This window comes from Acomys russatus, chromosome 21 (assembly GCF_903995435.1).
Source record: "Acomys russatus chromosome 21, mAcoRus1.1, whole genome shotgun sequence".
Taxonomy (NCBI): domain Eukaryota; kingdom Metazoa; phylum Chordata; class Mammalia; order Rodentia; family Muridae; genus Acomys; species Acomys russatus.
This window is the reverse complement of record NC_067157.1, coordinates 35,448,468-35,520,556: the sequence shown is the minus strand read 5'-3', so window position 1 is coordinate 35,520,556 and position 72,089 is coordinate 35,448,468. Positions and strand designations below refer to the sequence as shown.

General features: G+C 40.5%; 1 protein-coding gene across 1 annotated transcript; it reads left to right on the top strand.

Moving 5' to 3' along the window:
• Window positions 1–29,324: 29,324 nt before the first annotated feature.
• Txlnb (taxilin beta) lies at window positions 29,325–63,761 on the top strand. Its single transcript, XM_051164224.1, has 10 exons — window positions 29,325–29,393; window positions 31,034–31,467; window positions 35,834–35,925; window positions 41,197–41,367; window positions 47,938–48,132; window positions 50,257–50,397; window positions 52,435–52,509; window positions 58,571–58,663; window positions 61,000–61,095; window positions 62,972–63,761. Exons 2-10 carry the CDS (start codon window positions 31,041–31,043, stop codon window positions 63,743–63,745), a joined length of 2,064 nt encoding a protein of 687 aa, XP_051020181.1. The 5' UTR covers window positions 29,325–29,393; window positions 31,034–31,040; the 3' UTR covers window positions 63,746–63,761.
• Window positions 63,762–72,089: the final 8,328 nt, after the last annotated feature.

Sequence of the window (72,089 nt, the reverse complement as noted above, 5' to 3'; positions counted from 1 at the left end):
TGCATTCCGTACATTGAAGCAGCTGACATGATAGCTTTTTGCAGGCCTTTCCAGGCACTTTAACCTTACAGTAAGGCCCAAGCATAAAAATCAACCAACCCAACCAACCAACCAAGCAAACTCCACATTCAAAATAAATCAAACTAATAGCAATCTTCTTTCCTGAAATGCTAATGTACATTTTATAAAGTGTGATCCCAAACTGGAACAACAACAAAATGAGTACTGAGGCGCAAGACATCGGCTTCTGTCCATCATAAGGGAAGCTGAAGGAACTCGCTGCAAGATTTGCTCACGGGTTTCTGAAAACAAAGGTTTACTTAAGTGCTAAGGCTGCTTGATCACCAGTTAGCACTAGGATAAGGCAATCAAGGATGGTAAATTTATTTGAACTAACATTTTTGTTTGTTCATTTGTTTATTTGTTTGTTGTTTGTTGAGAAAGAGTCTACGTAGTCCAGGCTGTCCTAGAGAGTGCTTTGTAAACTAGGCTGGCCTCAGACTCACAGAAATCCTTTTGCCTTTGCCTCTTGAGTGCTGGGGTTAAAGGTATGTGCCTCTACAAAGATGGTAATTTTAAATGAGTGTTTATGTCCCAGGGTAATGCCAAAATAGAGTTCTGTGGGTTAAATAAATCATAATACAAATGAACTGGAGCTAGTTTGCCTAAAGATGACAGCTTTTTGAGCATGTTTCAGTCTGCAAGGCATTCTACAAACTTTGCCCACACCAGATACATATGGCGAACGCACTAGCTAGATCAGTCTGCAGACCCTTCCCCCATGGGAAATCAACGCTGGTAAATTTTTTGAGAAAGGCTGAACCATTCAGAAATTTAAAGGATGGGAACTGACTCAGACGGAAGCCCTGGCAGATGATGGCCCTTGCACACTGAACAGGAAACAGAAATTATGAGTCAGCAGCGGAAGTTGGTAAGTGAGCCACAGATGCGCAAAGACGCCTAGACAAGCTGTGCTGCACGGTGCGCAGTGGCTCTTCTTCTCTTCTTTCCAGCTCACATCCACATGTATCCATATTGCTCTCTAAGTAAATGCAGAGATGAAAATTTGTCTTGGGGTCACGGTGATAAATCTTTTGGTACTCCCTGTAAAGAAGCTGGCCTTAGCCACACCCCCATCCGCAGCTCAACCTCATCTTGTGCTGAATCATCATCAGCACCACACGAATGACTTCCTGTGTGTTTAAGATAGATCACTCCTAGGGACAGGCCCCAAAATGGAGCTTCTTACTGAGGAAAAAGTTGAAATTCTTACTGGTGTCCGACAGAAGTCTTAACTCAGCAGCTGAAAATGCAGAAAGATCCAGAAGAAATAGATGATAGGAATAAAAGGATAATGGACATTAAGGGGTAATTATCAGGGAACACTATTTTGGGACTTAATCAACAAACATTTCTGGAAGATTCAACAAAGTGGGGAGCGGGGAGAGGTAAACTTGATAAAAATGACTGTCCCAACAGAACACACTGTCTAGAGAAAATGGAATAAGCAAAACAATGAAATCAAATGTGCACTATTGTTTTAAAGATTTATTTATTTATTATGTATACAATATTCTGTACTGTATGTATGCCTGCATGCCAGAAGAGAGCACCAGATCTTATTATAGATGGTTGTGAGACACCATGTGGTTGCTGGGAATTGAACTCAGGACCTCAGGAAGAGCAACCAATCCTCTTAACCTCTGAGCCATCACTCCAGCCTTTGGTTTGTTTTGTTGTGATTTCTCCTCAAAAGAGCAAAATCAAACAATTGAAATACAAAACTGGGCTGGAGGCAATGGCATAGGAGCTGTTAAGGGAGTGGCCAAAGAAGCAGTTGCTAAGGCAACTTTAATATGAGCAACCAAGAGAAGGGCACTCTCCCTACAGGAATTTGAGAAAAAGAACTTTCTCAAGGCAGAGCAGAGAAAAAGTGAAAAGCCCACTTGTGGTGTTGGTGGAAATGCTTGATGAATGAAAGTATATTTGGCTGCAGTGGAGACAGAGGGAACAGAGTTGAGCCAAGTCACAGGTCATGTTATAGGTCATTGTACAGGTTTTGGCTTTTACCTTGAGTCCACAGGATGCCACTTACATTTTAAGTTAAGAGTGAAAAGACCAGACCCACATTCTAAGAAGACCACACTGAATGATAGGGTGAAAGTACATGGGAGACCTAAGAGTAGAAGTTGATGTATTAAGAGATTTTAATAACTCCAGAAGAGATAATGGTGATTGGACCAGAATGGTAGTCATGTACGTGGTATATGGCTGAATTCTGTAGCACTATTAAAGACAAAACAAGTAAGACTTTGTGTTAGATGTGTCATCAGAAAGGAAAAGAACGGGACATAACTCCTGAGTGTTTGAGACAAGGCCTCTCTGTGCAGCCCTGGCTGTCCTGCAACCTGCTGTGCACATCAGGCTGGCCTGGAACTCCCAGCAATCTGCCTGCCTCTGCTTCCTAAATGCTGGAATGAAAGGCCTGTGCCACCATCCCTGGCTGGGATCTACACACACACACACACACACACACACACACACACACACACACACACACACACACACACAGTAAAATAGGGAAGATGAGAAGAAAAAAATGAAGGGATAAGTTTTGGACAGGTAAAGTTCTATAAGCTTGAGTAGAAAAGTCATTAAGTAATTGAATTATAAAGTCCGGGCTAAAAATGTCAATGTAAAAGTCTGCAGCATATAAATGGAGTCCCGATAGTTTAAAAGAAACCTCTTTCAGTTCACTTGGACTGCTGTAGTGTGACAATGTAGCCTGGAAGAATTATAAACAATGGAATCTACTTCTCACAGGTCTAGAGAGTCAAGTGAAAGCCTGTTTCCTGCCTCCATGGATGTACCTCTTCAGTGTTCTCATATGGTAGCAAATGTCAACCAGCTTTCTGGGCCTCTTGTAAGGGCATCGATCTCCCAGAAGGCATCACTCAATCAACCCATTGCCTGCAGAAAGGCCATCCTCCAGTGCCATCCCCTTTGACATGCACTTATACGACAGAGAAGAGAATATAGAGACACTCAGATCATAGGCGGGTCAACAACTCCACACTTTGAACTGTGTATCAATTAAGACCCAATCCTGGCTGTGAAAAGTTTAACTTTTAACCCCATCACTCAGGAGGCAGAGCCAGGCAGATCTCTGTGAGTTGAGGGGCAGCCTGCTTTATAGAGTTCCAGGCCAGTCAGAGCTGGTGATATCCTGTCTCAATAACAAAATAAACAAAGAGAAGTTAAAAAAGAAAGAAAGAAAGAAAGAAAGAAAGAAAGAAAGAAAGAAAGAAAGAAGAAGAAAAGAAGAAAGAAGAAAAGAAAAGAAAGAAAGAAAGAAAGAAAGAAAGAAAGAAAGAAAGAAAGAAAGAAAAAAAAATTCAACCTACAAGCATTGTGGAAAATGCAAGTAACATTGTGTATATAACACAAAGGGTCATGCCTTTCCCCACTAATGGTCATGTGGCTGTGAGCCAGTTGATGAATGTCTGTTACAGGTTTGTCTTTTGAAAATAAGAAAAATATTGAGACAGTAACATTTCAGGAAAGCTGAGTTCACAGGCTACAGTTAACACCACAACTGAAATTGATACAACTGTGAAAGTAAGTTTCATTCACTGTGGAAATATTCTTTGTAGTTCCAGAAATAGTTGAAAAGCAATGAAGACTGAGTTAGTGCTGAAAACCACCGACAATTTTTTTAAAAAGTGGGATCTAATTTTAAACTCTAGAGTTTACAAATTAGGACACATGTGTAATACAGTACTTTAGAGGACACAGGGACTTACCCACCAGCCAAAGGGTGTTTCTTAGGCAGCATTTTGTTCTTGTCGCTGTTGTTTTGTTATTGAGACACAGTCTTTCTCTGTATTTCTGGCTGTCCTGTAATTATCTATATAGACCAAGCTGGCGTTGAATTCAGAGAGATATGCTTGCCTCCTCCGCGCAAGTGCTGGGATTAAAGGCATCAGCCACTGGGCCTGACTTTTTCAGGCAACTTTTTATCTTAAAAAGAAGGAAGTTAGTATTAGGCACTACTGTTAGTTAAAGAGTTAACAATTTAATATTATTTTCATTTAAAACTAAAGATATGGTACACTATTCAACAACTACTACAAATTATAAGATATTCTAAGTATATGAGAATAAGGAAAATATTTATAAACATATTTTTAAATGGTAATATTTTGACTTGTTAACCAATTTAATATGCTATATTATCACTTATACTTTCTAAATCTGTCCCATCATTTCCTATTGTAGCCCTAAGTAAACTTTAAACACATGAGTTAATGTGAAGTACTCATTCATAAAGTGTTATTGACTTCTATTCCCTGCTTCACTTTTTTGGGGGGCTCTAGTTACCACAAATGCAAGAACTTAGCACCACGTATCATATGTCTCTTGTTCACTTGTGTTTTCCATCCTTTAGCTCACACTGGCCAGTCAGCAGTTCAACAAGCATAGCTACTGTATTCTGCTGCAAAACTTGTTTGATGAAACCTTAATTTTGCTTGTATTTTTAATGATAATATCCAAAGGACTGTTTAATATGTTTCACGTTTTAAAAATCAAATTTCCTCAATCTGTTAGTCACAATCACTTTAAAGCTCTGTCTGGCAATTCTATTGTACAGATTATTATGTTTCTAATAGGTTTTCCTATTTCCTAGGAAGCCTGTTAACTTTTCACTCAACACCAGTCGCGTATATGATGAATTATAAGGGCTTTGGGTTATCTCATCCTTAGAAAGCAAGTTTTGCCATTGAAAGGTAAGAAGAGTTGCATGCTATCTCCATTTAATTAGGGGTTCAGATGATTGCAGTCCACAAGGTCCTTAGAATGTGAAAACTAGTTTCTAAATCTTCCAAACACTGTAAAACTACTGAAAGTTGGTTTTCCTATATTACCTCATAGCTTCCACTTTCTGCTTTATTGCTTATATTTTCACACTGTTATCTGAAAAAATCACCCCAAGGGACAAACTTGGAGAGCACCAGTCTTGCTTCTCTGTACAAATCCTTTTCCTAACGCCCCGTGTCGCGTCCCTTCCGACCAGTGGAAAATAAGGACACGACCCGAGCGTTCTTCTCCAGGCAGTTTTACCGAGTCTTTATAGTCCTAACCGGAACCTTATAGTCTCTGTATCCAAGAACTTTATTCGTCCCTTGCTTACCAGGGAACCTTATAGTCTCTGTATCCGAGAACTTTATTCATCCCTTGCTTACCAGGGAAGCTTATCGCTCATACCGAGTCTTTATAGTCCTAACCGGAACCTTATAGTCTCTGTATCCGAGAACTTTATTCGTCCCTTGCTTACCAGGGAACCTTATCGCTCGTACCGAGTCTTTATAGTCCTAACTGGAACCTTATAGTCTCTGTATCCGAGAACTTTATTCATCCCTTGCTTACCAGGGAAGCTTATCGCTCATACCGAGTCTTTATAGTCCTAACCGGAACCTTATAGTCTCTGTATCCGAGAACTTTATTCATCCCTTGCTTACCAGGGAAGCTTATCACTCATACCGAGTCTTTATAGTCCTAACCGGAACCTTATAGTCTCTGTATCCGAGAACTTTATTCATCCCTTGCTTACCAGGGAAGCTTATCGCTCGTACCGAGTCTTTATAGTCCTAACCGGAACCTTATAGTCTCTGTATCCGAGAACTTTATTCGTCCCTTGCTTACCAGGGAACCTTATCGCTCGTACCGAGTCTTTATAGTCCTAACTGGAACCTTATAGTCTCTGTATCCGAGAACTTTATTCGTCCCTTGCTTACCAGGGAAGCTTATCGCTCGTACCGAGTCTTTATAGTCCTAACCGGAACCTTATAGTCTCTGTATCCGAGAACTTTATTCGTCCCTTGCTTACCAGGGAAGCTTATCGCTCGTACCGAGTCTTTATAGTCCTAACCGGAACCTTATAGTCTCTGTATCCGAGAACTTTATTCGTCCCTTGCTTACCAGGGAAGCTTATCGCTCGTACCGAGTCTTTATAGTCCTAACCGGAACCTTATAGTCTCTGTATCCGAGAACTTTATTCATCCCTTGCTTACCAGGGAACCTTATCGCTCGTACCGAGTCTTTATAGTCCTAACCGGAACCTTATAGTCTCTGTATCCGAGAACTTTATTCGTCCCTTGCTTACCAGGGAACCTTATCGCTCGTACCGAGTCTTTATAGTCCTAACCGGAACCTTATAGTCTCTGTATCCGAGAACTTTATTCGTCCCTTGCTTACCAGGGAACTTTCCAGTCGACTGCCCTGACCACCAGGAGTTCTGAGCGCTCGTAAATGACAAGCATCCCCGTCGCGTCCCTTCCGACCAGCGGAAAATAAGGACACGACCCAAACGTTCTTCTCCAGGCAGTTTATTCAGGAACCTTTTCAGCAAGCTTCTTCCCCCGCTGGCTCGCTTCTCCTCCCCCAACACCTCCGCGCCCCTTTATATCCTCTGTCTCAACCAATCAGCAGCCCTTACGTCAGTAGCTCCAATTGGTTCCCGACAAGGCAGGATGCATACGTCAGAGCAAAGCACGGCCCACAACCCAAATAAGGACTTGTTTACCAGGAGCAGAATTGCAAGTCATCCTGCCTGGCAGGTTGCCAGGCGCCATCTTAGCGAGGGCGATAGCTTCAGCTTCCCACACCCCTGGCTCACAGTAATATTGAAATGCTTGTTTGCCTATTGAACTGTGAGTTAAGGGACATGCGGAGGGTCTAACCCTCCCCCACTGCTTTCCTCTCACTCCGTGACCGTCCTAGAGTGACCTTAGGGCACTTGGTGACAGACCCACCAGTAAAGAAGACGGACTTATATCAATGCAATTCTCTTGCTTCTAGGATTGGTCCCATTGACTGCAGCCGTCTTAGGTGTTCTCTTAAGTCTCCAAAGGCTGTTGCTCTTTAAAAAATAAACTGACTTGGGGTCAGTGAGTTGACTCAGGGGGTAAAAATACCTGCTTCCAAGCTTGATGGAAAAAGTTTTTGTCCTGGAACCCACATGGTAGAAGGAGAGAACCAACTCCCTGAAGTTGTTCATTGATCTCGGCGTGTACACCATGGGGCCGAAGCACTCACTCGCCCACAGGCAAACGCACACAAGGTAAATTAACATAAAACAATTTTAAAATGTGCATACTTGACCAGGATTTTCTTACTGTTGCTTTTGTCCTAAAGAAAAATGTGTTCAATGATACTTGCTGTATTATCAGGCAGTTTGATCAAGACCGATCACATAGGTGTAGGAACAACTGCATGGGGTCTTGTAATGTGACATTGGCCTTAACTCCAGATCTAGCCTGAATAAATAGAAATTTATGGTCAAGGAGCCAAGGCAGAAATTAGTGGTTAGAAAACTGCTAAGAGGAAACAGCAAGGATTGGGAAAATGTAGTTAAACCGACCTAGCAGGATTCTCACTAAAGACAGCTTGGGGTCATCTGCTGTCACCTGGTGGGGGAAGGAGGAATGAGACGCTACATCCTGGTGGTCAGATGTTGTATATTAAGAGTGATTGGCATCAGCCAACTGATTTATCAGGGCTGTTTGTTAAAATTAGATTTTTCAAGAAAACATACAGATAAGCCTGAGAAGGCTCAGGACTCTGACTAAGGCTCAGTCAGGCAGAGAATTTTAGTTTAACGTAACCTATGGTGAAAGAACGAGAAGAGACATTTTTGTCTTTTTAAATATTTTACTCCATTTCACTAATTACTTCAACTTAAGTTTATTACATTTATTAGAGTGTATAATTAAATCCATACATTTCATATTTAAGTTTATAATATTTATTAATTCCTTTTCTTTTTAGCTTAAAATCAAGCTCAGAATCCAGATTCCCTGTTTTAAATCCTATGTCCAAAATAACTCCCTTTGGAATTTTCTTGATTAAGTGGCTTATTTCTAATATAATTGTAATTTTAAATGAATACCTCACACACATTTTTATTTAACTTATGTTATCTTTTCTATTACCAGTTTTATTTTCCCAGAGAAATTTAAGCCCTGAATATCTGCTCTCACCTTTCACAATTTTATAATAAATTCTACTTTCACAGAGAATCCGAGGCTCAGAGACTCCTAGGTTGTTATAGATATTATATTTGTATGAAATTAATATTCAGTTATTTACTATATCTTTCATATGGGTAGTCTTCTCTGTGAGACATGTAACAAATAATTACATGGCTACAGATCCTTTTAAAAATCTACTACGTTCATGAATTTTTCTCAAACTTGAGGATCTTTTATGTCAGTAAAAACTATGGGGAAAATTATTTAGCATTGAGTGATACAGAAACAGCTACAAAGCCTAAAACCTCATTTCTTCAAAGGAAATCTTATACCGGAGTAGTAGTGGTGCTGTCTGCCACACAGGTGATTTAAATGCAATCCTGTGGTTCCACTGGGATCCAGAATTTACTCTCCAGCATGAAAGGGCTTGGCTATTTTAACCAAGAGGAGTTCACTGGGTGTATCTACTTAAGAGTTCAGCCACGTTGAAGGAAGGTAGAGGGCTGCTTTTTCATTCTCTAGCCTAAGATCTTCAGTTGCCGCCTTTACTTCCTAATTTTCTTTAATTTTATATTTTTTTGTTTTAAAATATTTTAAAATGAAATAGAATTGCAGCGCATCACTCCTCTTCCTTGCCTTCCTCCAGCGTCTTCCAGCTACCCTCTGTCAAGTCCATCTCCTTTTCTCTCAAGTTGACAGCCTTTTTTTCTTTTACCATATTTGAATAAATAATCTACTTATACAATATGTATATTGTATAAACACAGACACACACACACACACACACACACACACACACACACACACACACAAATACAACCTGCTGGGTACATTTTGTCATTTGTGTATATATGGATGGCTTCAAGGCTGACCACCATGCACTGGTCAACCAATCAGTGGGCTCATCCCTGAAAAAGAGTAATTCTTTCTCCTAGCAGTCAATAGTTGCCTGTAACTGTTTGTCTGGGGTGGATCCATCGATATTGCTGTTGTTCAGTCTTGTTCATTCTGCTGTTTCTATGAGAGATGGTTTCACAGCAGGCTTCCTGGTTTTCTGGCCCCTACAATCTTCCTGATTCTTCTTCAATAATATTCCCAGAGCTATAGATCCAGCAGCTGCAATGTCAATATATTCATTGGGGCTGGGCTTCCCACAATCCATTGATCTCTGCATTGGGTCCAGTTGTGGTTTTCTGTGATGGCCACTATTTGCTGTGGAAAGGCTTTTTTTACCCCATCCATTTATGTGTGTAAGTATGCATGTACGTACGTACGTATGTATGTATGTATGCACTTTACACCATGATCAAAACCCCCACTCCTCTCCTCCCAGTCACCATCCCCCATTCTTCCCTTTACTTCTTCTCAGAGAAAAGGGAGGTCCCCAATGGATTCCAACCCACCATGGCACATTAACTCACTGCAGGACTAGGCACATCGAGAGGCTTCTTTGATGACAGGTTGTAGTTACACTTATCTGTGGGTCTAATGATAAGATTTAGAATGTAGTAAGGAACTATGCTGGTCTAGCAAAGAGGTGGTAGTCTACTCTTTTCTAAGATCCATGACCTAACTAGCACTGGGAAGGTTTCCAGTATCAAACAGGATTTCCCTCCTGTTGAGTGGCTTTTTGCACCTCTATGCACATCTTGCCATGGTGTTAATTGTCATGGTTTATAGGTGTTGAAGCTGGTAGAACTGTTTAATTGTTTTCCTCCCTTGGCAGTTTGCACAGTATTTTCTACAACCATAGATGCTAGACCACACACAGGAAAGCAGCTTTCAGGTCAGATCCAACTCAAGTCTTCTGAGTTGTGTGTCCTACTTGTGTGGTGTCTTCAGTAATAGGGACCTACCACCAACTCCGGAGAAGTGACTGAGGAGTACATTGATAATCTACATTGTTTTGGGAGTCACTTGGATTACTCTGGTCAATCACCAGAATGGCGGTTTTCTGTATCTTTTTGTGGTAGCTCCTTTATACAGAAATGTATTTTCCCCCCCCATAGGAAAGTGTGCCTCTTCACATAGAAGTATATCTTGATTTTATATCATGGCCTCATTGGAACAGTGACACCCAAACACAATAGAGTAGAGTCAATCACCTTGAATTATTCAGAATAGATGGATAGATAGATGGATAGATAGATAGATAGATAGATAGATAGATAGACAGACAGACAGGCAGACATATTTTTAGAAGGGGCATTGTTATGTAACCTAGGCTGGCCTTAACTCCTGGTCTCAAGTAATCTCCCTGTCTTAGCTTCTTGAATAATTGGGCATTGGCCCCACCATCTCAACCAGTTTGGATTCCTCCCTTAACTTATAACCTGGCTTATGAACTATATGGTTGCATACTTCAAAAAATTGTGTGATAAAACCTAAGATTGAATCAAACCCTGAGAATGGAGTTGACAAGCTGAACAGTGTGCCTTTATAAGAAGACAGTGGGGCCCTACATACTTTGCTGTTGCTAGTTTTGTTTTCATATGAGGTGCACTGAACTGGAGAAGGCAGAAGGAAAGACATTTAGAGGGAGGCTTTGGTTCACATGAAGAAGAAAATACCCACGAGAGCAGGACCAGATGTTGTATGATACTAGGTAGGCGTGTGTGTGTGTGTGTGTGTGTGTGTACGTGTACTATTGTTGTGTTGCCTTACTAAAGCTTTAGCAGCAAAGTGCTACCAACTTTGATTTAAGCAACACAGATTTATTTGTCAGACTTTTGGGGTTAGGGGTCTAAGATGTTGAGGTCAGCATTGCCAGACTCTTGGTGAAAGCCTCTGTGCTTTATAGATGATGCTTCTTTTTCAGTTCTCACATGACAGAGAAAGAGAACTCTAGGCCCCATTGGCCATTTTCCCTTGCAGCTTTTATACTTTTTCTTTGCTCTGTACCTTTTGTGTTTTGATTTTTATGTGGCAGGAGGATTTTCTTTTCCAGTCCAATCTATTTGGTGTTCTGTAGGTCTCTTGAATGCTTATAGGCATTTCTTTTAGATGGCAGAAATTTTCTTCTATTGAATTGTTGAATATATTTTCTGGGCCCTGGAGCCAGGAATCTTCTCTTCTATTCCTATTACCCTTAGGTTTTATCTTTTTATGGTGTCCTTGATTTCTTGGGATTTTTGTTTTTTTATTTTAATGACATGGAGCCAAGAATAGAAGTGCCAGTTGCATCTGCTTTTCTTCTGCCTGGACCACCTTGCAAATGGCAGCATCACCGATGGCTTCAGGATTGCCAAAGCTAATCAGAGTTTGACCCTGGAGGTCCTCCCAGTTAAGGGATGCAGGGGACAATGATCTGTAACAATTCCTATTTATGCTATAAGTGTATAATTTTAGGGTTTTTTTATATGTGTCAAGTTTCCACTTCTTTTATAAAAAGCCTCCTATTTCATACTAAGTAAAAATTTTATAACAATAGAGATTTTTTTTACAGATTACAAGGTGTTGTCAACCCTAAATCCTGAACTCATGTTTGTTATTGTTGATGTTGCCAAATGAATCTGATTCCCTAGTATCCGCTTTTGAATTGCTCTCTCTGTGCCTGACTTTCAGTGTGGCTTTGTGACTGGTTGTCATCAATGGAGCATCATCAAGTGATGTAAGAAGGCTGATACATGGACTTTGCATGTAAGAGGCTTTCTTGCTTCTGTTGACATGTGCTGAAGTCTAAATGGCCACCTGAAAAATGAAGCTGCATAGAGGGAGAAACTCACCCATTTTACTTAGCCTAAGTGAGCCAAACACTCAAATGAGCCGCCTCAAGTGGAGCCCAGGTGATTCCAAGAGCACTACTAACTGACCTGTCTTAAGTAAGTTGTTGAAGTTTTAAGACTCCTAAGTTTTGTGCTAGGAAAACAGCTCAGTTGGTAATGTGCTTGCTATGCAACCATGAGAAACTGAGTTTCCATCCCCAACCCCACATTTAAATAAATCCAGACATGGCAATTCATGCCTGTAATTCTAGTGATGGAGCAAATAAGAAAGAGAAAGACCCCTAGGGCTTGTTAGCAGCAAGTACAGCCAATCGGCAAGTCCTGTGCCTAAAAATAAGGTGGAGAACAACAGAGATAGGCATCCATTTCTGTCCTCCACATGTGTGCACCTGTGTTTCAGGAGTTACACAGCATCAGATGTTTGATGCAAACATTGTGTGGTACTCATACTGGGTTCTGTATTGGAGAGAGGGAGGGAGGGAAAGAGAAAGAGAGGGGGGATGGAGGGAGAGAGGGGGGGGAAATCTAGGAGGCCGAGACAGACAGATCTCTATGAGTTTGAAGCCAGCCATAGCAAGCTCCAGGGCAGCCAAGGCTACATCGTGAGACACTATCTAAAAAGCAAACAAAATGAATAGAGGATTTTAAGAACGGAGTAAGGTCATGTTGGAAAATTTCTAGAAAGTCAAGACAGTTATTTCTTGAGAGAGAATATTATTTCATGTGGAGGTGACTGAGAAAGCACCGGCTTCTTTTCCCTCAGATGATTTATAAACTTTTACTGAGCCCTTGTAGTCTTCTATGGGCTCCCCCCTCAGCCTGTCTTGGTTGATAGTTTTATTAATGTTTGGATAAAGATGTGGGATAAGTTTATTAACAGGATATATGTCAACAGCTCAGAATTTAAAATACTGAGTACTGAGTCATAATTACAAAATGTTCGAATAGTTTAGAAAAATGGGCCAAATATATCATTTTAATACAAGCACAAGCTAAGTCCTTAGGTTTACAATACAGAATTGAAGAATCATGCCTTACAAGCATTGCATTAAGAAATGACATAGGGGATATATGTGCTGTTAGATACTCATGAGGTTGACATGGAAAAAGCATCAACTGAGGTTAGTATAACTAACACAGTGAAAACCCATCTCAAAGAAGAGGAGAAGAAGAAAGAGGAAGAGGAGTAGGAGGAGAAGGAGGAGCAGGAGGAGAAGGAGGAGGAGCTACCACTAACAAGGCTCAAGGAAAAAAACTGTATACAAGAGTGCTGGCTAGATGGCTCAGCAGGTAAGAGAGCTTGACATACAAGGCTGAGGACATGAGTTTGATCCCAGGAGTCCATGTGAAAAAGTGTGGATGCAGTGGCATGTATCTGTAATCCCAGGAGCTCTATGTCAAGATGGGAGGCAGAGACAGGAGAAGCATACAGCACTTACAGAGCAGGCATTTTAGAGTGCAGTGAGTGAAAGAAACAAGAAAAGAGACCCTATTTCAAAAAGCCCGAAGGGGAAAACAGATTCTGAAAGTGGTCCTCTACTACAGCATAGGCACTAAAGTATATACACACCATCACACACAGACACATACATACACAGACACACACACACACAGACACACACACACAGATTCTGAAAGTGGTCCTCTACTACAGCATAGGCACTAAAGTATATACACACCATCACACACAGACACACACACACACACACACACACACACACACACTGAATCTCACAGAGAGAGAGAGAGAGAGAGAGAGAGAGAGAGAGAGAGAGAGAGAGAAGAGAAGAGAAGAGAAGAGAAGAGAAGAGAAGAGAAGAGAGAGACCACATAAAATAAAAACTCCACACAAAACAGCATAAACTTGGGGTAGCTGTGAGTCCAGTGAGAGGCAAGAACATGATTGTGCAGGCCGCCAGCCCTAAGGATGCCACCTCAGCTGCAGCGCAGATGCTCTGCCCTGAGGATTTACACCCATGTTCTTGGCTTTGTTCATGCTACAGACACATTCTGTGCTCACGTCTTATATCTACAACAATGTTATTGTAGAATAAACAGATACAACCTAGAGGGAGAAAGAGAGATTGGAACAAGGTGTGGAGACTGTAGGATATTTATTTATGCTTTATTTTGGCTCACAGTTGCGGTTCATCACGGCAGTGATGGAGCAGCTCAGATTGTGGTAGCAGGAGTGTGTGGCAGGGACTGTTCACATCAAAGAGGACCTGGAAACATAGAGGAGAAGGCCAGCCCCTTTTATTGTGTCATGACCCCGTGGCCATGAGATGGTACTGTGCACATTTCCAGGTTTTCCCCTTATTCACCCTCTGTAGCGCCTCATTTGTAGGCGCAGAGGGATATCTTGATCTTCCATGTGAGTCTGAATCTAGTCAAACTGACATTGAAGATGAACCTTCACGCCACACAGGAACAAATGAAGAAAATGAACGATTGGGTAGAAGCCCACATGGCTTTCAAACATCAGAAAGCCCGCCACAAAGAAGCAGCTGTGGGCTTGTTACTGGTGGCTGCTAGTAACAAGTGTTTAGCCAGAGCCTGTGAGGAAACCTGTCTGCAACTTGTCCTGTTGTTGTCAGGCACATTTTGTACAACACATCCTTTCACAGAAAATGTTGAGGGCTGTGTCTCCAGAGCATTCCAGAAATTTGGCCCTTTCTATCTGCAAACATGAGCTAAACCAGGCATTTTTTTTTCTTTTTAAGTCAGAGGAATCCTCTCTTAGATGTGCTACAGGAGGTGGGTACAGGAAGAAAGTTCAGAGAGACACTTGGCGGTACTGGGAAGAGACAAATTGTCTCTGATCTCTTCAGAAGGAGCAACTGATGAGAACCAAACCTCCTTACAACTTTAAGAACCCTTTCTACCCATTCATTATTATTTACAGAGCATTGACTCAGGGCCAGGGACTGTAGTAAGAATGCTGAGTTGAAAACTATCATTAGTGTGTTCAAAGAACTTAGTCTGAAAGGGAGACAGAGGCACTAAATCATGTAACCACAACTGATGGATGCTGGTTGGGGTATTCACGTAAGCTGATTGTATCTTCCTCTACTTGACTTGAACATCGATAGGTTGTTCTTGATTCTTGAACATTTATCTATACTTAATTCCAAATATTCTGGGGTTTAAAAGATTCATGCTTATTAAAAAGATGAATGCCTTCCTAATTAATTGGGATTATTTACTACCAGAGGCAGATGGCGGATCTGGATTCTTTCCCAACACTGAGGAGACATACTTACAGTTATTATGTTAACCTCCAACTCAGGTAGAAGGTATTCTACAACCCACTTCCTTGGGCCTGCATTATCCACAACACTTACTTATTCCAACTTCCTGTAGGAATCCATACTTCCTTGCCAGGATTAGCCATTCTGTTTGACTTATATTTCCATTTATGAAATGGTTTCTACTCTAAGCATTAATAATATAGCAAAATATACAGATGATGTTCAAGTAACTCTTTTAATTATTTTTATACTTGAGATTTTTTCCAGTGTTCAGTCCATGTTATTCAACCATTTATAAAACATTTCTAATAGAATAGTAGAAAATTTTAAATGTATATAGTATTAATGTATGCAGATATATATATAATACACTGTAAATTTTCTAGTGACTTTCCTTTTTAATGTTAGTCAGAAAAATTGCCATTGACTATGGTATATAAATACAAATATTTATAATATTGATATTATCCATAATATATTTCCAATTTATTATGTAATATATACATATCACATATTAATATTTATATTGAAAAAATTTGCTTAACTATAATCACACCTTTTCCCTTCTCCCAATACTTCCCAGGTCCTCACCGCCTACCTACCCAACCCATGTCCTTTCTTTCTCTCTCTCTTTTTAAAAAAAAAACAACACCCAGGAAAAAACCCTACTTTATAAAAACACAAAAATCAAAAACCAAAATATACAAGCAAACGACCAATAAGATAACAAAATTATTATAGACCTTGCTTTATGTTGGACATCTCCTGCTTGGGCATGGGCCCTGCACTTAAGTATGGTTAGACCGAGTAAGATTCCACTAGAGAAGATTTAATTTTCCCATTGCAAGTGGATACCAGTTGCACATGGCTTCTCATTTAGGAGTGGACCCCATGGCCACTTCCTCCTCTCAGTGCTGGGACCATGTCTGGTTTGGATCCGTGAAGACCTTGTGTATGCTTCTACAGTCTCTGTGAGCTCATACATGCACCCAGTACTACTGTGTCTGGGGAATACTGTTTGGAGTCATCTATCACCTCTGGATTTTACAATCATCTGCCTCCTCTTTTGCTTAGGTCCCTGAGCCCTAAGGGGAAGGTTTTGATAAATACATCCCACTGAGAACTGAATGTACCTATGTCTCTGATCTTCTGCACATTGTTCAACTGTGGGTTTCTGTGTTAGTTAACATCTCCTTCAAGAAGAAGCTTCTCTGGTGATGGCTGAGAGGGGCACTGATCTATGGGTAGAACAGTATGCCATTAGGGGTCCTTTTGTTGCTATGTTCCATTAGCAGAACAACAATATTTGGGTTTCCCATAGGCCCATGGCCTATTCAGTCTCAGGTTCTTGGCTGCTCTTGCAGTGTCAGGCATTGTTCCATCTCATGGCATAGGCCTTAAAGTTAATCAGAGAGTGATTAGTGACTCCCACAATGTTTGTACCACTATTGTTCCAGTATCTCACAGGCAGGTCATCGTTATAGGTCACAGGATTTATAGTTGGGTTGATGACAACCTTTGTCCTCTTGCAGTATGCAGTGTATTTTCCAGTACCAACAACTCTACTAAGTGGGGAAGAAGCTGCTATTGAGGCACCATCTCAGCTTCTTTACGCTTGATGAGACATGTAAATGTTGTCTGCAGCAATAGGGCCTCACATCAATTAATAGAAGACGCCTAGTACTCTTAGGAATAGCCTGAGATGTTTGGAGGTATCCTTGGTGCCCCTTTGGCCAACAACTCAATTAGATGTAACTCATTTTTGGAACTGTAGGTTTTATTTGGTGGCATAAAATGTCTTGTTGAGGGCTTTCTCTCCCCTGTTATTTAGGAGAAGGAAATCCATTTAGGTTTCTTTTATAACATATTTAAGTTTTTTAAAGGATTGTGGCTGAGGCAATAGCTCGGTTGGTATAGTGAGATTGTCCATAACAACAACAATAACAACGCCCACCCACACACCCCATGTTTTATAAAACCCCATCTTTATTACACGTCAATAAATATGGAAAATTGGATAACCACTACGCCCTGCTGGACTTGGAGTGGAGAGTTCCACTTAACAGTGAGTGTAAGAGTGAGCACTCAAATACTCACATTTCCATAATAGGTATCATGACTTTAAATAATAGCTGCATGTTTCTTCATCTTTGTAATGCTTTGTCATGTCTTTTGGGTTTCAATAAGGAAAGAGTTTAGGAGTTTATGATTCTATCTGGCAATATTTCATAGGTTCCAGGTTTAGTCTAGAACTGTCATGTTGCTCAAGTTCAGGATGAGCTACACTTATTCTGGTTAAATAGTAACCCATAGAGTTAGTCAGTAACTAACTCAGCTATATTTTGACTATAATTTGGGACCATTAATGGAACAATTCCAACTTTATATAAAATTAGGGTCATAGATTAGCTTGATGTTATTTCCTTCTGAGTCTGTGAACTGGAACAAAAAACAACATGATAAATTAATCTAATCTAGGGATGAACCCATCACAGAAGAGATAGTAGGGGCTGGAAAAGTTTTCAAAGTAGGCCGGATGATAGAGATAATGTTAATGATCTGCTTCTAAAACGAGAGAACGGCATTAGCTAAGGCAATGGCCAGTTAGCCTCAGCATACCATCATGATAGAGGAAATGCAAATAAATTAATGCTCTTTAATATAACTGAATTTCAGTAAGGGAAAAAATAGCCATCAGCTCACAAGTAGGTGGCCACCACACCTCTGATTTTAAACACATACAGCAATAGGCCTTCTTTTAAACATAAGTTCAACAGACCCATTTGTACTTAAGGGACAGAAGAATTTGTGATCATTGTAGAAGAAAACAAAAGAACTATGATACCAGATTGAGAAACTTTTCAGTCAGCTAGAAATTCTCAAAATTCCTATTTGAGCCTCAGATCTTATATGGTACAAAACTGTGGCTCATTCAGTTTGGGGGACTTTACTCCATGACCTTAGTACCCAAAGTGTACTATTTCACTGGGGGGAGGGATGACTTCTTCCCACCAAATATTATTTGCCCAGAATGGATCAGGTGGACAGAACCCTAGGATTATGTTAAGAATGTACAAACACCTGTTAGTCTTGCCCACCATCTGCATAAACAAGCAGATTCCCTGCTCCGAGAAGTAGCCAGAAACGTTCCTGGGCAAGCCACTGATATATGTTTCTAAAGGGACTAACAGAAGACATTTCCTCATCCTTCCATCATGTAGCCTTGGAGTCCTCTGGTATGCAGGAGTTGAATAAGTGATGCCATCGCTGTAGCACCCAGCCAGTGGCTTACTCTAGACAAAGGTGACCGCAGTGCCGTGCTCCTTAATCTCCATAGCATCCAGCGATAGACGTAGCAAGGATTCTTCAAAATTGTGAGACCCAGTACTTCTGCAGTATGACAGCTTTCATCCTGTTTTTGCAAGGAAATATTAACATGTGCCCACCCTCCCATGAAGAATGCCAGCAGCAAAATCTTCTTAGCTCTGATTAAACAAAGAATCAATAAAAAAGAGCTTAAACTGAAGCTTACCTGCATTATTTATCAGATGTCCATGATTAATTTGTTACCGTGAAAAAGTTTAAGTGTAATTTAACAAGGCTGCTTAAGAAGTGGAGATCTTTCCAGGTACATGCAATTACAGAGCCCAATATTGATGCAAATTTCAAACAATTTATTTTACTCATGAAAGCTAGTCCACTTTACCCTTTATTGGAAGTAATCTTTGTTTGTGTAATTGCAGCTTAAAAGTAATACAACCAAATTCTTTTCACATCTGGAGATTGGCTGCACACCACTAGCACCAATTAAATAGTTATAATCATAGGAAATGAATATTGCAATTCAGAGCATGGTTTGTATTTAAACCAAAAAAATCCTTGGTCATAAGCCCATAGTTAGCTTCATTTTAGAAAAGGCAGAGATGCTGTTTGCCAAGTACAAGGCATTCAAAGATTTGCACTCCTGGGCCAATGAGACGACTCAGCAGGTAAAATGCTCGCTCACAAGTCAGACAGAGTCTGATCTCCAAGCCCCACATGGTAGTAAGAGAGAACCAGCCAATTCTCACAGGTTCTCTTGTGACCCCCCCTCCCCCACATAGTATGCCACATGCACGCACGCGCACGCACACACACACACACACACACATATAAATAAATAAGTGTAATTTATTTTTTAAATTAAGGAGCCAAAAGAAACTTTTTCACTTGATTTTGGTGACCCTTGCTGAATTCCTTCCCATTGTGACCTTCTAGTCTCTAATGCTGATAATTCCATTCCATTGTTCGATGAGATTTACACTACTTTCCACAAATGAGTAAGAGCATGTGTCTGGTTTATTTCACTTGGCATAAAAATCTGTGGTTCCTCCCCACACTGCTGCAAATGACAAAATTTCATTCATTTCTATGAACAAATTGTATCACATTGAGCACAGACTGTATTTCTGTATCATATCATCCACTGAAAGGCATCTGTATTGACTCAGTATTGAAGCCACCGTGAAAGTGTTGCTGTAAATATGGGACTGTAACTATCTTTTCAACATACTAATTTATTCTCCTTCCAATGTACACCTAATAGTGGGATTTCTGGGCTATATTGTGGTTATTTTAAGAGCTTTAAATTTTATTTTATTTTATAATTATTTGTATGTATGTGCATGGGAATATGCCGATGGAGGCCAGAGGTACTGGATGCCTGTAGCGCTGGAGTTACAGAGAATTGTGAGCCATCCAACGTAAATGTTGGGAACTGAATTGAGGTCCTCTTGCAAGAGCAGTGCGTGTTCTTACCTGTGGAGTCACCACTTCAGCACAGGGTTTTGTTTTTTAAAAGTCATTGTATTGGAGCAGGGTGTAAGGGTGCATATCTTTAATCCCAGTACTCGGGAGGCAAAGGCAGGAGGATCGCTGTGAGTTCGAGGCCAGTTCGAGGCCAGCCTGGTCTACAAAGCGAGTCCAGGACTGCCAAGGCTATACAGAGAGCCTTGTCTCAAAAAACAAACAAACAAACAAACAAACAAACAAAACAAAACAAAAAAACAATAAAAAAGTCACTGTATTGGTTGTACTAATTTATGTTCCCACAAACATTGTGTAAGAGTTTTTTTTTCATCAAAATCCAACCTGTATCTTTTCCATTGTTTTATTACATTTATTTGTTTATTATTTGTGTGTGTGAGGGGGGTGGAAGTGTGTGCATGTAGAAATAAAAGGACCACTTTAGGTCTCCTAGCTCTCTCCTAGCACCATTTAGGTCCCATGGATAGAACTCACTTTATTCACTAAGCCATGTCAGCAGGCCAGGGATTATCATCTTAATCATTGGTCTTATCAATATAATATTATCATAGCAAATATGTAGTTAAAAGAGATCTTTAAATGGGTCATTTATTTATCTACCCCTCCTCCCAGCTAGCTCCATGTAGCAATCTCTACTTCCTTATCCCTGGAACACTCATGGCTGAAGTTTATTATATTGGAGGATAGGTTCATTTTATTGCTGAGCCACTAAAATGGTTAAACAGAAATCTCTGACCGAAAAATGACAGGGCAATGATATTCCTAACCTCTTTCTCTACTAGAATTTACCCCAAACCAGCAAGAAGCAGTAAAAGAAACTATAACATCAGGGAAAAGAGAAGAATTGAATCTGGAACCCCAAGCCACAGTGGGTAAGAATTAGAAAATAGAGTGGTAACTGATTCAACAGAAAAAAGAAAAAGAGAGAGAGAGAGCGGGATTTGTAGGAGTGGAATTGACTGGCAGCAGAAAGGCTACCTGTGAAAGGCAAGCAAATGCAGTGATAAACTGGAAACATTAATGACTTTGAAATGAACACAAATGCTACCAGAATGACACAGCATAAGATTAGACATGAGGGGACTGTTTGGTGGGGGCCAGTTTGTTTGTCTACTCTAAAAGAAGAAATGTTAATACTGCTAAAGTGGCCAAGAACCTGAGACTGCATAGGCCATGGGCCGATGGGAAACCTAATATTAGTACTCTGTTACAGGAACATAGCAATAAAATGTCTCCTAATGACATACTGCTATACACATAGATCAGGGCCCTGCTCACGAACCATCAGAGAAACTTCTTCTTGAGGAAGATAGTAACTCACATAAAGATCCACAACTGGACAAGGGGCAGAGTGTAAAAGACTTTGGAGCACTCAGGCCCAAAAGGGATGTGGCCATCAAATCCCTCCCTTCAAGGTTCAGGGATCTATGTAGAAGAAAAGACAGAAAGACTGTAAGGACCAGAGGTGATGATGACTCCCGGGAAGTGGTGTCCTCCAGACACAATGTACTGATGCATATATGAACTCACAGAGACTGTGGCAGTGTGCACAGGGCCTACCCAGGGTCCCAGCACTGAGGTGGGAAAGGATGGGGTCTCATCTCTAACCAAGAAACTATTTGCAACTGGTGTCCACCAGCAAAAGAAAGATCAGATTTCTCCATTAAAATGTCACTAGACATATCAACTACATTCCAGAGGAAGCCTTATGCCCAGGGGTAGTTGGCCAACATAAATGAACTCAATTGTTTTTTGTGTGTACTTTTTGTTTCTTCTTGGTTTGGCTTTTTTTCCCCTTGTATTATTGGTCTTTTGTTTGTTTTGTGTTTCTGTGACTTTTTTTTTTTTTAACTTTTAATTTTTTCAAGAGCCTATAGTTCGGTTGGTAGGGAGGTGGGCAGGATCTGGGAGGGATTGGGGGAGAGAGGAATGATAAAACTATATTGTATAAAAATAAATGTTAATGAAAAGAGGAATATTAGAAACTAGTCAAAATCCCACACCATAAAAAGAAGTCTCTTTCAGGATACCTAAGGACTGTTCTCTACAGAAACACAGTAGAGTGGCCCAGAAGGTGTCAAACATGAACAATGACAGAGGAGAAAATTCAAAGCTGAGACTCTAGATAGAAAACAAACAAAGAAAATAAAGTTGCATCCTAGACAAAATGACTCACAGAAGGTTCACATCAAATCCTATTATTGTGCAACTCCAGAAACTCAGACAGAAGGTTCTAAAGTGTTCAGAGAGAGGCAAAGTCCACATTCAAAGGAACAAAAACTAAAAACGACCTCAAATTTCTAAGAGGAAAAAGAAGAAAAGAAAACTAAGAAACTGGCATTTTCATTTTTTTAAAACTTGAGGAATAATCTTCAACCTAAACGTTATTATGTAGCCAAAGAGTCAATCAAACATAAAGCTAGAAGGTAACATTTCAGATGCAAAGTCTCACATAAACACCATCTCAAGAAGCAGCTAAGGTAGTGGTTCTCAGCCATCCTAATGCTGCAACTCTTTAATAGTTCCTCACTTCTACTTCTTAGCTGTAATTTTGATACTATTACGAATCATAACGTAAACATCTGTGTTTTCCACTGATGGCCTTAGGGCATTTGGGACCCACAGATTGAGAAGCTCTGCACTAGAAGCTGCGCTCCACCAAATGAGGAAGGAAGTCAAGAAAGAGGAAGAAGGGGAAACCCGTAAATGAGAGAAGCAAAGGTAATTCCTAGAACGGCAGAAGGGGAAAGCCAGCCCAGCCGTGTACTGGGCCCAGGATGAACCTGACCAGCAGGCAGAGATCAAGGCTCAGAGGCTGGGTGTGTGTGTGGGGATGGACTTGCCACGAAAATACTAGCATGTGTGAATTATCTAACTGTTTTGATCTCAGGGGATAGTATATGAAGATCTAATTCACAGAGTTTTTGTGCATCTTGGGGAAGATAGAAAAGTCCTAATGTTAGGTCCATGAAAACATAGCCAGATGTGGTGGGTGCACGCATGGTCACAACACGCTATTCCAGTCTGTAGAAAATAACATTTCTTTCTTTTTATCAAGAATACTCTTTTCATACACTGTATTCTGATCATAGTTCTCCTCCCCCAACTCCTCCCAGATCCCACCCACCAAACTCCACATCTTTACTCCCCTCTCACCCCTCTCTTTTGGTTTTTTTGTTTGTTTGTTTGTTTTGTTTTGTTTTGTTTTCTAGTCAGGATATTTCCGTGTCCTGGAACTCACTCTGTAGACCAGGCTGGCCTCAAACTCAGAGATCTAACTGTTTCTGCCTCTCGTAGTGCTGGTGTGGGCCACCACTGCTCATCTTTTTTCTCTTTCTTTAGAAAACAAACAAGCACTTAAAAAAAAAAAAAGCAAACAAAGCATCAAACACACACACATCCATAAAAACACAAAATCATAATATAATAAAATAATGAATACACAAACAAAACACCTATAAAACAAAACAAATCAGCAACAACAACAAAAACCCAAACAAAGCAATAAGAGAAAAAGGTCTACAAAAATACCATTGAGTTTGCTTTGTGTTGGCGGTCTAAGGGCATGGGACCTACCCTTAGGTGTGATTTGAATACCCAGTGAGACTCCATTGGAGAAGATTGATTTTTTTTTTTTTTTTTTTTGCAAGCCATGTCAATTGCAGATGGCTCAGAGTTGGAAACCTATGTCTACTTCCCCCTCTCAGCACTGGAAACAGAATATAAATAAAGAACTGAGATTCAATTTTATTGGAAAAAATGAACAAGAAGCAAGTGCAAATAAAAAACATCTTTATAATTATGGGAACACAAGAGATAATGTTAAAAAAAAAAAAAAGCAGTTGGCAGCAATACAGTTAGTGTTCCACTTTTGCCAATTCCAGATCCACAGACCCAATCTATTACAGATCAAAGACATTTAAATGTGCCTGAAGGCTGAAGGTGTAAATTATGGGAGGGTACTTATACAAGGCTTTGGGTTTGATTCCTAACACCTTAGGGAAAGGGGAAAAAAGTATCTGTAATCGAACATGTACAATTTGGCTTTTTCCCTTGTCTTTACTTCCTAAACAATATGCTGTAATAGCCATTTGTGTGCCATGTGTACTCTTCTGGGTACGATAAATAACCCAGAAATGTTGTAAAGCACACAGGAGACTTTGTGTATAATATATGTAAACACTGCACCGTTTCACATGAGGATCTTGAAATGTATGCAGAGCTTGGTAAGGGAGGAAGTGTTTGGAAACCAAGTGCCCAAGGATATCAGTGTGTGAGTGTGTGAGCATTTCACTTACAAGTGAAAAGGGATGTCACAATAAACAGAGACATATTAAGTTACCTCTTTCATTAATTAACTGATTCAAAATTCTGGACCATAGGTGGATTCTTATAAGTCACACCTTTATGGATTTTGAAAACATACGAACCCATTCTGGATGTTTTGGATAAATATCACATAGCTGTTATTTTTTTTTTAACCCTCATCTACTTAACTATCATTAACAAGATATCATAAGTTCTTACAATTTAGTAGTCTTGGAAGCTCAAGATCAAAATGCAGGCAGATTCCATATGTGGTGAGGACTCAACGATAGCCATCTTGCCACTGGAATCCCACAAGAGGAGGGATTTTTCTCTAAGCCTCTGCAGAAGGGAATTCCCAACTGAAATTATATGATCTCCATCCAAATTACCTAAAGACTTCCCAAAGGCTTATTCTCCTGAACTGGACTTTAAACCCAGAAGTAGAAGGCTCCAAGCCAAGAGTACCAGAGACTCATGATGCTATGGGATTCCCAGACAGGACCCTGAAGCTTTTAACCAGAAAACAGCACGTATTTATGCCAGCACTACCAGGGGAGTCATAGCTAAAGGCTGAACCTCAAGTACAGCTGTTTCATTACTTCCCTCTTTCTCTCCCTTACATGGTAACATACATTCTGATTGGGTGGTCTATATTACAGAGTTGCGACAGAATCACACACATGCACACACAGACACCGATTGTGTCGTGTTGCCTTCCCTTTGTTCTGGGAGGGCCCTTATCACAACGACCCCAAGTTGTCCACCCAGATTACTGTTGGGACTGCTCAAGGCAGAACATCAATGTCCCTTAGAACACTAATGCAGTTTGCCCAGCATCTCCCAAGCTTTGGTGTTGGGACCCTCAGCTCCATACCCTTAGAAGTCGGCTCAAACTCTTCCAGCAACCATGGCTCACAGTCCTTATAATCTTGGCTCCTGCATCTAGTTCTTCCCAGTCCCTTTCCCTTTGTCCTCCATAGTCTCAGCATCCCTGATGTCCTTAATACCCTTAATTGCTTGCAGCTCTGAACTCTTTCAGCAGCCTCCTATAGATACAGCTCTGAGCTTTGGGTACCAGGCTCATAGCTCTGGAATTCTTAGTGGCCTCTGCACCAGCATTGCTGCTACCAGAGCTATAATGCCTGAGCACTTGTCTCCCTTTGTGAAAACCATCTCATCCTAGTCTATTTGTGATTAAAAAAAAAAAAAAATACCAAGTAGGTAAAGACACCACTGAAGAGATGTCTTTATCCAACCCTAATATTGAAATACCAGCAGAGCAGAGTGGAAGCTACCCAGACTTACCTAAAAAGAGTACTTGGTTTACACAGCTGGAAGAGATGCCCAGATGCTCATGTTCAGCCCTTTTCCACCAATCATAGTCCCACATATGCACAGTTTCCAATTCTGCCACTCCTAAGACCCACACAAAGACCATGACGAGGGAGGTCCTATTGCACCAATCACAGGGTTGTTTTGTTTTGTTTTGTTTTTTCTTTCCCCTCTGAGTCACAGCAGGAGGAGCTGCTGAGTTCACCAACCTTTGGCTAGCCTTGTTATCTAGGGTCTTCCTAAGCTGGTACAAACTGTGCAGAGAGGTCACAGCTGGAGCATGTTCTCTCAGAGCAGGCCTTGCTGGCTTCACTTGCAGTTGTGATCACAATGGTTCTTGAAGCTCAAGTAAAGTGATTCCTGGCAAACCAAAGAAGCTTGTTTGGGGAACTGGGATCCTCCCTATTCCAGGCAGCCACATAGGGCAGAGAATATGTCAGCTGTCAATCAATCAAGCAGCTGACTGGCACACGTCTAACATTTAAAATATCAAAGGATGTTTACAGCAAAACCCTAGGAAATCAGTATTAACAGTGTTTAACAGCATCTAACTCCTATGCAGAAATTGTTTGTTTGAGAGTTGAGTCATTCTCTGACTCAGTTTTATGGAATTTTAAAGTAATACATATCTGAAAATGGGTATTTTATAATTACTATAAGAAAGGTTGACTGGGAGGTGGTAGTGCACACCTTTAATCTCAGCACTCTGGAGGCAGAGGCAGGCAGATCTCTGTGAGTTCAAGGCCAACCTGGTCTACAAAGTGAGTTCTAGGACAGTCAGGGCTACACAGAGAAACCCTGCCTCAAAATAAATAAATAAATAAATAAATAAAAAGGCATAAGAAAGCTATGCCTGTTTTCATATTAGGACATCCTGATACACATGGTAACATAAAATACAGTCCAGCCAATAGATTTCCTTTTTCAATTAGTTTCGATGTTATTTTGTTAAACAAATCTGCGCCTTACTAAAATTTGATTGGGACTGACTTGTAATTTGTGTTTCCTCAGAGATCTGATTGGGTTGACTGTGACAACCAGGGTGTCTTCTGCTTACCAAATATTTGCTAAATTAGGAGAGAATAGTGTTTTTTTTTCATCAGCTTCGGTGTGTTCATGACTGTGATGTCTTTGTCACAGCTTCCTTTGTCAGGCTCGTTCCTCTCTTCCTGCCCTTCCTTCCCCCTTTGTGACTTCCCTCACCCAGCGCAGAGAAAAGCAGGGAAGCTCTTGGGCGTGGGAGGCATTAGCTTCCTTTCGCTCTTTTTTTGTCAATCTGCACCAAGGTAGGAGCCTTTAAACAGCATGAACTTAACTGCTTTGTGCTTCTGGAGTTTAAAAGTGCAAAGTTGGTTGCACTGGGGTCTGAAGGGAAGTTGTTGGCAGAACCGCGTCCCCCTGAGGCTCCAGTGGGCAGTGTTGCTGCCTTCCCTGACTTCTTACGCTCCTTGGTGCGTGACCCTGCTCCATTACATGTCTGGCTCAGATCAACAGATCTCCTGCCCTGAGTCTTGGCCTGCCTGGCTGTTTGTAAGGACTCTGTGATTAGTGGGCCCCCTAGGACCTTCTAGATGATTCTTCACCTCACCGTCTATAATCACAGCTGCAGGTCCCTTTCTCATGGAAACGAGCAGATTCAAAAGCTGCTCTGGTGAGGACATGGACACCTATGGGGTGACTGAATTCTTAGAGATGCTGTGCCCAGACTATACCCAGAGCAGAAACAATGACAAGAAAGAAAGAAAGAAAGAAAGAAAGAAAGAAAGAAAGAAAGAAAGAAAGAAGAAAGAAGGAAAGAAAGAAAGAAAGAAAGAAAGAAAGAAAGAAAGAAAGAAAAAACTGCTTTGGTAAAGCCTAGGAACACATACTCCAGAAAAATCAAGAAACCTGGGAGTCTCATTTCTCTTAGACAGTATTTTCCCACTTCCCTCTGGCTGTCCTGGAACTCACCACATTGCCCAGGCTAGCCTTGAACTCACAGAGAGCCACCTGCCTCTTGCCTCCAGGCCAGAGGAAGGCATTTTTAAGGCAAGTAGGCTCATAGAGATGTCAGCTGTGGACAAACTTCATTTGTCACCCCACTTGTGAAGAGTGTTTAAACCACAGTTCCATAAAAGCCACCCAAATGTGTATTTCAAACGTTCCAAAAAAAAAAAAGTAACAACAACAAGAAAGCAGTGGCCTCAGAAATAAGGTCTCTGGCACCTCCTCTTCTACGCTTTGCGTCACCTCACCTTAAGTGATTCTTAAAAGATACCTGACATTAAGTAGTCCAGTCGGAGAGACAGGGACTGAGTCATAAACCAATAAATTAAAACAAAAATAAAAACCCTGACGTGTCCAAAAAAATAACAACAGTGGAAAACTGCACCAGGGGGCCATTCATCTGGGCTTGAATTTTGAAGAGGACTAGGCTTGGAGAGCCTCACAATCTACCAGCTGCTTTTCTTTGAAAGGATGTTCCCCTGGCGACACCTATTGAAGAATGGGCAGACTTGTCTCTTGCTGCGTCAGGGTATGTTCCCTTCCCCACCCCCTCCTTTTGTGGGCGTGTGTGTGTGTGTGTGTGTGTGTGTGTGTGTGTGTGTGTGTAGTTTCTTGCTCCCTATTAGAACACAGCCCTGCTGCCTGTTCCTGCTGCTGCTGCTGTTGCTGCTGCTCTGACTCTGCCACCTCTTTCTTCTCTTTTCTCTTCCTGCTTAACTCCCCTCCTTCTGGTAAGTGTGACAAACACTCCCCGAAGCCCCGCGAGGTGTGTAGCCTGTAGTCTGTAGTGTTCAAAACTTGCAGATACCAGTGGATGGTGGAAGGGTTCTCTATTGTTTAACTTCTAAAGACAACGTGCCGATCCGGAAGGGCTGGACTGCCTGAGCGGCTGCAGGGGCTGCTAGGACAGGGGAAACATTCCCCCTCCTCGCTGGAGGGGCACAGAGCCAATAAAGTTTGTAAAAGACATTTTAGAGTTTCTTTGCTAGAGAACAAACTCCTATAAGAGGGACAATTTAAAAGTTCTTTGGCTTTGTTTATATTTGGTTGTTTTTCCTTCTTGCTAATTTGTTCTGGAACTTTTTTAAGGAAGGAAATTGTCCTATGAACAAAAGCAGGTTACTCTGTTTTCAAGGAAAGTTGGGGTTTGGAGATATATATATATATATATAGCACAATAGTGGAATACTTGAGGCCCTGGGACTGGTCCCCAGTGCTACACACACACACACACACACACACACACACACACAGAGGCACATACACACATACACACACACATACAGGCACACACACACACATACACACACACATACACACACATATACACACATATACACACATACAGGCACACACACACGCACACACATACACACACAAACACACACACATACACACACACACACACACACACACACACACCAATTAACGTGGAACAGAAGTTTAAAGAATAACCATGGACCTAAGCATAAAAACAACAACTGTAGCTTGATGGATGAATACATGCCAGGAACACTTTCATGTAGCCTAACCACAGTAAAATGTCCGTGGACTGTTTGAAATAACTGCTTTGAAGTTTGACTGACTTTACATTTCACCCAACAATAATCTCCCCTACACTTACAAGCTCACATATGGACTCAAACCAGTAAACGCTCACTATTTTTAGTCTGAGTTAGAGCCTGCCTAGTCTCTGACTTCAGGGATGGAGGGCTAAATGTCAGAACTCATTTTAGAAGAACTTAAAATAACTTCTGGCTGGACAGCAGGTGACACGTGTCTTTCTCTGTGCTTGGGAGAGGCAGGAGTTATACAGATGAGGGCACAGTAAGTGGAGGTCAGCGTAGAAATTGCAGTCACGGAGGCATCGCCTCATTACATGATAGCCAAGTTGACGAACTAAAACTGGTGAACTTCCTTCTAAGTCAGCGAAGACTGGGCGAGGAGCACCACAGGTGAGTGGGGAGGGGCTACACGCTGGGTTTTCCCACTCTCTTGTTGGCATTCAAGTGTCCAACACCTACTACATTCAAGTGTTTTGACACTTGCCCTAAAAGGGTTTGGACAAGGAAGCTGTGCAGTTTGGAGAACGGCATGTTTTGTTTTCACTTTCCTGCCAATATAACAGCAAAAGGTGTGAAGCGTGAGGATTTCGCTATGTTTTTTATGCTGTTAACTAGCAGCATAATTATTAAGTTCTATTTACAAACGAAGTGTACCAAAACTTAAGCCAAATCTATCAGCCCCTCAAAGTGGTGAAAGCAAAGCCTAGAAGCCTTAATGCAATTTGTTGTATTGTTCCATCCATTACAGAGGCCATATTGTATCTGGGTGTTGTTGTTGTTGTTGCTGTCGTTGTTGTTGTGGCAGCTGTGCCAAAGGACTGAGTAGCGGAGGCAGGCCTAGGAGTCACTATGTAGCTGAAGGCAACCTTGAACTTTTGACCCTCCTGCCTCCATAAAGAATAACAGGCATGCCCCACCATGCCTGACTTGAGTCCATATTGTATTCGAATTACTTTTGTAGTGATCTTTCTGTTTAATAAACATTGCTATTTCTTTAAAACTTCTTACACTTTTCTAGAACTTTATGACTTAGAAAATTGTAATCTCTTTTGTTCTAAGAGAAGGTCACTTTTTAGAGGAGAAGTTTATTACAGAAACTTAAAGACTTAGTATTGTAAGTGGGTTGGAGAGATGGCTCAGTGGGTAGGGGTGCTTCCTATACAAGCATGAGGGTTTGAGTTCAGATCCTAACCTCCATGTAAAAACTCAGGTATAACCGAGTGCGGCTGTGATGGCAGTGCCGTCAGGGACAGAGACAGGAGGGTGACTGCATTTGCTGGCTGCCATCCTAGTGCCAGGTTCAGTGAGACACTCTGTCTCAGGGGAATGAGAGAGTGTGATGGAGGAGGACACCAGACATCCTCCTCTGGCCTCCACGTGTGCACACACACACATGTGTGACTGCACCACACTCATACACATATGTACACATGAAAATACATTTGTAAGGATCATCATTCACCCATATTATTGGATTATTTATATATTCCCTCATTTCCTGATTTAATTTTAAAAAATGAACCTCAAAAACTGGTTTTGTTGATTGATAATTTCATGCTGCTCATTATAAGGAAGAAAATACTAGAAAAGTGACTTTATCTAATAATGTGTTTATATTAAATTATACAAATTAAAAATTTTCTTAAAGATTTTAAAATAGCTTAGGGATGTAACTATTATGAATTATTTTAGTAAGCATAATAGTTCTTATATTAAATATAATATTTTAACTTTAAGAGAAAATGTCTTTATGCATGTACTTACAAGGACTGCAAAGTCTACATATAAAAATCTTAACACAAATTGGCAATACCATGACTTAACTCAATTTCAACAAAAAGGGCTACTACTAAAATGTGAAGATTACACTCAAAATAGGACAGTAATATGACGTGAATTTTCATGTCAGCAGGATGTGAAAGTTCATTTGCTCTACAGCAGAAACCAAAATTAGCAGGTACCTATTTGAGGGATATCCTTATTGAAATGTAAGCAATTCGTTACATAAAACTATCTGTGCTTCCCACCAGATACCATATGGAGGCTAATCACCCTGAACAGCTCTCAGCAGAACAGTCAACCCCACCAGGGGACAGTTCATCACTCAATCAAAGTGGCCTGGGAAAGCAAGATGGCCATCAGTCCTCAACCTCAGTCCCAGCAGCAGAACAAGAGACAAGTGTGCGTCCTGAGAAGGGAGCCCATGATATCTCTGAAGAATTGAGCCGACAGCTGGAAGACATCATAAGCATGTACGGGTCTGCTGCCAGTCCCACCGGGAAAGAGGGCACCTCTGAAGCGAAGGAGCATCCCGAAAACACAGCAGACAATGAGGATGCTGACTGTGAAGAAACCACCGAAGAGCCAGACAGAGAACCCACTGCTTCTGAAGAGCCAGTCACAGCCAAAGAGCCTGTCAGCAATAAAGAGCAAAAGCTGGAAAAGAAAATCCTAAAAGGATTAGGCAAGTATTATATTCTAATATATGACTTTTCTCTTAATTATTCCATTTGCTTTAACATTAATAAAAGCAATATCTAATATATTCAGATTAACATCATAGCCTCCTTTTGGGCTTCTCTAAATTTTCCCTGATGGCCTGATCCATTTCTAAATCATTTATATGTATTCTGAGAGGGCAGCAACCTGTAGCTCTGACATAAATTCTAAATGTTCTTGAGAAAAAGATAAGAGACCAAAGGAGCCCAAGGAAAAGACAAATTAGTGGGACTCAAAGATAGATGAGCAGGTTTACAGAAAAGCTGACACATGGGCCAGAATCGAGTAGAGAGAAGTGTAAGAGAAAAAGAGTCAGAGTGTGGGGGAACAGTCTTCTTTGTTTTGTATTTTGTTGTTGCTTTGCTTTTCAAGACAGTGTTTCTCTATACAGCCCTGGCTGTCCTGGAACTCACTCTGTAGACCAGGCTGGCCTCGAACTCACAGAGATCCACCTGCCTCTGCTTGCCAAGTGCTGGGATTAAAGGCATATACTACCACCACCTAGAAGGAAAGCAAGTTTTGAGTGAAACGATTCATTCTCGCTTTTGAGCACTGGAGGGAGTGTACAGGTTAACACCCCACCACTCTTTTGATTTTTTTGTTTTTTATTTTTCTTAAATGATTACTAGTAGTGTAAACATATCTCTAGCTGACCTCATGAGAAGTCCAGGTCTATTCTCTAAGTGAGTGAGAGACTGACATTCCAAATGGTCACTGAAATCCCAGAGGCACAAAATGTCATTTTAATGGGGGATGCTATGACTGGAACACAGAGGAAGAGTTGACTTCTCAAAATTGATTGTTGTATTAAAACCATGCAAAACTATCAAACACTGCGGCATGAGAGGTGACAGTGAGGGTAAGAGAACACACATTTAAAAGGTAGATCAGCATTTAAGATTCTAGAGTGACAAATGTGTCACCTGAACAATGTTGCTGTTTATCCTTTATTGCTATTTATACCAGGCTGTAAATGGTTAAAGCTATTTCATTCGTGGAGTTATGAAACCTTAAGGACTGAATTCAAAATTCATTTAGTCATCTCATTAATTTACCCTGCTAGGCAAGGAAACTAAAGCTACGAAGTTGCTCAGCTTGCTGATGGCAGTGCAGGTTTAGAACTTAGGTCTCCTAGTTAGATGTGAACTTTCCTGAGAAGATATCTGTTGATGTTCAGAAACTGTTTTTTTTTTTTAAACACTCAATGATGTTCAATTGCATTAGTAGGAGAATAAAAATTAACATTAAAACGTGAATCTGGGTATAACATCTGAAGGAGGACACACACTCTTACGTAATAAGTGAACAGCAAGAAGAAAATACAGAACCGTACACGTGGGTATGCAAGAACAAATCATATCCCAGCCACCAAAAATGTAATAAAAGAAACCTTTTGGATGAGAAAAAGCATAAGTTTATGGATACATTAAATCTATGCAAGTAGTACAGCATGTAGTAGAAGCAAGCATTACTGTACTAATAGCTTGAGGAAAAAAATCTGGTTCACGTATCTACAGATTGTCTAAAATTTAAGGTTTTTAATTTCTTTTCCAAATAATTGACAAAACTCCCACTTCCGATATAAAAATATTTCCTTTACACCCAATACAACAGTGCCAACGGTCACAGCCAAATATCACAGCGTTGTTGTCATGCACTGGAGCTTCAGCTTTCATATAGCTTCCAGTGAGCGGCATTTTGCATTGTGGTAGTCATTTACCCACGGCATGCCTTTCTCGGTGTTGACAGGGAGGCATGAAGCTTCCTTCAGAGTGGTACCTTCCGGAGAAAGCAATAATGACCATCTGGTAAAAGGACCTGGAGCAACGTCAGGTTTTCCTGCTGTATCTAAGATATCAGCATGTGGCCCCGGTTCCATGGGAATACAATAACTGTTTTCTCAGAGGTTGAGCATATCTCTGTTTCTCTCTTCCACAGGTGTCCTACATGGCACCCTAGCCAAGAGAACCCATGCAAGTTTAAAACCTAATGTCTCTCGTGAGTTCTACACATGGCTCTCTCTAGCTCCTTGAATTTTCTGTTGAAGCTGATAACAATTTTTGAAGGTGTATTGGCATGCTGGAATGACAAACATCTATACAAAACAGCAAATCACTAGAGCAGAATGGGATGCTGATTAACATGAAGATTATACGATAAGAACAACAAATGCCCTCTGTACAGCTACAGAAAATATAAAGAGACAGATCCCTAATTTGAGAAGAGGAAAACCCTGGAGTCCCTCATTTCACTGCCCAATGGCTTCATATGTTGGTGCTCATCACGTGAGGTGTCCCCACACACTAAATCTCCAGGTGAGAATTAAGTCTCACCTTCCTCTACTGAATCAGGACAATGTCATTTGATTTGCCTGATACGTGTGTCTCCTGGCTGGCTTCATTTCACTGTATTATTAAAATTACTTAGCATTTGTCATGGACCAAATGCTATGCTAGGCCCTGGTCCTAACCTGATGGACAAATGCACTTCTCTACCTTTCATAGGTAAAAAAAAAAAAAAAAAAAAAAAAGACCCAGGAGAGCAACCCTCACATGCTTACATTCCTCGCTCTGAAGTCAAGGGTTAAAGAATGGTCTGGCCAGGGTAGATCACCCAAGCTGCCAGAAGAGCAACAGGAACAAACATTAGTCATCCACAATGGCTTTGGAGTAGAGCTAGGAGCTGGGTGGAGTCTCACTCACAGCCACCTTCTCTCCTGTTTTAGGCTGCTCTCAGATCCGAACTCACAGATGACTCACTGAGCCAAGATAGACCAAACATTAAGAATGAGTTCATTTTCTTCTAAAGACATTTTCTTTTGTTTCACTAGATTTTTATGTTACCAACATACCACAAGAGAGCTTAGAGCAAGTCACCTTGGATTAAAGTCTTTGCAATGCCAGCAATTATGTAATGTGGGTGTTTTCTGGGCCTTGCGTATTTCATCTAGAAAGTTAAATTGGCTAACCTGGATGTCTTTGCTATCCTTCTAGACCTAAAATTTTGTAATCCCATGTAAGTTTGCTATATTTAATAAAGAAGAGTAACAGATGCCCAATGAATATAACTGTACACAAGTATGCTCCATGCCCTGTCTTTCAAAAGCAACCCTAATTCCTGATGGGTCTGCCTCTCCAGGATGAAAGCAAGTATTCTAGCCCAGGGGAAATACTGGTTCTTAGTGAAAAGGTTGCAAAGTTGCTCACATCCTTCAGCAAGTTCACATACGTCACAAAACACGGGCTGTCCTCAGTGGCTCTACCTCCTTCCTGTGAGCAGACAGAGCGGTGGGCACAGATAGGTGAGAATGGGAAAAACCCTTCACCTTGGCAGGACAGCTTGCAAAGATGCAACCAGTGGTAAATGTGGGCCTAAGCATCGCAGACACTCCTCCTGACACAGACCAGATGGCTCGCTTGCACCACGGAGAGGCTAAGCTAAAAAGACAGAAGGAAGAAGGCAGGGAGAACCTAAATCTCCCTGTTAAATAATCAGGAACATATGAGTTTTAAAATATAGCTTGACGTCCAACTAGGGAGGAAAAATAAACTCTCTCTGTCTACCAGCAGAGGTTCAAGTCAGGGTAAAAGAAATGACTGCTTGAGAAGGCTGAGTACAAAATTATGAACAACACCACACACGCACGCACGCACACACACACACACACACACACCTATGAAGCATCTCCCAGATTTGGGTCGTTTCCCTGTATATATTGATTTGTATTCTCTGGTAGGCAATATGATTAGAGTTATTCCCACCCAGACCTAATGAACAGGCTTAACAAAGAGAAGAGGATTGGTTCAAAAGAAGGTACCAAGAAAATATGGGAGGAAGAGGCCACTAGCTTGTCAAGGCTCTGCCTTGGGCTGAAGTTCCAGGAACATACTGTACTGACACTGGCCGTTTCACGCTCATCAGTAATTCTGATTATCTGTTCTCTTCCTATTTTTCTTTCTTTTTATTAGTTAACATAGGAAATGGATATTTATCATTTCATAAGGTTGGTGTTGTGACATACCTTTAAAATACTAAGGATACACAAGGAGAAATAATGAGAAGAGAGAAGAAAACTTGGGGACTTGTTTTAGCAAGCATTTATTGAAATTCTACCATGAATTTGACCCTGCACCACATTAACTAATCCTCACTCTGAAAGGCAGAGGTCATCCTTACACACAGGAAGGGCCAATTGTACCTGAGGCTCAGGGAAGTTACTGGTTTGGCTGACATTGGTCCTAATTTGCAAGCAACCGATCCAAAATACCAGCCCCCATCACCTGACCACATAGTCAACACTCACTTTTAAATGTTTTATTTTTATTTTTAAGGGAAAGAAGCTAACTTGCTAATGCAAAATCTGAACAAGCTGAAAACACCTGAAGAAAAGCTTGACTTTTTACTCAAGAAGTATGCTGAATTGGTAAGCTCTTTGATCAGCTCTTTCTGTCTGAAAGCTCAAAGCTCTAGTCAGGGCTGAACAGAGGAGAATGTGGCTGGCTTCTCGTGAACATCATTATAGAACATAGCTAGTTATCACAAGCAAGCCAATGCTAGACAGAATGCTAGAAAAAAAAAGATTTCTTTTTAGGGAAAAAAGGACATCTGACATGTAACAATAGAAAGGAAAAAGAAGGTAATGGTCTCTGTGTTCAATTATGTGTTTAAGTTTTGGGGACAAGAAACAGTACAGATAACTGAAATTCACTGGCATTTTATAAAGTTCCTATTAATTTTTAAAACTAAGTTATCCTCTCTATAAGGATGGATGAATCTTAAACTTTCCTTCCTCTTCTACACCCAGGCTTCTCAAGGGCTATGAGGGAAAATTCAGAGTGGAGTTAATGCCACCCCACAGTTTGCAGCTCATTCTTGTCTGGCCTGACCCATTTCTTCAGTTCTCTTCTTTGGTCCCTAGTCTTTCCCTTCCCTACAGTGATAAAGACATGCATATGTCCTGCTTGGTCCCTGGCTCCACGTCCTCCACAGACAGCCTCATCCTCCATCCTGGAACAAGGGAAGCCACTTCAAACCATCTAAGAATTCCAGAAGGTCACTGTCTTTTCTTCCATGCTTCCAAACCAGCCAGTGGAGAACAGGGAAGGACTTTGTGAGGCTGGTACTCCCGTACCAAGGAAGCCTCCCCAAAACCTTCTGGGATATGATAAGTGGGAAAAGGCAGCTGAGCTGAAACATCTGAGGTCTATGGACCACTCCGCCCTTGCATCCCCAGAAATGACATAACTGCATTTTACGTGTGTGTGCGTGTGTGTGTGTGTGTGTGTGTGTGTGCATGTGTGTGTGTGTGTGTGTGTGTTCTTTACTTTAAGAAAGCCAAGGAACACAGAACTTCCTCCAGGCAAGAGTTGAGCCACCTCCCTCCAGAGGTAGATGCATTTTAAGGCTGAGGACACTCCAGTTGGCAGCCTCCCACTAGCACCATATTCCCCGGATCCCCCTCACATCCTGTCCTTCCTCGTCCCCAGGAGGCCCTGGGCCTAACTTCATTTTTTAAATTATATTTTTAAGAGAGCTTCCCAAACTGAATAAGCACCAACCCCACAAACTCCATGCTGGCTGATTGTTTGTTTTCACTGACTATAGTCCTGTAATCCTTGTGTTCTTTCCATCCTTCTGCCTTGACACACCCTGTTATGCCGAATTGTGAGGCCATGAACATAATACAGTTCTGAAACTCTGAGTGCCTGGCTGATTGCTTAACTTTCAGTTACTTTTAATCACACAAACTCCATTTTGATTACCTACGAGTTCCAAATACACAAAACACTATTTCTAATCCATCATCTAAAATACAAACTGTGTTATGTGTGCTCATTTTCAGCCCTATGCAGTCAGAAATGGAGGAACTATTACCATACTGCACATATGAGTTGAAATTTCATTTTCTTGGTTCATGCGGCATTTCCTCAAGTAGTTCAGTCTACATAAGCACGTTTTGTTAAAATTGTGTCATATTCCATTGCATGGCTCTTTGTGCGGATTCACTAATTCTGGAGACAGTGTCTTTCCACTTCAGAAAACAATGTGGTTGTGAACACCATCATTTATTAGCTATGTTCCTTCTCCATTATGATTTCAAGAAAAAAATTCTTAGAAAGAGGATTACTGGATCAAACAGAATGAGTGCTTTTTTGTTTCGTAGTTTTATAGCCACATTGCTTGCCAAGATAAGGGTAGAAATTTACAAAGCAATTTAATACCGACTATTAGCAATTTAAATTAACATAATGTGAGTTGGAAGTCAAAGACATTTTTCCCAAAATCTGGGCCATATTCTCTCGTGCACATCACATCACCCCTTTGTTCTTTTCTTAGTATTTTCTGTACCATCTGTCCATCATTCCTTTAACTTAACTACTATTTACCAAGGCCATCATTTGTTTTCTAGCACCATATGCTATGCTTGGAAGGACTATTCTTGACTGGCACCCAGCACCTCTTACAGTGCTATGTTGCCACAGCAGCACAGTGGAGAATTGCTTCTCCAGTCCGAGGGAGCTTTCTCTAGGAGCCAGAGCTACTTAAGAAGGTGCCAGGAAATTCCCTGTGCCTACTCACCACTCTAACTAAACAGTCACTCCAACAGAGATAAGACAGTACAAGCCTTACTACACTTACCATTTGTCTTATACCCTATAACAAACTTAAAGACCTAAAAAATCACTCACAAAAAGTGACCCAAAAGACCAATTCCATTTCCTTTTCAGGGAAGAAAAATTATTTTAAAATTTTAATTAGTTAATTAGAGATAAAAGTCTATTTTCTTGCTCACTGATTAGGATATTAGTATAGAAAGTGTCTGAAATACAATGGATAATATGGAGTATATTGTCAACTCCAGTACTATAAATCAAACTGCCACCCTACTTCACTCATGCCTACAGAGCCTGAAGCGTGTAATACTATGTGCCATTGTGTTCATCAATAAATAAGGCTATGTTCATTAATAAGTAAGGAAACTTTATGATTACATTGAGAAATGGCCTTGAAAAAATATTTTCCAGAAACTTCCTCAAGTTCTATATACTTAAATCACAAATACAATTCTAATTTAGCAATTGGCACTAATTGTGCTTTTTTTTTTTTAACTTAATGAAAAAGAAAGAATGAGAAATTTGAGATAAACGTCTCGCTATCTGTTGCAAATTTCTAAAACTGTGCCTACATGATTTGTTAAACCCCAAGGACCACACTGGTCTGAGGTTGGCTTGGTTGCAATATGTTCACTTTCATTCATTCATTAAAAAACAAACAAAAAGCCCCACACTCATACAAAAGCACAGAACTCTGCACTGTTTGAAAAAAAAAATCCAGACGTTAAAACATTTTAAAAATTGGAGTATTTTATTTTAAAGCTAAGGAAATTGGATCTGGCTAAAAGCCAAATGTGCATGATCTTATAACATAGCCACAGATTAAATATGGCAAGACATAAATCCTGTCTTCCTACTTACAAAACACTTATAAACTTACAAAGTGTATTCGCTTTCTGACACACAAAGAAAGCCACATAGGGCAGTGCTTGCCAGACAGAGGCAGTCTTGTCCGCCAAGGCGTCTCTGCATGGAGATATTTCTGCATGTCACAATTATACGTTGTTACTGCCATACAGAAAGAGAGGGGCTCAGGTTGGTGTTAAATAGCCCACGACACAGAGGATTTTGCACATTACATATATATGTTCCATTATGTCAACAGTGATGAACTTGAAAAGTTTTGACATACAGCTTATTTCTCCAAAGTAAAGCCAAATCTGTAACGGCAACAATACATCAATTTCAGGAAAAAAAAATCCTGTTATAATCACGGGAAATTTTACCTTGTCTAATCACTATGGAACAAAATTAAAGGACCACATCTATGTTATGAGCAAAAGTTTAGCATGAGCAATACATAATGCAGGACCACTGGCTTTTCAAGAAGGATGTTAACAATCTATATTCCTAGTAATATGGTTTGCTTTTTCCAATTTTAATTGCTAAAAAGTAGAAATTGCACATGGGTATAAACTTTGAAAATCAAATGTGTATATTCTTAACTTAATCTGTAAAGGGTTTATAATGTCTATTCAACATAGAAGAAAAATAATAAGACAAAATATAAATTGAAGAAAGTATGACAATGTTCAAATAGTTGAAGAAAAAACCAACAGATTTTTAAAATAGGGAAACTAAGATGCGGTCAAGATTCATGTGGAGTGTACATACATTTCCATTAGGCTCTGTGAGGCAGTGGAACACTTGGCATGTGAGGCGCCCAATGGCTCCCCAGAGAATTTCCTTGATCTTAGCCAACATGGTTCATAATAGAACCAGTCCTTTCCTGACTTAAACAACATCCAGGCACTAAAGAAAACAAGTCCAGTGGAGTGAACAGTTATAGACCACGTGCAGCTTGCATGTGGCTACACTAGTGTTCAGACTCGCACTGGCCCTGCTAGAATTTACTAATTTTCTCTGCTAGCTTCCGGAGGCTGTTTCTCATGCTTCCTCCACTAGAACTAAGATTTCATGATAATGTTACCAGATTTAGAAAATAAATATATGTGAGATCAAATCAACTTTACATTTTAGATAATGAACAATTTTCGGTAAAAATATGGCCCCATTCAATATTTGGAATTTACATCTACTAAAATTATTCATTGATATCTGAAGTTTCCGTTTATTTGAGTGTCCTGTATTATACTGAGCAACCCTACACTCATATGTAAGCGTCCTAACATGGACAGTATAGGAGTAAAGCCGTCTCATGCATCTGGGTTGTCATAAAAAAGAGTCATCATGTCTTTGCTGTGGGCCCAGAGAGCAGCAAAAATATGTTAAAAATATTTGCCTTTCACAGCACTGTGCTGTGCTGTACCTGTTTCTAATGCTTTAGCAAAAAATTCCATCCAGGCTTGGTTTTTTTGTTTTGTTTTGTTTTTTTATTGTTGTTGTTTGAGACAGGGTTTCTCTGTGTAGCCTTGGCCACCCTGGACTCACTTTGTAGACCAGGCTGGCCTTGAACTCACAGCTATCCACCTGCCTCTGCCTTCTGAGTGATGGCATTAACAGTGTGTGCCATCATGCCCTGCTCAGCTTGAGGGTTTGGAGGTATACTTTCTTTTGCTTTCCTATATCCAAAGAATCCACCACATCAAAAATCTAAAATTATAAGGAAGATTCATTTACATTTACCAGGAAGCTGTTTTTCTCTTTGATATTTTTAAAAATATCACCATTAGCTTATTTTCAGAAAAAGCTGAGAGTGAAATGTAAGCCAAGCAAACAAATTGTTGGCCATAGTCTGAATACAAGTTATTGCCATGAATTCCAGCAGTTTCCAGATTCTCAGGAGCATCTCTCCTTTTTTTTTTCTCTTTTGATAGTACCAGATGATATCATTTGGCAAAAACAAGAAAAACATTTCTAGAAAAAAAAAAAAGTCAAAGAAAAGGAGACTATAGAAGTAACAGTTATGTAAAAATCATATATATTATGCCCTACAAACTATACCTACACATTATATAGTGGTGGCACTTATGTAGATCATGAGCTGCCAGGGAGGAGGCAGATAATGATGAAAAATAGTTCCAAACAACCACACAGAAAGTCCTTAGGCTTTGCTTCTTTTCTGTGAGCTACAAAGACATCCCTGCCAATTTCTTTGCTGCTTGCACCCCCACGTCTAGCTGGATGAACATCGCACTGAGCAAAAGCAACTAAAGCTTCTCCTGAAACAGCAGGCGCAAACCCAGAGAGAGAAAGACCAGCTGCAGAGCGAGCACAACAGAGCCATCCTTGCCCGCAGCAAACTCGAGAGTCTGTGTCGGGAGCTGCAGAGGCACAACAAGACACTGAAGGTATGTGGCACCCTGGCTTGGAAGCACACGTTTCTTAACACGCTGAATAGATACAGGCCTCCATAATCTGGAGAGAGCAGGAGTTAGAAGCAGAGAGCAGCGTGGTCAAATACTGGTTCTGCCACATGCTCATTTGTGATTTTCTAGTTATTTCTATCTTCATGAGTGGTTCTCCCATCATCTAACTGTGTGGTCAGAATGGGGAAAAGCAAACGAGATTCCACATGCAAGGTGCATACACAGTGACAGCAGTGCAGCCCAAGAGGTTTATTACTATCAATGGTCCTTACTTTACTATTTAGTTATTTTTATTTTTACTTTATGTGCTTGGGTATGCATGTCAGTGCATGTCAAATGTGCTTAGTGCTCAAGGAAGACAGAAGAAGGCCTAGGAACTAGCATCACAGAAGGCTGTGCTCTGCCATGTGGGTGCTGGGAGTCGAACCCAGGTCCTCTGGAAGAGCAGCCAATACTCTTAACTCCTGAACCATCTCCCCATACATTAGTTTCCTCTTAGTTTATTTTTTTGTGAAAATTCAACATTATATATTTATAATGAATTCCACAGGACAAGGCATAGACGTAAAGCTAATTGACATTATAGAGAGTCATATTTTACCAATAGTTGTCTGAGAAAAGCTACTTAGAAAACACTATAGAGCTCTTTAAGACCTAATTATTCAATCTGAAAATAATAAACTGGTCACTTCATTATGTCTACATGGGTTGCATTAATTACAACATGGTCCCTAGCAGTGTATCTACTTTGATTACCAGCTCCATTCAAAAGTAAGATGTAGGGTTCTTTTAAATAGTCTGTTTGAATCCATATTCCCCCTTCCGGTGGTAGATCCCAAAGTTTCAGACACATAGCAATGAATCAGACGATATTCGTGCAAGGAGGTTATTACTGTATGTGTTTACAAGGAGATACTTAAAAATAAAACCTCAGACATTATCATTAACCACTTTTACAAATAGGAAAAGATAGTAGTTCCTCATTGCTAAACTATCCTGCCATGTTTGGGACACGGGAAGCCAGTGTGCTGAACTGTGACCCTCTCATACTACAAGTTGGGATGAGAATCTGGGCTTTTTCTTTTCTTTCTTTCTTTTTTTTTATTTTTTGTTTTTTTAGTTGTTTTTTTGGTTTTTGTTTTTGTTTTTCTGGGACAGGGTTTCTCTGTGTATCCTTGGCTGTCTTGGACTCCTAAACTCTCTTTGTAAACCAGGCCTGCCTCGAACTCACAGTGATCCACCTGCCTCTGCCTCCTGAGTGCTAGGATTAAAGGAGTGCACCATCACGCCCAGCGAGAATTTAAGCTTTTTCAATGACGGTACTAGGAACCACCAGAAGTCCAGTTTAGAGGGAGACCTTCAACTCAAGGAGTAGTGTTCTGTGCTTACAATGTCAAACAGTAAAGAAATGGAAATTAAATCAGATAGGTGGGAAATGTGTCACTGAAAAGACTCAAAGGGAGAAGAGTGTAGCTTTGACCCTTTAGGACTTTGCATTCAGTGTGAACTGTTCTGCGCAAGTGGCCTTACGAGACTTCATATCCCTACTGATGAGGAAACTCATCTATTCTAATCAGGCATTTTAATGCCATGAATATTTGAAGTGTCAAGATAAGAATCCAAATCCAAAATACTAATTTATCTTTATTTACCCATGCCGAGGGTGTGTTTAATTTGTATAGCCCATCATGTATATTCTTTCTTGATGAACAACCAGTGTATGCGCGGAACGAGTTCTGTTCAGATGTTCATGAAGTATTCCATAAGCAGCAATTGGCTTTGGAGCCATCAGGACAACCCCAGTACTAGCTGCCGCTGAACAGCCTGCTTCTCTCAACTGCATCAATTTGTATGTAATGCACCGATGTTGGTTTAATCACATTCACCTTCGACCTTTTTGCATACATGATGAGTTTGTCATCATGAACATCTCCTGCTTGCATTTATCTTGACCTTTACATTATCTGACATCAGCGCAGCCTCTTAAGTTTTCTTACCGTTTGTTTGTGTGTTTGTTTGTTTGTCTGCACGGGATATCTCTTATCATCTGCTGGGTCATTTTCTAGCTGGGTCTATAAAATATAACTCACAAAGACAAGATAAAGCTGCACATTGATTCTTTTTATATGCACAGTATCTGCTTTAAACTGGGGAGACAGTCCATTAGCCAATAGACACCAAGCTTACTTGTTTATAACAGACTTTGTACCTCTCTCTTCTATTCCTCTCTTCTGCTTCTGCCTCCTTATTTGAAGATTCTTTAAGTCATATTTTTAACTTGTCTCTTGGATTTTCAGGTTATACCTCTTTGCATTATTTACAGTGGTTAATCTATGGTTGCAATCAACGTTTTTAGCTGTTCCTAGTCTATCTAGGGCTAATATTATCCACATCACATATGTAGAAACACTGAAACTAAGTTCCACTATTTCTCTCATCGTCTTTTTTCTTTTTCTTTCTTTCTTTCTTTTTTTTTTTTTAGAGACAGAATTTCTCTGTATAGCCTTGGCTGTTCTGGGCTCACTTTGTAGACCAGGCTTGCCTCGAACTCACAGAGATTCACCTACCTCTGCCTCCCAGAGTGCTGGGATTACAGGCATGTGCCACCACACCTGGGTCATTTCTCCTATCTTTAAGCTAGAGTTTTGTATGTATAAATTATGTGCATTTATAAAGCCTATGAGATGACGATATTATGTTTGTCGTCTTTGGCATCATCTGTATTCCTTGAAAAATGAAAAGAAAAACTGTGTTTTTCTCTTTTCATAGATACTTGAATTTCCTGATGTTTTTTAAAAATTTGGTGTCCTGCCTGGCCCATTACCAGTCAGCCTAGCGTCTCCCTGTTAGGGTCTGTTGCACTCCAGCTCTGTTGCCAGTCACTTCTCATAGTTGTCCATTATCTTTAAGATGTCTCTTATTTATTATTTGCTCTTTCTATTGAGAACTGTAATTATTGGATGTTGAAATTGTTCACTGATGGGATCTGTTTACAGATCTTCTATTTTATTCTGGACTCCATAATTCTGTTGATGACAGTGACAATAACTTGAGCTGTTACATCCCCTCACATGACATTGCCATTTTTCTATGACTATTTTCAAGATATTTCTAGTAATTTTTTTTTACATTTAGAACCTTTATATTTACTAATGGTTTCTTTATTTTTAATTTGTAAAAAATGTTATGTATATGAATGCTTTGCCTGCATGTATTTAAGTGCACCACATGTGTGCAGTACCCACAGAGGCCAGAAAAGGATGATGGATCCCTGAAGCTGTAATTGCAGACTTAGCTATGAGCCATCAATAGATTAATCCATTGATGGAACTGGCACTGTGATGGTAGACTCACTTCTCAAAAACCAATCATCTGAAGGACATATTCTTTAGCACACGAACTTTTAGAGTACACACTACATGTCTAAGCCATCACTGTACCCTTCTAAAAATATTGACTATTTTTAATTCAATTAGTATAGTTAGCTTCAAACTACAAACTTTTGTCTCTTGGACAGCTGTTCAAATGTCCACTGAATTTCTCTTTCCTTAGCTGGACTGCTAGTGCAGATCAGTGTCACTCAGAGAGTGAAGGATTTTCTCCACAGAGTTCAGAGTTTTCTTCCTCTCTGACTCTTTTCTTGAAACTTACCTCTCATCTTTCAGTGGTTATACAGCTTCCCAAATTTTCACACTCTTGTTCTTATCTGAAAGATGGAAGATTTTCTAGGGAAATTTAACACATCTCATTTTGTTTCTTAATCTTCCTACAAGCTGAAATAATTTAAAAGGGAAAAAGGCAAGAAACTTGCATTACATTACATCAAGTGCCAATTGGCCTCCAGAGTTTACAAATGTTCTCTGTAGAAGACTAAACTGGGCATGACCTTCTTTGTCCATGCTAGTAGTGAGAGCTGAATACATAGTCAGGTCTCTCCACCATGATACAGTTTAACTTTTACATTCTTTTTAAAGGTTTTTTCCCCTTTGGTGTGTTAAACACAAATACAAACCTTAACAAGTTAGGTTAATTTCGATAGAGGCCAGTGAAGGTTTGAGACATGTATTTCTCTCAGCAAGTCCCACAGATACTTGAAGGAGTAAATTTGAGCCTGAAAGTATATTGAAGAAGAGCGTTCTAGTACAATGTGGATAGATGGTTTAAGGAACATAGTTTTTGTAAAGAAATAAGTAGTAGTTGTTATCAGAATATCACAGAATTTTAATGTGGAAAGGACTACAGAAATCATCAAGTACAAGCCTCTCATGTGTCTGTACACAAATTAATAATGTATTAATCATTAAATAAACATTTGCCAAATTCCTATGCATGACATCAGTTCTAAGGTATATGATGATACCTGTAAAGTTGTTTTTATCTTTTGTCTCAAAGTCTCCTTTGCATTAGTAATTTCCACTTTGCATAATACATTTGATTAATCTAAAAATTGCCTCAGACATTGTTCAAGAGATGACAAATTCCTTATCAATAACTCAATTTAATAACATTTGGCAAGATTTCTTTTTTTTTTTTTTTTTTAATTAAAAAAAAAAAACAACACAGGAATGTTGGTATTTGGGAGGGTGAGGCAGGAAGATCACAAGATAGTCTGGGCTACCTCACAAGACCTTGAACTCTTCCTCCTATTAAAAGGGGGCAATATAATATGACATTCAAACTGCCATTTAATAAGGCAGAACTCGGTAGCTTGAAATATGTTTAATATCTTACTAAGATCTGGAAAATCTCAAACTTTCTCAGAAGCGTGGCATAGTTTTTTCCCCTCACACTTAGAATCTTTAAAAAATTAAAATGAAATTAAGATTATGATCTATGGTCATATAATTCATAATTTGGTAACTTCTAAGCATATCAGGAGCAGTGAGGTGACAATTACTATCACAGGTATGTCCAGTTACTCTTTATCCGCTAGTTGCAATTGATTTTAGTGACATACGTAGTAAGTATCTGCATACAAAGATAAATTTTATCTCAGATCGTCTTATAGGTATCTTATAATATCTCTGAGAAGCTGCAGCATGATGAAATCATAATTCTGATGGCCAAGAAGTTAGGCAATGTGTTAATATTATATCAGAGGGATGGAAATGGGAGATAAATTAAAATACTTCTAGATCATATATTTTCCAGATCAGTTTTTGTTTTGATCTCATTGTGCTATCCTAATAAAGACTTGTGCAATTACTTCTGCTAAAATAATTCTCGCCTTTTAAATCCTGTTACATAACTTGAAGTCGGTAGGCATCTAGATGCAGAGTAATTTTACTTGCCAACAATGAAGCAAGCTTTCCTATTAACAATTAACCAGGACTGAAAGGAATCCGAAATGTGTGTATCATCTGTCAGCAGTGTAAATGTGTCTATCTTTGGGATAATATAGCAAGAGCAAGCCCTTTATTATAAAAGAATGAAAGGAACAATTACAACACAGATAATTCTTGGTATAGATAGAGGAATCTGGGCACATTATTAGTGGTTAGTGATGAATGTGGAATTTTGATGTAAGAGAAAAAGAGAACAGAAATAATATAAAAGCAAACTTCTAATTCCTCGATGGTAAAAAAAAAAATGGTAAGGGGGTGATGATAAATGTTTCATCGTTTCATTTTAGAGTTAAAGAGACTTCAAACTTACCTTCTAATTCAAAATTTACATTGCACATATTTCAGTTATCCCAGTTGATACATTAAATGATTGTTCTGTCCAGAAATAAAATATCCAGTGTATTTGGAAAGATTCCCTTTCATATGTTTGAATAGTTTGTAGTAAAACTTCCTGATAATACATTTTTCTCATTAAGACCACTTGCTGCTCTTGCAGAGGGCTCAAGCTCAGTTGCCAGCATCCATGCGAGGCACCTCACAACCACCTGTAACTCCAGTTCCAGGGGATCTGATGCTGTCTTCTGGCTTTTCTGGGTGCCCCAAAGAATGTGACATACATTTACACAGAAACATAAGTACAAATAAAAATAAAACCTAAAAGAAAGAAGTTTATATTATGATCACTTATAAAATCTGGGTGTTGCAACTATGTGGCTACTACTCCATGGTTTTATAGAATATTTTATAATTGTATTTTTAGTATATAATATTTTAATATTTCACCCATTGCGCTCCACCACATACCAAATCCAACACCCCTCCTCCAAACACACAAACAACTTATGGTCTGTGTCCCATCACTCAGTAAATCCCAGTGGCCTTTTTTCCAGGCTACAACTAAGAGATCAAAGTTGTGTGACTGTGTGACTGCCAGAAGTCACTACGGGTCATTCACTCAGCAGGAGACTCGTCATCTTTAAAGGAAGCCTGCTCATCACTGCGCACAGCCACTGCCCCAGTGACTGCGCTCACCGCTGAAGCCCTGTTCATACATTTATTTGGGGGATTTGGCAACTTTAGCTACAGAGAACTGAAACGAAGCACCCCACCTATCCTGCACACTGCTCCTTTCAACGACCTTACCCCGAGTACTTCAAGCCATGGGCACTTCTACACCGGCACAAAATGCCTTTCTCTTCACCCACAGGAGGAAACTCTCCAGCGGGCACGCGAGGAAGAGGAGAAGAGGAAAGAGATCACAAGTCATTTTCAGACCACCCTAACAGATATCCAGACTCAGATCGAGCAGCAGAGTGAACGAAATATGAAGCTCTGCCAGGAGAATACGGAACTTGCAGAAAAACTGAAGAGCATCATCGACCAGTACGAGCTCAGAGAGGAGGTGAGATCCACATCACAGAGCTTGCAGGACTGTACACAGGCCCAGCTCCGGGTTGTGAACGTGGAGGAGGTTGGGAAAGAAGAAATTCATGGTCAGCCCTCTCACTCGATTAATAGCTAAGATTGGATTTCTTTTACTAACCAAAATAAAACCAGACAATCCTATAAAACACTTGGCTGAACTCACGTCAAAATAAAAGCCGTAACCAGAAAGTAGTAGGCTGTGGGCACAGTTACCCTGCACAATACTTCAATCTTTTAAAAACCCTTTCCATGTAGGCAAAAGATAACACCACTCTCTTTATTAGGCTCACCATTGTCATCTCAACTAACAAGCTGATACTGGCATAAATAATGTAGTAATTATAATATCATTTATTTAGTGCTTAGTTTGTGTCAAGCAATGTATTAGGTCGTATTCTTTGCACACAATATGTCATTTGTCTCAACTTTATTATCAAACAGAAAAAGCAATCTCTATAAGTTACTTTGTGTGTTGCTGTGATCAAATATCTTATAGGAAGCACTATAGAAGGCAGGAAGGATTATTCCACTGTGGTAAGGAAAGCATGGCAGTGAGGGGTAGGCATGGTGACAAGAGCAGGCAGCCAGCTGGTTACACTGGATCCACAGCTAAAAGGCAGAATACAGGAATCTCATGCCCAGATCACTCTCTTATTTTAATTCAGTTCAAGGTCCAGGCCATGAAATGGCATCAGCCACAATTAAGGTGGGTCTTGCCACTTCAATTAACTGAACCAAGCCAGAGAATCCCTTGCAGGCCAGCCCAGAAGGTAACCCAATGTACAGAGTCCCTCATAGGCATGCCCTGAGACTTTCCTCCCTGGTGATTCCTGACTCCATTAAATTATTAATATTAACCAGTGCACTATCCTTTCCATGTTTTATATTTGAATGTTATGTACGAAAGCAGTGGCCTAGAGAAAATTTTGCTTACGGTTACAGAGATTTCTACATTTATGAGAAAACAAGCAGCCGGGTTGGTAATATGCTAAGATTTCTATCAAGCAAATAATATTTGAGTCAGTAGCACATGATCACAGGAATTAGGTAAATCAGGAACCCCTCACAGCCAGTTGTGTAGCCTAGCTATCATATTCTCTTGCCACAAGGTTCAATTCCACCCAGGATAGAAGTAAGAATAAAGAAGAAAGGAAGAACCAAACGGAAAAGGTCTGCTCTTCTCAAAGAGAGCTCAGACAGGAATAGCCTTAAATATTAGTTGTATATTCCCAGCACTGGTTCTGTGTAAAGCCCAATACAACAGTTCACATGTGCCCTTTCTGATGGGGTAGTCTACGAGTCAGAATACCCTTCAAACAGAGGTAGCCCAGAGGTCAAGATGTGGAGGACAGAGAATGGCTGCTTATCAGTTCATGGATGAGCCCAGGTCATGTCATCCCTACATGTTAGTCAGATTTGAAGGTTTCAGGCCAGAAGCAAGTAGCCTCATCACTTTTGGGCCTAGAGAAAAGCATAGTGGTAAGAAAAGTGTGACGGAGCTGAGATGTTCACTTCATGTCACCTGGGAAGGGAGGCACTAACTGCCAAAGACTAGATGGCATCCTAGCAAGCTCTGCCTCTTGAATTTTCTACCACGTCCCAATAGTGTCAAGCTGAAATGGAGCATTTACCTTGTGGGCCTTTGGGGGTACATTCAGATCAAAGCTACAGCGGCATCAGAACAACCAGGTTGTCCCACGCTGGCTCTCCAAGGCTGAAAATTCACTATGATAAATTATATTCATTTTGTGGTTAAAAGAAGTTCTACAGTCATGAAAAAGGCCACAGTACCAAGCCAGAGTACAGCAGAGCATTATCTGGGAGGTCTGGCATAATGAATAGCATCATAGCAACTGGCCCCCAAATTGAGAAAAACCATATTGGTCCTTTTAGGTAATAATATTGCTGACCTCTGTCACCTCCACCTTTTGAAGTAAGTCGGGAGTTCTCGCTAATTTATGGCTTTAATATAAGGCCTCCAGTGAGGCTAGGGTGTTTATTCCTTAGAATTTTAAAAACTAGGAAATTTGTATTCATGTGAATTGTTTTCCAGTGTTACGTTTCTACATAGGCTTGGCTTTTGTGCTTTCTTTTTCCCTAGCATCTGGACAAAATATTTAAACACAGAGAACTGCAGCAGAAGCTGGTGGATGCGAAACTTGAACAAGCTCAAGAAATGATGCAGGAAGCAGAGGAGCGGCACAGACGGGAAAAGGAATATGTACTTATCCTTTTAGGCAGTGTGCATCTGTGATTCATCGCTTTGTCAGAGGCTCTCTAGGAAAGCTGTCTGACGACAGCAAAAGATCACTTCACTCACACAAAAGCCCATGCATCTAAGGAGAAGGAAATGGGCTAGCCCAGTAGGAAACAGTGGCCCTGTGCCATTATTCATGCAAAATAGTCATCCAACATGCTCAACAAGTGTTCCTCAAGTGGCTATTATCTGCTGAGAGCATTTTAGGTGCTAGATTATAGCTGTGAATAAGACAGAGAAGGGCCATCTCCTACCAGGCAGATTAGAGGTTGGGTAGGAAGAGAGGAGCAGTAGCAAGCAAGCGGGGAGGGTGTTTAGAAAATAGTAAGTTATTAGGCAAACAAGGAGAAACTGAGATAGGGCTGAAGGAGGGGACTGAGTGATCAAGACACATGGGAAGGGGGGATGTAAGAACCCTGTTCTGCCTCCTAAGGATCTGCCTCGTGGGAGTCATCTCTAGCTGTGGAGAATGTTACTTCAAGGTAAAAGCATCAATCAAACCAGAGAGGATGACAATGAGACGTATCTACATACATACATACATACATACATACGCACAAGCAGAAGCTTTTTGTTTGACTGAAGCCAGACTCGAATCACTTAATTTGTTAGCATAGAAAACTGCAAAACAACTAGTTTTCAAATATGACAGAAAAAAAAAAAAAAGCGAATTTGGACCACAAACCCTCATGGCTAGTTTTTAAAGCCTACCCACCCTTCACTCACCCCCAATTCTCAGCTTGTAGCAATGGCATCTCACTTCTGGAAGGTGAGATATCAACTACAATCTGGAGGGTTTTCCATGCAAACAGGATAATCAGTGACATCCACCAGGCTGGCACTGTTGGCTCCAAAACAGGGCAAGCACACCTCTACCATACCCTCAGACGGCCAGAGGGGCCTGCAGGTCTTGTACTCCACAGTGCCCTGGCCTCTCATAGGACCAACAGGGTAAATGTTACTACTAATCTATGTTATTGTACAAGTCTCTGAAAATCAACAACTACAATTCTTCCTCATGGCACATTGTAGGCATGATTTTTATTTTAACAAAACAACCCAAAATAATAATAATAATAATAATAATAATAATAATAATAATAATAATAATAATAATAATAATAATAATAATAATAATAAAATCTTGTGAGCTCTGATCCAAAGATCCAAGCCTAAACCAAAGACTATACTGTACATCAAAACTGATAGACAGGTAAACAGACATCTCAAATTAAAGCCACTTGCTCGCCCATCAGTGCCCTGCTCCGCTGTGCCTAACCACAGTGGCTACACGTGAAGGGCTTCCTCATGGGAGTGCGATGAGGCCGCTTAGTGTCAGAGGCAGACTTCAGAGCAACCCATTGAGCTTCTCCGTTTCTCAAATGTGCTGATGAGTCACTGAGAGCCAAACCCTCTCGGCTAATAGAAGAGCACGGATTTCAATCAGGCCTTATACATCCTAAATTATCTTCTCCAAAGGGGGAATCTACCTTTACGTGATACCCTAAGGAGAGTTAGACACATGTGTGAAGTGCTGTGTCATCAACTAGGGAGACAGGAGGAGTGTATATATTTTTTAACGCATCATATGTGCTGTGGTGGGGAATAACTATGTGCTAATATAGTGGACCAGTTGGCAACAGCCATGCTCAGGTGGGAAAGTCGGAAGATGCTCAACTAAGGTTGAGGATAGTCGCAGGAGAGGATTGCTTGGGAAGCTTCTAACCAGTGGGATTGGTGAGAGGTTAGATTTTGTTTGATTCACAGTTGATTTGGATACTTAATTTTTAAAAATTATCTCCTCTAGTTTCCTTGGGAATTAAACATATTAAATTAAGTGTTTCTTAATTTCAACTTTGTCAACTTAAATTTTGCAAAACGTCCCTCCTCTCAGAAAACGTTTAAGAGAGATGGTATAAAAGGAACATTAATTTAATACATAATACATATATATAGCAATTTAACAAATGGCAAATTTAAAAACAACTGGATTTTCTTCCCCTGCCTTCTCTTTCCTCATAGTTGCTAAACCAGGCAGCAGAGTGGAAACTTCAGGCCAAAGTACTGAAGGAACAGGAGACAGTGCTGCAAGCCCAGGTAAAGGAACATGTGGAGGGTTGGGGTAGCCTCCTTCTGGTACCAAGAATCTAGGACCCAAGATTCTCTGCACAAAGCTTAGCAGGTGACAGGAGATGCAGCATAAGAAGCGAGAACTTCACATTCATTATATTTCAGGACGCAGAGTTCTGTGTCTATGCAAAAGAGCTGATGTACACCAACACTGGGGAGCCAAGAGGTCTGCAGACAAATGATGCTATTACCGTGGTCAGTCACGGCAAGCTGATTTCCAGCTTCCCACTGCTCTGTCACATTTCTTCTTTGTTGCCTGATCCGTTGCCTGACTGAGGTGAGAAGAAATGCAAAATTACCATTTATAGCTGTCAATCCTAAAGTCTTCACATTTTGATACCATCTAGAATATAAAGAAAATGAGAAAAATAGAGAGCAAACTATTGACCAAGACTGACCTGGTCAATACTGAATGACTAGGCATGGTTGGAAAGTCAGGAGTCCTTCTGATTTGGCTTCACGTGTCACTGGCATATTTTTCTTACTAGACTACTAGAGTTCCCATTTCAGGCTCAAAAACATAGCCTCCTGCCACAGCTGGCTCTACGCAAAAGCCAGGCCTATCTAGCTTCCCTATTGCCATTAGGCTCTGGCCCTCCTGAGAAACATTCCTTGTTACAGGCCAGAGAAGGACTCCAGCCTCACTGTTGGGGAAAAGCCCAAACTCTAAAGGGATGGTGAGTTTCATGAGGCAATCAATACAAGGAGAAGACATCAGAAACCTTCCACGTGGGGCAGCGTTAACACTGGAAATGCTTATGTGTTGATTTAAAAATCCTGTTTATTATTTAAAAAGATGTGCATTCTTACTGTATGAAACAGCAAGTTCAGTAAATACTTTTTTTCTTGTAAAATATATCAAGAATAAACTTAAAATAACAAATTATGGCAAACACACATACAGGTGACATCGTCACAGACACCTTCCTAAAGCATATTCACACAATGCATACAGACAATGCAGTGGATAATTGTTTTCCTCAATATAATCTACTTGAAAAGTTTCCAAACTAATTAGATAGAGGTTTGAAAGATAATGCTTCTGGTTTTTTCCCAATCATAGGGTTCAGAATTACAAACTCAGCACTGCCTTTTGAGTCAGATGTAGAACCCGTCGTATCACAGTGTCAGGGGCAACGTGTGGTCGTGGGTCCCCAGTCTATGGACAGTGAGAAAGAAGTGTGACTCTTCTGCCTTCCTAGAGAAAGCCGAGCGAATCAACCCAGAGCTTCTGGTCCATCTGTGCTCAGCAACAGCCCAGATCTTGAGAGCAACAGTAGACACTACTTGACACTAGGCATCGTTTACATTGTGTATTACAAGAAATTACTGAGCTAAAAGATGATAGTGAAGTTGAAAAGAGTAGATTAATATTAGATTCTATCCTAGGGAGCGATTTGTTCAGCTTCCCTCAGAGTCCCAGTGTGTCTCTGTGACATGTCTGTGTCCACGTGTGTTAAAGTGTATATACATTTGCTCATGTGCATGTGGAGGCCGAATGCCAACATCAAGTATATTCCTCACTCCCCGTCCACTTTTTTTTTTTTTTTTTTTAGACATGTCTCAAAGCAAATCTGGAGCTCAGCAGTCTGGCCAGAGTAGCTGGCCGGCAAGCCCCACGATAATCCTCCTGTTTCCACTCCTTTGGTGGTTAGATCACAGAAGCTCTCTGCTATGCCTGGCTTCGGTAACAGGGGTGCTGTGGCTCAAAAGTCAGATCCTCATGCTGGCATAGCAGGTACTTTACTGACTGAGGCATCTCACAGAACCAAGGATCTAGGAGCTTAGTGATGTGGGAAATAAAAACATAAAGATGGGATCTAATTCCTCAACTCTACCCGTTCAAACAGGAGAAGGATGTAACAGGTATTCCTGACTCCCCGACTCCCACACGGATCCTGCAATGAGTCCAGATATTAAGATCAGGGCACTGGCTCATCACATAGAGATGCCGTGTGACCCTCTTCAACTTACATAAACTTGGAAACACTATTCTGCTCACATATTTGCCTTGTTTCTAATTGTTCTTTAAAAAGTAGGAACAGCAGGAAGTCAAGGCCTTGATGCTCATGTCTAAGATCTGAGCAAGAAAAACACAAGGGCAGTTCACATGTTTTCCTAGAGCAGGGGCTCTCAACCTTCCTAATGCAGTTCCTTAGTACAGTTCCTTAATACAGTTCCTCATGTTGTGGTGACCTCTCCCAACCCCAAACCCCCATAACCATAAAATTATTTGACAACTACTTTATAACTGTAATTTTGCTACTGTTATGAATCATAATGTAAGTATCTGATAGGCAACCCTCAAAAGAGTCATAACTCACAGGTTAAGAACCACTGTCTTAGACTGAAGTCACTGTCAGTCATAAGACAACGCTGGTGCGTTGGGTAGGAAAGCTGTGTTTGGCTTTCAGGTACATAAACCAAGGCAGTAAAGCAGCTGCTACAGATGATCAGTGGGATACAATTGTCATAACTAATGAAGTGTCAACCGATCAGTAAGAATGAACGGGGAATGTCAGCAGTATCTGACAGCACAGACAGAAAATACCACTCAAGGGGAATGATCAGGGGGTAAATTGTTTAAAAAGTATAATCATAGTCTCTAGATTCAGATAGCCTCTCTTTATCCTTAGACTAGGGGGAGGCCCTTTGCAAGAACTCTGTAAACACGGCTTGCTCCCACATCAAGCCTCACAGTGTTATTAAGACAATTCCTAGAAACAGTTCCTTCCATTTCCTACTCTAATTAGGACTCTGTGTTCAGGTAAAGGAACATATGAGGACCGGCTTGACACAGCTTAGTGAGGACAGGCCCTTGCTTGGTAATCCTCGGGCCCCATGTGGTAGAAAGAGCTGGCTCCCAACTCTGGAAAGTGAGACTCTGTCTTCCACACACTCACATGGCATGCATGCCCCTCCAAAACCAAATAACTAAATGTAAATGCAAAAAACAAAAACAAAAACAAAACTGAGCCATTAGGCCCATTTTAAGGTGATGTACTGTAACAATTTTTGTTACTTTTAACCATGGTAGTTTGCTTCTATTTCTGTTCCTAGCAGGAAAAAACGCTGTGCATGACTTCTGCATGGCCTTTCCATGTTTCTCTTAAATCCCAAAGTGAAAGTAGGAATAGCTCCTGTCAAACCAAACACACACTATGTCAAAATGCTAATCACACTCCAGCTCTGTAGTATAAATATCTGCTAATAAAATGAGAAGCACAACATTTTAAGTTAGAACAAGATAATGTTGGTGCTGGTTTCCTGAGCAAGGGATACACCACTCAAACTGTACCGTCTATGTCCAATAAGAAGAAAAAGAGAATATTAAAACCTGACCACTCGAGGGAGGATCTGAGAAGTTGTTTAATGTGTACAGCGTTTCCATTTTGCAACACAAAAACATTCTAGAGACTAGCTGTATAATAACATGAGCATAGCAATACTGATGTGTATACCTCACGTGGTTAGGGAGGTTCATTTTATATGTATTTTTTATGCAACTTAATTTTGAAACATAGCAATTGAAGACTGGCCACTTGGAATAATGTAGTAAAATTAGGAGATGATAACGCGATACCCAGTTCTTGGCACAGGTGTGACTACCTGAGTTTGACTCATGGCACCCTTCCACAAGGAGACAAGTCCTGAGAACTGTTTCCTGATCTCCACATGCAGTCCGTGGAACAAGCATGCTGTGGCACATGCACATACATACACATGCATGCCCACAAACACACCACATACTAAATGTGTTTTTAAAATATTTATTTTCTATCGTCTCTACGTGCATCAACTTGAACACATTAATAATAAACTGTGGGGGCTGGAGGGATGGCTCAGTGGTTAAGACCATCAGACCACTCTTCTGTAAGATGCAGATTCAATTTCCAGCACACACATGGCAGCCTCACAACTGTCTGTAATTCCAGGATCTGACAAGCTTACACAAACATACATGCAGGCAAAATACAAATAATATATAAAATAAAAGTAAATTAAAAAAAATAATAAACTGTGAGTCACATACATGCAGGCAAAATACGAATACATATAAAATAAAAATAAATTTAAAAAAATAATAAACTGTGAGTCAGTAGTGCTGTGCTAGTGTCTCATGAAGGAAAGAAATCAAAGTAATTCCCCTTGCTATTGTTTAACCAAGAGTAAGTCTGGGTTTGATGGTTTGGTTGTGGTTTCAAGCCTTTAGCCTCTGAGCTATCGCTCCAGTCCACAGAGCCCACATGTGAATTCTCTACTTCACACCCCCTATGTCTTCTGTCATGGTTTGTCTGTGGGATGAGCCTAAATCTGTTGCCTGACTGAAAACTGTGTTGGAATCTATCCCTGTCCCCGTGTCTTTGCTCTGTCTTTATTGAACGGTACAGAAAGCATCACAGCAGGGAAAAGAATGGAGTTACTTTAAGGAAATTGTTAGCAGAGTCTTACAAGGGAATAAGTCACTGACTCCAACTGACCCCAGCTGACCCAGATAACAAACAAACAAGTACTGTCAAGTAATATCCAAACGCTCCTTCTAACATTTATGGAAGATATTTATTTATAAGATTGCTTTTGATCCCTATTTCTGTTTTCAGCAAATGGGTATCACAACACATGTACAAAAACACACATGCATTACTGGGGGGTCAGAGGCATGGAAGAATAGACAGCTTAAAATTACAGCTACTCATAAGCTTAGGTTGTAAAAGTTGATTATAGAGGAAATCCAAGGCAAGTAAGGTTCTGTCTGACTTGGACATTTAGCCAGATTATCATTGTACTTGTCTTCCCATTAGGAAGTCCCTCAAAAGGCAGGACCCAGGTGTTAAATAAATATATTTATATATGTGGTACATACATATGTTCAGTGACCAATAAATATTTATAAAATATGATACCATAAAGCTGTAATTTTATTTTAAAAAATTTAGGCAACACTAAGTGAACTCAATAGGCTTTTAAAAGAAGATAGGGCATAAAAAGTTGAAAGGAAAAAGTTGTGGAGGGGGATAAGAAAGAAACTGGAGATATAAGTGAGTATATACCATTTGATTCTTTCTGCTTCTGGGTTAACTCACTCATTATGATCATTTCTAGCTCAATCCATTTATCCACAAATTTCGGGAATTCCTTGTTTTTAATAGCTGAGTAGTATTCCATAGTGAATAAGTACCACAGTTTCTTTATCCTGGAGGGGGAGACCGGTGGCACTCAGAGGAAGGACAGCAGGTTGCCAAGAACTTGATACCCTATGAGCATATACAGGGGGAGGTAATCCCCCTCAGGAACAGTCATAGGGGAGGGGAATAATGGGAAAATGGGACAGAGGGAAGAATGGGAGGATACAAGGGATGGGATAAACATTGAGATGTAACAAGAATAAATTAATAAAAAAAATAAAAAAAGAAAGAAACTGGAAGGTAGGGAATGGCAGTGGATTTAATCAGAGCACGTAACATACATGCATGCATGAAATTCTCAGAGAGAGAGAGAGAAAGAGAGAGAGAGAGAGAGAAAGGAAGGAAGGAAGAAGGAAGGAAGGAAGGAAACACATCCCAGTTGCAAAGATGGTTGAGTGGGTATAGTGCTTGCTGGAAAAGCATAAGGACCTGAGTTTGAGTCCCTTGCAGCCGTGTGAAAGAAAGGTGTGGTGACACATGCCTATAATTGCAGCACTGAGGACTAGGAAGGGACAGGAAGGCCTTGGACTTGGCTGGCCAGCCAGCGCAGCTAAATGGCAAGCTCTACCACCACCATCTTCTCCTGATTGGTAAGGTGGAGAACTGGAGAAGAAGACATCTGAGGACAGACAGACACAATTTTTAAATGAAGATTTTTAATCATGTTCAGCAACCTAGATTGACCTTGTAGTAAATAAGATAACTAAACTTGTGACCAGCCCTGTGCTGTGAATATTTTTAAATCATTTTTCTTCCCGAAAAATGAACAGTGATATGTTGTTTTTCTGGAAACACTCTGAAAGCAACCCTAAAGTCGATGTATTTTTTCCCTCTGTTTACAGCTCACTCTCTACTCAGGAAGGTTTGAGGAGTTCCAGAATACACTGACAAAAAGTAATGAAGTGTTTGCCACTTTCAAGCAGGAAATGGATAAAGTGAGTATTTCATATCTATGAATATTAACCTTTTTTGTTTTGGCAGACAGTTCCTTGCCTTCATTTTTCTCTGGCTAAAATACTCCAGTGTGTTTTATGATTCAATGCAATTTTATAGGCTAAAAAAAAGTTTAAATACCAAAATTAATACATTAGAGTTGATAGACTCCTTCTCATAACTGTAATATAATTGATGGATCCCCAAATAAGAAGATGGAAGAGTAAATTCAAATTCTACATTTGTAACTATCCTCCAAGTTTTGTGGAACTATTTATTTACATCTCCTGAGTTTTATTTTTTTCAATAAATTGATCTCTTTGTACAACTAACAAAACTGTAAAGTTCAAATAAGTTGATGCATTAAAAGCTTTTGTGAGTCTTTTACAAATAAAAGGTACAAATGTATCAATGGGCATAACATCAACATTTTATTCAGTTCAGTATCTTCCTGATAGAAAATCTGCATCCACATTCGGTCTCTGTGGGCAGAGGGTGAACCCACTTGCTGTGTAGGCCTGATGACCTGAGTTTAGAGCGCGGGAGTCATGTGATGAGGTGGGGTACATCAGTGATCTTAGAACTTGTCTAGCAGCATGGAGAGTAGGAACAGGAGAACAGTCTGGAAGCTCATGAGCCAGCTATCCTAGCATAGGAAGCACAGCAAGAGGCCAAGAGAGACCATGCCTCAAAGCAAGATGACTAAAGATGACTGATCCCTAACAGTTGTCCTCTGACATCCACAAGTACAGCACAGCATGGACATATCCACAGGTACATCCATGCATACACACACACACACACACACACACACACACACACACACACACACATACACACACAAATCATGTTTCTGAACAGGCACTGGCATTAATTATAAGTGTAGAAAGTATCTTTCAAAATATATTTTAGTGAGATAATGTAACTTTTACACTAATGTTTGTTAAGTTAGTTTTCTTGGTTCTGGATATTTCTTTTCATTCTAGAGTTATACGATTTGAATTTTGTTTCAGACTTGCATATTTGAGGCTGGGATATTAAATCAACTGTTCTTAATCTGAAATTCATTTATGGATATTAGTTTACTCAAGAACTCCCTGACAATAAAGAACAACAACAAAAAAACTGGCACACATGTTTGTGTAGCTCTGAATATGGTCTTATATCTTCTATCGAATTGTTAAAGTTAAGCTTTACAAATGCCTAATCAGGCTAACGTGACCCAAACAAGAAATCCATTTAAGACTCATTTAGCTTCTTTTCCAGAAAGAGCTGATGGTCTGGGCTCAGCCTCGGGCCTCAGTGGGTGCCTCAGACAGCTTTGCTCAAGAAACAAGCACATAGCCAAGCATGTGGGTGCATGCCTTTAATCACAGCACTAGGGAGACAGAGGCAGGCAGACCTCTGTGAGCTCCAGGCCAGCCTGGTCTACACAGCAAGTTCAAGCCAGCCAGAACTACAGAATGAAACCTTGTCTCAAAATAACTGAAAGAAAAATATAAAAGAGGGCAAGCACGAAGGTGTGCCTCATGAAAGGGAACAATTCCTGACTTTGAGCTTAACCTCCAATTTATAAATCAGAGAGGAGATCCTACAGAAAATAATGTCCAATAATCTCATAATCAAAAAAGATTTGATCACTTCTATGTCCCCCACATTCATACTAGGGCCTGGTGACTAAATGGCACTTTCCTTGTTGCAGGAAATGAGGTATCTCCAGTCTGACTCTCTGGTTAACTCACTGAGATATTAACACATGTACCTGAGCCTCAGCCTCACCATTTGTAAAATAGGGATGAAAATGAAGTCTTTCTTGTTGGACTGCTTCAGAGATTAAATGAATGTGTAGTCATCACATTCTGGGAACTTCCCTTCCCCCTATAAACACACATCAAGAGAATGTGGCAAGCAGCATTTTGCACATATACAAATTATTATCTACAGTTTAATGCCTAAAAGTAACGATCACTTTCTCATTGTGATAGCCTTCTACTTGATAAAGCAAATGATATAAATTGCAAGCTTATTTATGGTTCTCAGTAAGAATTTTTTTTTTTGAGTTTTAAATGAAAGAAGAGCCAACACCAATGCAACGCACTCCCAAGCAGTTTCATTCCTCCAGAGTTGGCTCTGATGCAAATCAGTTTGTTCCTTAGTGATCTAGGGGACTCAGAAATAAGTCATTGCTCTTGCGGAATCCTCATGGTTGACATGCAGCGTTTGTTTGCTTCGACAGCTGATAGCAAAAGGGTTACCCTTGGTGTCACATGTTGAACTAAGTGCTTCCTTGATACATGAACTCTTCAGGGTTAACACTAAGACATTCTAACCCCTGTAGATGACTAAGAAAACGAAGAAGCTGGAGAGGGACACAGCCACGTGGAAAGCTCGATTTGAGAACTGTAACAAAGCTTTGCTGGACATGATTGAAGAGGTGAGGAAGTCCTTCTCCCAACTTTTATCTCCCTCCCCCCAACCCAGGCAAAACAGTCAGAATAACCCAGTAGTACAAATGACTATGTGTGGAAAGCAGGCTGCATTTCAAGGGAGCTGTGACATATCAAAATATAGTAAAAATAATAAGAGCAAGAGTCTTTCAGAAATCTACAGGGAAAGATCTTTGTAAACCTTAGTCACGGGGTTATGACACTCTGCCTGCTGGACTGCAAGGGTTTTTTTTTTTTTAATTTTAATTTATGTGCATTGGCATGAGGGTATCAGATCTTGGAGTTACAGACAGTTGTGAGCTGCCGTGTGGGTGCTGGGAATTGAACCCGGGTCCTTTGGAAGAGCAGATGGTGCTCTTAACCACTGAGCCAATTCTCCAGCCCTGGACTGTAAAGGTTTTGATGAAGGTCTTACTTGACCTCAAATTTCTGTTTAGCACCCAGAAAGTACAATGGTTTGGCTGTGCTGGGAGAAGACAGCAGCCCAGGTAGCCCACATATAGAGTGCTTTATAGACAAATATGAAGAAATCATTTTGAAAATTCCTCAAACGGGTACTAGGTTGCTGATGAGATGGTAGGCCAAGACCTGCAGATTTTGCAGCTCTCAGCGCAGAGGTATGGTGTGTAAGCTCTGGCTTGAGTGGCAGGAGTTACAAAGTAGAGATCTCTTCAAGTTAACAAGTTAAAAGGGTCTTAAGCATACAGGGTTGTTAGGGTAAGTAGTAAGATGACTAGGAGCAAGTGTCTGCTCACAGTCACACCACTATTACCAGAAAAAAGAAGAACTGGACAATTTAAGCGGCCAGCATCTTGAATTAGTATGTGACGAGTTTCTCTGGTTTTAATTACCACTTTAACTATTCATCCCAAGTTGCAACCGATTCCCAAGACGGGTGTTCCTGACTCATCAACACGAATCAAATCGCTGCTAGGATTAGCATACAGCCGTTTCATCAAGAAGACGTAGTTCCTAGAATACACGAAGCACTGCTGAGGGTGAAGTCCCAGTTCATCTTGTTTCATGGAAGCCCTTTGCTTAAGCCTCTCGATTCTTAGAAACAGAAGATTCATGTAGGTTAAATTTTAAGAGGTTCTTCATTGAAGCAGAAAGAAAGTTTACCAAGTTTCCTTCCCAAAGAACAGGCGTTAGTGATTAAAATTCTATTAGTCTGCTTTTCCCCTCGGGTGTCCAGGCACCATTGTGCACTGGGCAAGGCTGGAAGGAATGAAACTTAGCTGGGACCTCGGTCAGTTGAGTGCAGGGGAAACAGCCTCTCCTGTCGGTTTTCAGTGAAACAGGTCTCTTTATTGAGAATGAATAAGGGCTACAAAAACCTTGGGGAGTAGGTAGGGGGTTTTGGGGTGAGTGTACATCCTTGGCTGGGGCCAAGGTGCTGGGAATGTTTCATTTGCGTGAAGTGGAATGCCAGCTGCTAACTGGACACGTCCTTATAAGGAAATAGAAAGTTTAGGCTGAAATCTGGCCACCAAGCTACGTGATTTCCTCAAGGGTGGCAGAGAGAGGGGCCTTACAGGATATGTGGGCTGGGACATGTAGGCCCAGAGCATAGAGGAAGTAAACCTACTTCTACCGGTCTCAGGATGAGATTTTTGGGTTTGGACACATCTCAACCTCACTCTTGCTCTGGACCTGCTTCCCCGCATTGCATGGCTTTCTGGGCCCACAGTCTAATATTGAGTGCAAAAACACACACATACCCTAAACAACGGAAAAACAAAGTGATATCCCTAAATGTTTATTCAAACATAGCAGACAAATTATGGGACGAATGGTTTCCCAGGACAGCATCCTGGGAAATTTACTTCTTATGCTATTTGTGTGTGTGTGTTTATGTCGCAGAAAGCCCTGAGAGCTAAAGAATACGAGTGTTTTGTGATGAAAATCCAAAGGCTGGAGAACCTGTGTCGCGCTTTACAAGAAGAGAGAAAGGAACTCTACAAAAAAATCAGAGAAGCAAAAATGCCTGAAAAGGAAGACCAGGGTCAGCCTACCTCTGATGAAGAGCCAGAGTCAAATGTCTCTGAAGACAAAGAGATGGATGCCGAGGAAGCCAATAGTGTTCAAAACGCCGTGAAAAACCTGGCCACAGCTTTCACCATCCGTCATCATCCAGAGTCCACGCTGGACCAACCAGATGAAAGACAAGCTGCAGTGAACTATCCTCAGGGCGGAAGTGACATCGCCCCCCAGCAGTCCGAACTAGCCCATCTGACCCCTTCCACTGCCTCAGAGAGTTCTCAGCCTCCTGAGGGTTCTCAGGGCAGGGCCGAAGGGGTCTGTGAGGCTGCCCCTGCCCCTACAGACAGCTGCACACCTGCAGAGGCAGAGCTCCAAAGCCAGGGTCTCCCTGCCGGGAACCTCCTGGACCTAAAGCTCCAGCAGCCAGAGGCAAAAGCGCTTGATCAGGCCTTACTGTGCCCAGCCCAGAGCTCCCCAACCGTAGTGGAGGCAAAACATGCTATTCCACCATCACCAGAGAGTGAGGGAGATCCTGCTGTAGTGCCTGGCTGTCAGTCTAGGGAGCAGCCTGCACCAGCAGTCACAGACATCACCCTAGGTCCTTCCACCGGACTCCCCACAGAGGCTGAGGTCCTTCTGGGTGGAGTAGACTAAGCCTCATCGAGGCTTCCAGCTGACTGCATCTTCCTCAGAGCAGAATGTCTGTGAAAAGACACCTCGAGGACTAGGAAGAGGGTTAGTTAGAGTCAAGACATTTTTAATGTTGTACAGAAAGAACACTTTGAGCCTTTGCTCTTGTTTGCGATTTATAATGAACATGGGAATTCTCTGTGACTGTATAATTTTCACATCGGCAGCCAGACATATCAAAGCAAATATACATTTCTTTCCCATTAAGCTGGTGCCTTAATCCAGTTTATTAGCAGTAAGATTTGGTATTTAAGGACTCCCACTACAACATATATACATTGAGATGTTACATTTATTTCCACAAATAACTCAGTAGGATCTGTATAACGAATATCGAGGTTCCATTTAAATAGCATAAAATACATTGTGCTTATGTGTGTATGCACTACACATGTGTACATGTGTGGATATGTTTATGTGTATACATACACATATTTTCATAGATGTATATAAAGTTATCATACCTTGCAAGTATAGTTCACTCCTTACAGATTTTTCTTTATTGCAAGATATTTACATGCTAATCAAAAAGTTCTCTCTGGACTACAGCAGACCAATGCTCTATGAATCAGAAATAAGCTCAGAACAGAAATATTTAGGCCATCACTATATTGGCAGTAAAAAAAGAAACCCAACTTGAGATAAATAAACTCAACCAACTGATGAAGTGACAGAAATGGCAGGTGAGTTAGACTGCCTGTGCAGAAGGCATGTTCACAACGGGGACCACAAGAGTCTCTGACCAGCACAAGGGGGCTGCTCCTTTCTTCTAATGCTTCTCCCGATCCTCTCAGCCATCTTCCTCCCAACTTCATCAGCATCACTTCCCTCGGATGAAACAGCTTCCTCCTGGCTACCTGTGAGCACATGGTTGGAAATAGGCAGAGAATCTAGGATTTGAAGGGTTGAGTGGCCTCAACCTAGGAGAGGCTGGCCCTGGTCCCTGCCTCTTTGGCTACTGATATCTCAAGAAAATACTTACTTCTTGCTGTCTCTAACCTTGTCTCTATCTCAAAGCATTTCTTCCTTCCAAATTTTCTCCTCTGTATCAAGTAATTATGCCTGGCCCACACTGCAGTTAATGTTAAGTAAAATATATTTTTCTCCAATAGAAATCCATACAAACTCTCAGTAGGAGTGATAAGGCTTACAAAGCCAACACATTTTCTGTTCAAAGGATTTTGTACAAAATTTAAAAAGGGGGAGTCTCTACTCATAATTCAAAAACAACAGCTGAGGATTCCATAGATGTCAAAAGCTAAAAGCACATGGGATTGTTTGCACAAGTTTTTAAACTCTCACTGTTGACAACAACCTCTAATAACTGACAGCATACATTGCTCGCCTAAGGCTAAAAGAAGCCTATGCTAACGAAACAGGAAGAGGTGGGATGCTGGGAGACAGAAGGATCTGGTGGAGAGGGCTGTGCAATCTAACTCTATGTTAAGAAGTTGAACTCAGGTAGTAAAATGGATAAAGGATGATTCTTGAAAACTCATCCAGGAACTCATTCTTCAGTGGTGCACGTGGCTGTTTGCCAAGGCACACAAGGAGCTGGTAGGCAGCAGCCATATGTTAAAAGAATTATAAAACTGTATAAAATTTGTTTGAAGTAGACAGTAAGGGAAAGAACAAAAATACCACTTGAGGAAAAAAAAATCAGGGGAAAAAAGCATGCTGTTATTTGAGAACTCGGGTGTTTTCAGAGACTGCATATTATAAGCACACTGGTATCCAGCCAAGTTCAACACTACTGGAAATTAGACATTCAATTAACTGAAATCCAAATGTTCACTATAATAATCCCTTCTCTCTGTTTACAGGAGTTGAGCTTCAAAGAACGGAGTAGGATCATCACAGTTAGGTTTCAGCAAAAGCTAAGGCAAGAGGCACTGACATCCAATAAATTAAATATCCTAATGCTCAACATTTATTATTTTCGTCCAAAAGAGTTTCACAGCAACACATCTTTCACAACTGTGTGTACCTTTGGCACAGTTTCAGAGGCTGTAATTTCTCTGAAATCTGTAAAGCTTTAATATAGGCTTTGGGAGAATTATTTTAATAGTCAAAGAATGTTTTATTATAGTTCTTTCTGTTCAAACTTGGCCTTACTATTCATAACAACTCATAAGCTCTGAAAGGAGGAAAAATATATATCTTCTTTATCAAGTTCATGTAACCATTTTTAGAAATGCCAAATCCTTCTAGAAACACTGAAACTATTGCTCTCTAAATGTAATAATATAATGTTTATTCCAATTAAGAATACATTTCTCCCAAGTTTTCTAGTAGATTTCTTTTCATTTTTAATTTTTGTTTTATTCTTCCATGATTCATCAATACCTAGTTAAAATATGGCATTATTCCATTTTTGGTTGCATTTAGGTTTTTTAAATAAAATGCATATGTAGTAAATCTTTTGGGAGCATAAAGGGGAAAGCAGCCAAGGAACAGAGGGAGAGAGAGATATCACGGAAATAAATAAGGCTATAGTAAAGAACACTGTGATCTGTGAAAGAAGAACTACAAACAGGATGCCCTTGTGACTAGTTTGACCTCATTCTCTGCAAACACAAGTGCCAGAAGCTTAATCTCCAAAGTTACATGGGATTGGAGGTAGGGCCTTTGCACAGTAATTAAGATTAGAAGATGTGAATAGGACATCCATCATGATATTAGTGGCTTCTATAGGGGAAGAGAGACCTGAGCTAGCCCTGCGTTCTAATCACATGGTACATGCTGTCATGCCACAATGTAGCAAGGAAGCCTCTCCATTGCTGAGTAGATATGGCACCGTTAAATTACATTTACTTATTTATTTGTTTATTTGTGGGGGTAGGGTCAGGTGCATGCCATGGAATTGCACCATCTTCTTAAGCCTTAAGGACTGCAAACCAAATAAACCTATACTCCATAAATTACTCAGTCTCGGGCATTTTGTTACAGTGACAGAAAATAGGCTTAAAATGCCTTAGTTAATGAAAGAAATGAAACAAACAAACAAATAAAACAAAACAACAACAATAACAAAGACCCAACAGACTCTCTGCCTGGCCACACAACTGCTGCTGAACAATTTTCTTGAGGCTTCCATGGTTTTCTTCAGTAGCCGTCTCCCAGGAGACCATGTTTCCAATTCCTCTGGCAAATGTTCTCTCAGAGATGTTTTAGAAGTGAGGAAGGGCAAAGAAAAGATACCTAGCTTTTCCTGTCTTCCGTCCTTGTGACTACTCCAAGAATTTTCTCTAACAAGACTTGAAGGCCTGAGCTATCCTGCCTCTTGGTTTTTTGTTTTTGTTTTTTTCTGAGTCCACCCTGATCTGGAAGGGACTTTTTGAGTCCAGAATTCCTTGGCCTGGTTTGAAAAGATTGATTAGCAAGGGTTAGATATACTCTTGTAGGCCTCTTTCTTTCTCTGTCAGTGTGTCTGCCTGTTTTGCTGGGTATTGACTTGGTGTGAGGTAGGATCCTCACACATGCTAGACAAGTGCTCTATCACTGGGTTACATCCAGAGCCCCTGGCCTTTGTGCCTTCTGTTGTTGTTGACACGTTCTCACTATATAAACATGGCTGACCTGGAACTCACAGAGATCCACATACCCGGGCTTCGTGAACACTGATATAAAAGCATGCACAATGCCCAGCTGACATTTTTAAAAATAGGTCTCTCTCTCTCTCTCTCTCTCTCTCTCTCTCTCTCTCTCTCTCTCTCTCTCTCTCTCTCTCTCTCTCTCTCTCTCTCTCTCTCCCTTCTCTCAGATTACATAAGTAGCATGTGGTAATTAAAAAAAAAAAACAAAAAACTGAGGCTGCTTTTCAACAAGACTAAGAACCAGGAGAAAGAGCCCTTGTCCTGAAAGCTTCTCACCTCAGTCCATTCCTTTTGTAACCTGTGATGTATCTAATATTTAAGAAACATAAAGTACAAATAATTCACTAAAAGATGATGTCTCTAGCTTCTAACATCTATTCCCATCATAAAATGACAAGGACCCTTTATGAGGGAAGTGGTAGGTTCAAATTAACTTTTCACAAGGCCTCAATAATTTACATTTCTGTATATTTGAACCCCAAAATGTTATCAACCAAAAAGAAAATGTTATCAACCATGAGAATACTCCAGTATAGTAAAAAAAAAAAAAAAAAAAAAAAATTGAGACAGGGTTTTAGGCTGCCCTTGAACTCACAGAGATCCTCCTGCTTCTGCTCACCAAGTGCTTGGACTAGAGGCACACACCACCATACCCATGCTAGCCTCATCTTACTTTTGTTGTGGTTATTAATTTTATTTTTTCATTTTTCATTGTTATACTTGTATATGGCATTTGTGTGGATGTGCAGGTGCCACAGAACACATGTGGAGGCCAAAGGACGATTTTATGAAGTTATTTTTCCACCTTTACAGAGGTTCCGAGATCAAGCTCAGTCATCAGGCTTGCACAGCAAGTGTTTTTACTCACTGAGCCCTTCACATTATTTTCTAAACTCTCACCAAATGTTGAGTTTGCTATAGCAAGCCTGTAAGAGCCTCTTGTTTCTGCCTTCCCCCACTTCAGCACTGGGGCTGCAGACACATTCAACTGTGCCCAGTATGGGTGCTGGGGATCCGAACTCAGGTCCCCATGCTTGTATCGTGTGCTGGCTAGATTTATGTCAACTTGACACAAACTATAGTCATTGGAGAGGAGGAAACATCTATTATGAAAATGCCTCCAGAAGATTGGACTGTAGGGCAGCCTGTAGAGCATTTTCTTAATTAGTGCTTGGTGGGGGAAGGCCCAGCTCAGTGTTGATAGTGCCAGCCCAGGGCTGGAGGTCCAGGTTTCTATAAGAAAGCAGGATGAGCAAGTCATATGGAACAAGCCAGTAAGGAAAAACAAACAAACAAAAGCAAAACTTGGCAATAGCTAAAAAACAAAACAAACAAACAAAATCCAGCTAGTTCTAGAAACATACACGTGCAATATAACAAAATTTAAAAAAGAATCAAACTCCTTCTTATGAGATAATTCCAAAAGTTGTAGCATTGGCTAAGCAGAGCTGCAATTCTAAAAAAGAAAAAGAAAGAGGAGAGGGAGGGGGGGAGAGGGAGAGAGAGGGAGAGGGAGGGAGGGAGGGAGGGAGGGAGGAGAGAGAGAGAGAGAGAGGGAGAGAGAGAGAGAGAGAGAGAGAGAGAGAGTGAGAGAGAGAGAGAGAGAGAGAGAACCTAAGTACGTTCAGTTCACTTAACATTTTAACCAAGGAGTTACCCTAGTATAGCAATGCCAGAGTTTAATAGAAGTTACTACTGAAGGAATCACTACTGGATTCCTTCCTAGTCCTTGGTCTGCTGCTAGCTGGGTTACTTTGGAGAAACGCCTAATATTTCTGGGCATCCATTCATTTGTCCATAAAATGAAAACCTCGGTGTTGTGGTTTAAGGAAATACCTTTGTATGGAGCTTACTTACAAAGAGACTTTGTCATGGCTGATCTTCACCGTCAACTGGACAGGATGGAAATTGAAGCATGCTGCTGGCTGAGGCTGAGAGAATCTTTTCAGAGGGGACCAACTGAGGCAGGAAGATGGAGCAGCCTTACACAAGTGTTGTCACTATCTCATAGGCTAGGGGCCTGGGTGGCATAAAAAGGGAAAGAGAGACTGCAAGGCACTGAGGGCATCCTTTCTCTGCCTGCTTCCTGGCCACCATGATGGGAGGTCTTCCAGCATCCTGGCTTGCTGTGGTGGACTGACACCTCTTAGAACCACAGAAAAATAAGCCCCTCCGTCCCTTAAATTCACACCTTAGGGGTCCATACACAGCAACATTTGACTAGTACTCTTGCACTGGATGACCTCTGAGGATTTTTTGATTAAATCTTCAAGAACAAAAATGTAGGTGAAGTTTCCTAGTCTCTGAGGAGTGTTTCCCTCTAAGAGTATGTATGGCCTTGACCCTTCTATCGTTGGCCAGGCAAGGAAAAGGAAACAAGAAATCCCCATCCTCTTAATTTTAAAACTCAGGCACCAGAAGGAGCAAGGATTTTCCAATATATACCAAGCTCCTCCTGCATGCAAGTTTCTGTGCCAGCGCTGCGATGACAGTAAAAACAGTACTAAAGGAAATGGTTCAGGCCTGAGGCCTCCAACCACCTGCCCTTTGAGCTCAAAACAAAGAAGACTTGGAAAGTCCAGCCAGTCCCCTCACCTTACAGCATTCAGCAATGAAAAAATGTAAAGATGAACCTTTTAAATAATTTTTTGTTACAAATGGGACACTCAAATGTCCAAGTGGAGATTATTCTTCTGAAAATGAATGCTTTCTCATAGTTCACATGGCTGTTTGTGTGTGTACATAAGGATATGTCTGAGTGTATGCATAATATGTGCTAGTAGTGTCTATGTGTAGTTTTGTGGAGGAATGTTGTATGTATATAGTTATTTATGGGCATTTATGACCAGATATGGACCTATATATGCATAATAACATAAGCTTATATAAGTGTGTATAGTAGTTATATTTTTTATACAGCGTGTGTGTGTGTGTGTGTGTGTGTGTGTGTGTGTGTGTCGGGCAGTGGGGACTGAAAGTTCCACTCTAAAGATGTTCTTCTGATCATGTGGTTAACAGGTTTTTCAGAGGATCATATCTTGCTGCACTTTGATTTGCTCAATAAATCCTCCTTTAAAAAATAAATATAAATAAATAAATAACAAAAATTTAAAAAATTAAATAAAATAAACTCTCCTTGGCTTACACTTTCACAAAGCTTACTGGTTCTGTTTGGTTTGGTTGCTTGTGTTTTGTTTTGTTGGCTGTCTGCCTTTTAAACAAACAGTCAGGTTGGGTGAGGCTGCAAGTACAGTGGCAGCTGTTCATTAAATAATTGCACATGCCACCAGTCCAAGGTGACAACTATCACTATCCCAGCTCTCATCCCCAGGAAGGCATAGAATATGTCTTGAGAAATTCTCTGTGCCATTCCTCACAGAGACCTGCAGCTGGGACAAAGAGCAGGGGACTGCTGGCAAGCAAGCTGTCTTCACTCCTGTCTTCCTTGGGGAGAGAAATACCACCTTGGCTACAGTCTCTTATTATAGTGACAATGTTGAAGGCAGAATCACAGTCTCCTCAATGTCTGTCTCACTACCCTGCACTTATAACTGAACCCCTGGATATTAAGAATGTTCCCCGAAACTAAAGGCAAAGAGAAACAGTTTTTAATCCATTTATGCTTTAATCAGTGAGTCAGAAGGGGGCAAGCCAGAGTTTATTGCAAATAGTACGAGCCAATCTGTCATGCTCATGACTCATTCTTTCTGTGGGGAAAGTTTTTTTTTTCCTGTGATATAATTCGTCTCCTAAAAATACCCAGTATTGACTCGCTGTGCTGTCACAGCTGGATCATCTGCCTGTTCCTCTGACATTATTAGGGAACTGATACAAGACTCATAACTCAATCTGGGAGTAATTCAAAGCAAAGTCTATTGTGTGCCATTCAAGGAATTGATAATCTTCAAAAGTTATAGGGAAAGACCTAAATAAACAATAAACAAAATCAAAGGACAATGACAAAGACATTTAGGAGATACGACAAGAAATATATATCCAGAACACAGATAGAAATATTACAGAGCATTAAGCAAAGCAAACAACTCAGAAGAAACAACGAAGATGATGGATCCACGTCAGGTGATGTGTTGTCTGTAGGCAATTAAAACAACAATAAACTACAGTACCAGCCTGCCTGCTTTTTATTCCTCTTGGTTTCAGTCTTAAGTAACAGCAGTGGTAAAGCTGCCCCTTCTTATCAGAAAGCATCATGTTTGCTGGTGCCATTTCCTGTGGACTTAACTGCTTGATACAGTTGTCAATAAATTCTGTGGTTCTCCGTTTTTTAGTTTCTCAATGACAATTTGATAAACAGAATTTTTCCATTTTAGTATTACCCAGTCTGCTAACCTGTTTATGTCCCATTCAAATTGTGAAGATCTCATTTGTTATTTTCTAGAAGCTCTATCGTTTTATCTTTTACATTTAGATCTATGATCTCCCTGGGGTTGATTTGGGGGTTAATGTGGCACAGGATATCATCCATATTAATTTCATATATGATGAGGCAACTGATCAAGCATCTATTTAAACAAAATATTTTCCTCTGTTGTTTTTTAGTGGAATCTTTCCCATCCATTGAATGTCATATGTAAACAGGTCTTTTTTAAGACTCTATTCTGTTTGAGTGATTTGTTTGTTCTTGTACTAAAACCACATTACTTTAGTTATTGCTCCTTTATAAGCTTTATAGCTGACATTATATGTCTTCC

What these genes read in the sequence shown, in the direction of transcription:
- Txlnb (XM_051164224.1), top strand. Translation starts at nt 31,041, where the DNA reads ATGGAGGCTAATCACCCTGAACAGCTCTCAGCAGAACAGTCAACCCCA. An exon ending in GAAAATCCTAAAAGGATTAG is followed by an intron (nt 31,468 to 35,833) that starts GCAAGTATTATA and finishes TTTATTTTTAAG; the next exon opens with GGAAAGAAGCTAACTTGCTA. An exon ending in GGCACAACAAGACACTGAAG is followed by an intron (nt 41,368 to 47,937) that starts GTATGTGGCACC and finishes CTTCACCCACAG; the next exon opens with GAGGAAACTCTCCAGCGGGC.